This window comes from Dryobates pubescens, chromosome 8 (genome assembly GCF_014839835.1).
Source record: "Dryobates pubescens isolate bDryPub1 chromosome 8, bDryPub1.pri, whole genome shotgun sequence".
NCBI lineage: Eukaryota > Metazoa > Chordata > Aves > Piciformes > Picidae > Dryobates > Dryobates pubescens.
The window spans coordinates 25,997,528-26,069,616 of NC_071619.1; the positions used below are offsets into that span (position 1 = coordinate 25,997,528).

General features: G+C 41.4%; 2 protein-coding genes across 2 annotated transcripts; one reads left to right on the top strand and one right to left on the bottom strand.

Moving 5' to 3' along the window:
- Positions 1-4,352: 4,352 nt before the first annotated feature.
- Positions 4,353-14,541, bottom strand: LRIT1 (leucine rich repeat, Ig-like and transmembrane domains 1). The gene is made up of 4 exons (XM_009901720.2): positions 14,239-14,541; positions 11,238-11,704; positions 8,185-8,490; positions 4,353-5,393 (listed from the first exon to the last, which is right to left on the bottom strand). Exons 1-4 carry the CDS (start codon positions 14,358-14,360, stop codon positions 4,408-4,410), a joined length of 1,881 nt encoding a protein of 626 aa, XP_009900022.2. The 5' UTR covers positions 14,361-14,541; the 3' UTR covers positions 4,353-4,407.
- Positions 14,542-34,399: 19,858 nt separating this feature from the next.
- RGR (retinal G protein coupled receptor) lies at positions 34,400-50,312 on the top strand. Its single transcript, XM_054163668.1, has 7 exons — positions 34,400-34,581; positions 37,556-37,712; positions 39,289-39,410; positions 46,827-46,980; positions 47,571-47,688; positions 49,114-49,227; positions 50,109-50,312. Exons 1-7 carry the CDS (start codon positions 34,503-34,505, stop codon positions 50,250-50,252), a joined length of 888 nt encoding a protein of 295 aa, XP_054019643.1. The 5' UTR covers positions 34,400-34,502; the 3' UTR covers positions 50,253-50,312.
- The last annotated feature ends 21,777 nt before the right edge of the window (positions 50,313-72,089 follow it).

Genomic DNA, 72,089 nt, shown 5'->3' on the forward strand with positions numbered 1-72,089 from the left:
AACACTGCAGCTCCAGCCCCACAGCAGCAAGTCTGACGCAGAGATGGCAAAGGGACACCACCCACACCCTTTTACCCTCAGGAAGAAAGGAGAGGCTTCATCTCTTGCTGCACCACAGGGCAGGAGAAGAGTCTATCTCCCGTGCTGAAACCACAAGACAGGGGCCAACATATTCTTGTGGGACACAACTCTGGTCTCAGCATCCCCACCAGCAGCCCCGGCTCTTGGGAAACATGGGCACTGCTCCTCGGCTTACTGCTACCTCTGAGACGGTCCTAGTCCTGCTCTCTGGGGTGTATATACATTTCTACTCAGTCTGAACCTTTGCTGGCAATTGCTAAACACTGAAATGTTCCAAGAGACTACTGCGATTGAGAGATGGAGACAAAGCTTGATGCAAGCAAAGTGACTACTTTATTGTACAAAGTCATTTCTTTATATAGGCTAACATGTTCAAAAGCTACTTGTGATTGGTAATTAGATGTGTCCGTGCGACAGTTACAGAGTCGTGATTGGCTGCCGAGGGAATGTCAGGGAACACACATCGCAGGGCAAGGCTCAGACAGGTGTTAGACCAAAGGCAAATGGTCAAGCATCTCTTATCTAAGTTCAGAGATGAGACAAAAGACTTTCTTGCAATGTTTACCTGCTGTCATTATCCAGTAGTTGTGTGCCTTCCTGAGTCACAATGGCCGTTGGTAATTAGCTAAATGCTTTTTTCTCTTCTACATAGCTGCAGTTTGCTCACCGGGTTTGTGGCCCACAAGAGCTAAAACTTTTCCTTCTATCAGCTGACCATTGCTCTCTGAATTCAGTGCATCATTAGACATCTAACATGACATTTTTTAATGGTTTAATAATAAAAATAAGGAACATTCTACTCCAAAAAAAAATCCAAAATATATTGCTTGGCAGTGAAAATTATTTTAAATAGACCCAAAATATAACAAATTGATAAAAACCTGACTCAAAGAGATTGTTAACAGAAGAAACACTTTCCAAGAGAAAAAAAAATTAAAAAAAAAAATCAGAAAACAGCATTTTTTTTAAAGGGAAAAAAAAAAACAACCCAACAACAACCACCCCAAACAACCCTAGTATTGCAGAAATTCCAAAAGATATTCAGATGCTCATTTTGGTTCTTACCATCAGTCCAGGGATTGACTTGAACCAGCTAAGAAATTGTTCTGAGGAATGAATATTCTCCATTGTCACATCTTATGACCAGAAAGAGGACCTTGCTTGAATTAACCCTGCTGAAACTAGGTGCCTAACATCCCTTTGCTTAAAACAGCAATTAAAAAACCAACAAGGTATTTATTTTTATATGCCTCATACCTCTGAAAATCTAACTCCGATCCTTGAAGTAACAGAATAGAATAGAATAGAATTAACCAGGTTGGAAGAGACCTTCAAGATCATCATGTCCAACCTATCATCCAACACTACCCAATCAACTAAACCATACAACCAAGCATCCTGTCAAGCCTCGCCCTGAACACCCCCAGCGACGGCGACCCCACCACCTCTTCAGGCAGCCCATTCCAGTGGGCAGTCACTCTCTCTGTGTAAAACTTCCTCCTAACCTCCAGCCTAAACCTCCCCTGATGCAGCCTGAGACTGTGTCCTCTTGTTCTGGTACTGGTTGCCTGGGAGAAGAGACCAACCTCCACCTCACTACAACCCCCCTTCAGGTAGTTGTAGAGAGCAATAAGGTCACCCCTGAGTCTCCTCTTCTCCAAACTAAGCAACCCCAGCTCCCTCAACAGTCAGCAGAAAACCAATTTACTTGGCGGTTTGAAATTTCACCCACAGTTTAGCAAGGAAAACATTTCTCTTCTGACCAACATCAGATGACACAGAGCTTATACAAGTTTGTATCTGTCGCCTATCTTGTGCGGATCACCAGTGCAGGAGAGAGGCTTGTTTTGTAGCAGTAGCAGTTGAAATGTCAAACTGTGGTGCCTTGCCTATAAGACAATGAGAATAACCATAAGAAACAAAAGAAAAATCGTATTTGATCTAGTTGGGATTGCTATTTATTCAAAGTGCAAAAAGTATTCAATAGTCTGTAAAACTTATCATATCCATAGTGAATGTCACAGGATGACCTCTCCATCTTTCCTTCTTCACAAGCAAAGAAAACCAGCACTGTCCCAGTCAGTGCCTTTTCTACTGCCAACTCATAGTCCATGTGCTAGGTGTGGCAACAACGAGCAGGTGAAAGCTGCTCCTCCCTGGGACTAGATGTGGCAAATACTCATCTTGTGCTTCCAGACAGCTGAAAGGTAAATACCTCTTGTTTCCAATCAGCTCCTGAAAACTGACTTACAGCAAAGTCCTCCTTGGGCAGTAGGTTCACTCTGTTCACCATAGGAAAACATTAGGACAGCCTTGATTTTTTTTTAAGGCTAGTTTATCCATTCAGGGTCATGCCAGGCTCATTTCTACACAGCCTCATGATACTGCTGCAGTTCTGGGCAGGAGTCAGGCTCAAAAATACAGCAATACTGCTATAGAGAGAATATTTTTGTTCTATCTTGGAAGGAGACTCTAAAAATTATCCCTTGAAATGCAACTGTATAAATAATAGACCTATTACACATTACTTATTTCATCAATTAATTTATTGTATTAAAATACCGTTTTGCAAAACAAGATTTATGAACCTAAAAATCTGTGCAGTCCAGTGATAGAAGTAGCATGCATTATTTTATACAAGGATTAACAAATTCTCCCAATACAAGAGATGTTCTTCTTCATTAATATAAGGAACACACAGAGTCCTATCAGAAACTATTGTAATGTATTCCTTGTTACTTGCCATTATGTATTACTTGCTTTTTTTCCCATCAGACCAAGTAATATGGCATAATTAAAACCTTTCTGTACAAGGAGAACTTGCAAAACTCCATACAAGGCTCCATTTTAACCTGTGAAATTTGTTAACACACATCCGGAATGTGAGCGGAAAGCCTTCCAAAAAATTCACAAATATGTTTCAAAACACTTCAGGAAGCATTATCAGTTTTCATTTCAACTTGGCTGGATGCCTTCCATTCAACATTTGGCAGTACATACATAATTTTTTTCATTAATAATATTAATTACAAAGAAAAAAAAACTTTATATACAGTATTACTATGTGAAGGAGTAGAGGGGAAAACTACACAGCTGGGAAGTGCTTTATGATAAGTTAATTCCAGTGGAGCTGCAGGACTTAACTGATTATCTTGCCCTGGCTGTGTAAGTACATTTAGATTAATATTAGACCATTTTTTAAGGGTTCTTGAACTTGTGAAATGTTGGAAATCCAAAAGACTGCACTGAGCCTCTGACACTGCTGATGCCATGTTGGAAGTATGGCTGGTGTGTACCTTGCCAGTGGTCATTAAATACCCCTGGCTCTGCAGAGAGCACGATACTCTCATGACCAAACCACTAGTGCCTGGCAGAGCAGTTCGCTCTTCAACACTAGTTTTGTTCAGCATCAATGACACAGCTGATCTGGGAGATCTTTGCAGAATTGTCTAATGTAGGTTCTTCAATATGATGACAAAGCATTACAACGCTGCACACTATTTTCAGAGTAGAACATTGCATGAGTTTAATTAGCACAGCTGATATAAAGCATATTCTACAAATTACAATACAGCTAGAAAACACCTGGTAGGACTCACATTGAAAACCTGTGCAATACTGGAACTGTTGTCCAAGAAAATCTTAAGAACACTGTTTACAGCCAAATACAATCACAAAATAGTCTACTGTGTTTTCTTAGGAGTGGATTTGGGTTTGTCTCTTGAATTCTATCTCCTTTGTATATTTCTCTGAATTCAGAGCATAGAGCTGTTCTCATGCTGGACATACTAGAAAGGGTTGTAGTACATCTGTGTATGTGATGCTACTAAGCATCAAGCTGCATGTTTCATGTAAACATAGAGGATGTAAAAGGTGAGACTCTCAATCATTACTTTCAAAGATATTTGTAATAAAATTACTAAACACTCCTCTATTTGTCAACCAAAAGAACATCAGAAGAGCTGAGAATAAAATACTTAGCAAATTGCAGAACAGGTACTAAACAACACCAAGCAGAATGCACTCAGAAAGGTTGCTTAATGTCCTCACACTCAGTGTGCACGCTTCATTTTATGAAAATTAAAGTGGTCCAGGAGAATGAGGCCATAATCACAGAAGCTATTGACTGAGTTCAAAACAGCAAACCCCAAATGGGATGAGCAGCATGTTTCTGTAAAGCTTGAGCACCATCTACCCTCTTGCAACCCCCTCCAGAACATGTCAGAGACAGAAACAGTGACAGGACTGGCCTTCAGTGCTGGAGCAGACTCGTATATACATCCATGTGCTTTCCACCTAGCAAGTGGATAATGAGCCTAGTTACCGTCAGCAAAAGTATTCATTTGGTTGCCCCTCTGCCTTTGGTATTGCTTCTGAGTCCACACTGGATCTGGCAGACAGTAGCCTGTTTGATTCATCAGGGGTATGTCTAGTCAAATATTCTCCTTCCACACCTTTTGCCTTGGCTGCAGGAGACAGGCTTTCAAAAGTGACGTAGGACTCCTGAATTTCCTTGGGTTTCCTCACAAAGCACTTTTTGCAACGCCTTTTCAGTGCTCCGCAGCAGACCACCAGTGTCAGAGGAACAGCAATGACACAGGCCACACTGATGACCACCACATTGATCAGCTTCTGGGTCCCTCCTGCACTGGCAACTTCATCTGTGGAAAATATAATGCATTGCTCCTTCCTGGGGATCAGCCCTTTCACGCAGACACATGCAATGTATTTGGTCTTTGGCAGAAGCCCATAAACAGTGAGCTTTGTCTTCCCTGGCTCCACATTGATCCTCCGCATGTCTCTTTCTCCAAAGATGGCATAAAGGACACTGAATACTGTAGTGTTCTTTGCCAGAGGGGCCTTCCAGGCCAGGGTGATACTCTGATCAGTGTCTCCTATCACCCTGACAGACCTCACCATTCTCTCTGGCTCCTGCTGACCAGTAGGTGGGCTAACCAGCAGGTTTCTGGGGTTGCTATCTTGTGCCATATCTGGGAGGAGGGGGCTTTCTCCAGTATCCACTCCACTCCCCAGGGTAGGCACAGTGGAGGTGGTGATAACATACCTTGCCACAAGTTTGTCATTGTAGGCAGCTGCTTCCATCCCAGTCGCCTTCCCATTCCATGCACTTTTAGCATTAGAGTTGGGGTCATCTGTGCTTTCTGAATCTGTGATGATGAGAGATATGAACGCCTCTGTTGCCCCTAGAAAGTTCTTTGCTTTACAGATGTACTCTCCAGAGTCAAGATAAGAAACTACAGGCAGGCCCAGAATGGACCAGCTCATGCCATCACTAGAAATCTCTTGGTGAACTGCAAGGAAGGCAAAATGTAAAATAAGTAATAATCCATAGCATTAATAACATGCTTTGTGAAATATTAAGAGTCAATCAGCTGAATGCCTGCTTAATCATAATTTCTTTTGCCACCAAGCGTATTTCAAAAGCAAAGTAAATCCAAGAAAAAGATCTAATACATTTAATGTATTTAATTCCATTTCCTCTAAACTGATGTACAGGTTGAAAAGAAGCCAGGAAAGAGTCTTCTATTTTAAAAAAAAAAGCTTAAAAGCTTTTATGTAGGTACAATGCTTAAAAGAGTGGAAGGAGTAGGGGGTAACATGATCTATTTGAACATGTTTGAAAAGCAGTTTTCTGAATCACAGAAAATACCACAAGTGAAGATTTTTCTTTTAGAAACCACATATGGCATAGTCTGAAGGATATAGATAAAACCAGGTTTTACTGCTGAATTATTGCATGTTTTTATGTTGATCCAAACCAAGGCAGCCTGATCACATATCTCTGAACAATATGTATGTGGCCAAGTGTTGATTTCTCACTTGATTTACCAAAAGGCTAAAATTAGGGGGGGTTGTCTTTTTCTATTTGTGCAGGGTTAAAAAAAAAATTAAAATATCTGGAATCATCATCAGAAGGGTAAAATACCTTCTTCATTATTAAACCGGTCTCCTTAGGATGAACACATAATATCTCTGCTTTATTCCCATTGAATGTTAAACCAGGGATATGGATGAAAAGCAATGAAGATGCAATGAATACTTATCCCAAGCCCTCATGGGGCCAGGATCCAGTCTGGGCAATCAGGGCACATTCCAACAACAGTGAAATACAATGGTAGTGGAAGTTGCACTTTCAGTTTAATTATTCACTGAATGAGTATATTAAAAACATGAGTATATTAAAAACAGTAGCTACTGGTCTTCCTTCAGCACTTCCCAGTACAGACAGACTATGGGCTCTCACTCCTTTCTGTTCAGAACACCAACATCTCAAACAGTCACATTATAGCATTGGCACAGAAAATGTCATTTCTGAGAAATAATGTATACTTTCAGCCAACTTTTTATTGAAAGGTGCTAAAGTCTGATTTAATGGGGCACAAAATATATCATTCTCAGTTGTAGCCTAAAGTAAATTCAACATACACTTTCAGAAAAGCATTCTCTGTTTTATTTTTCATTGTGGCTCTTTTCAAGTGTAGGAGGGACGTTCACAGCATGATGGGTAGACATTATCATTATGAGGAGCAGCTCTGATACATCCTGCACATCATGCACAACAGAGCAATGACTTGTGCAGATCCCCAAAAGGATATTTGTTACAAGTGGTTCTACTGCTGTGAAAGAAAAATGCTCTTTCCCCTGTTTCTGTGCACTGAGGAGCTCTGTAGCCTTTTGAAGATCAGATCCCATACTTAGCAATTTAGCTGCCAGGTTTAGACTCACTATGAAAGTTAGAGCCATGCCTGGAATACAGTAGCATTCAGGGGACACTGGAGGGATGAGGGTTCAGGACCTAAAACTTCTAGGGCAAAAAGCTTAAGATGATTGCCTTGAGTGCAGCAGTTTTCTTGCCTAAATTTCACACATATCAAAGGATCAATATTGCAACTTAGGTTCAACCTTCCTTGTGAATGGAAATGAAAACAAGACTGGTCACAAAAGCAGTGAGTGGCTTTTTGAAGTCTTCCCCCAAAGAGGAATGAGCACAGAAGAGGAATCTTGTCACTGTTCCTCTCACAGAGCATTTTCACAAGAGACCTTGGTGCTTGGTGCCATGGTTTAGTTGACTAGATAGTGTTGGATGATAGGTTGGGCTCGATCTCAAAGGTCTCTTCCAACCTGGTTAATTCTATTCTATTCCATCAGAAAAGAACCACTGTATTGTAATGTAATGTAACGTATCCTTCATTAGTTTAGTGGGTTTGTTCTCTTAATATATCAGTAATGTTGCATGTTTACAACCTTTTCTTTCTTTGAGTCTCAGCTGAATTCACATCAGGCATCTCTTTGCCAGAGATGTTTACTCACTGATTACCAGCAGATCATCATTAGTCTCAAAGACCCGTAAAATAATTTAGTGGGAATTATTATTTCAGTGACTGAATAACTAACTAGCAAAACCTCTGTAGTCTCTTGCTACATCTGGACATATTTCATTTCTTTACCTCTCACAGATTTGCAGAAAGCCCTTTGACTTGTCTGACCAACACCACTGTTACGAAACAAGGCATGTGACAGTATTCGATTTTCTTATGATAATATAACATGTAAGTGATTTTACAGTCTCTCAAAAATGGCAATACAATAGTGAACTACATATAGAATACATAGACTAAACCAGGTTGGAAGAGACCTTCAAGATCATCGCATCCAACCCATCAACCAATCCAACACCACCCAAACAACTAACCCACGGCACCAAGCACCCCATCAAGTCTTCTCCTGAAAACCTCCAGTGATGGTGACTCCACCACCTCCCCAGGCAGCCCATTCCAATGTGCAATCACTCTTTCTGTATAGAACTTTTTCCTAACATCTAGCCTGAACCTCCCCTGGTGCAGCCTGAGACTGTGTCCTCTTGTTCTGGTACTGGCCGCCTGGGAGAAGAGACTAACATCCATCTGTCTACAACCTCCCTTCAGATAGTTGTAGAGAGTATGACACTATTGTGAATTACAGTGAATCTTTTCAGTCTTATCATCACAAAAGATTCTATTTGCTGCATAGTCTGTAGAAAATAAAACTGCAGGTCTCCCTCACTCATTTCATGTACACAAGAAAAGATCAAACCAAGCCCACCTGTGCCATTTAGCTGAGCACCATCAGCTCTTCTCCAGCTGAGCTCAGGGATGGGTACCCCTGTTGTTCCACATCGCAGGAGCACAGTGCTGCCCAGGATGGTCTTTACTTTGGCCACAGATGTATGTACAACAGGGCTTTGACACTTCCGCAGCTCCACCTGGCTGAAGAAGACTCCTGCAAGGCTCCGGGGGGTGAAGCACTTCAGCCTGGGCTCAATGAATGCTATGTTAGGAGACTGGAAATTTAGGAAATGGACCATTTCATACAGACTGCAGTCACACACCCAAGGATTGTCTTGCAAGCCTGTGAAAATAAGAGCACTGTCACTCCAACAGCAGCTTTCATTTCTGCTACTTCCATCCCACCCACCCCCCAATTTTTCTGTAGGACAAACTGTAATACGCTCCTAATCTACCCAGCTAGAATTGCCTGTGCATATGCAGGAGTATGTGAAGGGTGGGGAATGGGGGGGGTCCTGACAGTCCCCTACCACTCTTGGCTGTGTTTGATGCATCCCATAGTTGCCAGTTAATAGAAAGGAATCAATATGGCTTGCTAAAGTATCTTGAGATTTGGAGCTGAAATATTTTATAAGTTCAAAGCAGGATTATTCATACCATTAAAACATCACTATTTATGCACATAAAGAAGCAAAACAAGGAGTTGTTATAAATGCATTTGATGATAGATGGAAAAACCAAGTGGCCATGGGGGATGGTTGTTTTGTTTTGAGGAATGGATTTTTTTCAGTATGGAGAGACGATGGAGTCTCTTCCTTAAGCCAGGAAATTCTTCACACTGGAGTTTATTAAAATATTATCAGATTGTCATGCCAATTGTCAGGCATAACAGGCAACAGGTGTAGGCGTCTCTTCCAGCCCAGTTTTTCTAAGTTATTCTAAGTTTAGTAATAATTTTTTTCCATGAAGTGCTAATTTACACTTGATAAGATGAAAGAACTCTTTTAAGGATTAAATTGAAGAATATACATGTTATGGTATATAAAAGAACATTAATAGGTGATGACTATAGTAAGAATATACACACATGAAGAGGTATATTGAAGAATACACTCCTGATTCACAGCCCCGGAATGTTTCTCTCGAGCTTTTTTTGTGCTATCCCAGTGTGTGCTCAATTAAATCAAACTCTGAAAGAATGAGACATTACTCTATTGAAAATAGACCTGTGGAGATGGTACTAGAAAAGCAATGTTGGAACTAGCTCTGCATATCCATGAGCAAAACTGCTGCATTCTGATTAAATCTGCATCATCCTACTCACACATTCACATTTACCTGTCCTACAGATATTTATGTTCTCTAATGACTTTAGCTAGAAGAACTGGCACATCTTTGAAGCCTAATCTAGGAGCACAGTGTTCCAGCTCTCCTGCCTACCACTGGAGTGAGCTTTGCTCCCTCCAATGGTGCTTCACATCCTCTTTTGCACAGGCAGCCCAAGAACATGTCCTGGGGCAGGCAACTTCCTGAGAGTAAAAAGTACTAAACCTCCCTCAACTGCTGGAGGAAACAACAGCTGCCCACCCCACAGTGCCCATTCTAGCTGGTCCCCAGTGTACTGCAGCAGTAGTCTTGTAATCAGAAGCAAGAACGCAAGCACAGAGAATAGAATAAGCCAGGTTGGAAGGGACCTTCAAGATCATTGTGTCCAACCTATCATCCAACACCACCTAATCAACTAGACCATGCAACCAAGCACCCTATCAAGTCTCCTTCTGATCACCTCCAGTGATGGTGACTCCACCACCTCCTCAGAGGGTGCACCACAAAGCTCCATGAGCATCAAGGGGCTGCTTAGATTTCCTAGAGCCAACAGAAACACAGGGGTGATTAAAACCAGTATGATCTAGACCAGTGCCTTGTTGGGCTGCAAATGAAACAGGCCATCTCAAAACACCAGCTTTGGCTTAAAGAACTTGATACTGCATCTGGGAAAAGAAGATGATAAAACACCTGTTCCTCTCCTGATGCTAATGAAACCTTAAACATCCACTAAGGGTATGTTGGCATGGTGGCAGCTTGAATCAATTTGAAGTCTTATGTTTCTTTCCACTGTAATCTATTTTTTTTTTAATTTTACCCTCCCACATTTGTCCAAAGGACAAAGAGCAGCAGGTACCTTCCAGAGTGAGAAAAAACTTGCCCTGTCTCTAAAAGCCAAGTGCCTGAACTGACATCCATGGTTGTAGAGACAGTAGATGGAGATGCACAAACCCACAGATCAGTCAGTGGAGCCAGGTCAGCTCTTAGCAAGTGAAGACAGCAGAGGGCAACAGCTCTAAACCATTGTCAACCTGCTGTGGGTTTAAACCAGTGCACAACGGCTAAAAGGCTGAGTAGTAATCCCCTGGCTAGTAAACGTGCTTGAAACTTCATCTGGGGATACTGCAACTGAGAGGACTCGATCATCTGTAATATGCCTTCTGACACAAAAATGGACAATTGCCCCAAACCCCAGAAGTGTCACCAAAAAATAAATAAATAAATAGATTCTTCTGCCATTATAGATACACTTGAAGGCAGCACTATTTTAGTGGCTTTGGGGAGACTGATGATAAACACAGCTCTGGAAAGAGACAATCTGGCAGTCCTGACCCAGATTTTATGCTTGGTGATGACTTCATTACTCTTCAATCTGCAGCATTAAATAGCCATCTTTTTATCAAATGCTGCTTAAAATGGATCAATTCCATAATAACTGTTATTAGAAAATAGTCCATGAATGACAGGGAACTCTAAGCATATTTGTATTCAAATAATGGCAGTGTCAATAAATAAAAAGGGAAAGAGTTGCCAGTTTTGTGCTACAAAGATTCAAGCAAGTGACGAAGTTTATGGTGCAATAAGACAGAAAGTGGGGAGCCTGAGGTGAGTTTGTTAATATGCAAATGAACTCGCACATTTGATACAGGGTTGTGTCGTATGCAACATACTCGCGGTGGCAACCACGGTGGCTCAAAATGCTGTCATAAGAAATGGAGCTTTTGACATTTGTGCCCCCTGCAAAATGACAGGCACTTTTCTTACCTAGGATGATCTTGGAGTTATCATTGGGGAAGTAAGGAACAGTCTGGAGGTTGGCCCAGGTGGCAATAAGAGCCTGAGGAAGAGTCATCAGCTTATTGCTAGACAGGTCCAGGTATGTGATATTCTTGACATAACGAGCAGCATCTGGAGGGATTGAGGTAAGTTCATTGTTGTGTAAATCCAGAAGCCTTAGCTGTGGCATATCAACCAGGGTTTCCCAGGGAAATGATATTAAATCATTCCCATCGAGCCTCAGCTCCTGCAAGCGACGAAGGCCCTTGAAGGTGATCCCACTGAGGCTGGCAAGGGAGTTATAGGGCATCCAGAGGTACTCCAGGTTGTGGAGCGTGTGAAAAGCCTCTCCTGGCACCCTGCGGATGGCTGTCTTTTCTATCCGAAGCTTGGTCGTATCTACAGGGATGTTTACAGGAGTGAGGGTCATCTCTGGGTCATTACACAGCACAGTCCTGGTAGAGAAACACAGAGAGAGATGTAAATTTCTTGTATTTTGAAAAGGCTTTGAAACTCATTTAATGCAAAATTTTGATCTGACATTTTTCCACAAGATTTCTTTGCATCAGTTCTTACTTGGTGGTGATCTCTACATCATCACCACAAGCATGTCAGCTTGCAGTAACACACCTTTTGACTCTAGGAGATTGCAGTGTTGTGCCTGGAGCAGTGTGAGTCTGAGTCCAGTCCATATAGTGTTCTCGATTTTAATTTTTTACTATTTTAACGGGTTTTTTAGAGTACTTACCATAGACAAGACTGACAACATTCATGCACAACAGAGGATTCTAGTTCATGTTAAAACAAAAGCATCCACAAATTGAACAGTAAAGAAGCCTTATTGACATGCAGGATGGCAGGGAGTAATATAGATTAAATGTGGCACAGAATCTTTGGTTTGTGAGGTAAGGATAAGAAAGTCGGGTAACAACTCACTGGATATACACTACAGCAAGCTCTGCTTTACTATGACATAGTCTGGGAGGGGTGTACAGATGGTAGCACTCACAGCACTGCAAGCTTGTACATTTGTGAGAGTTAAAGTGCAGAGATTGATTCTTTGAATAATACTATACTACTGTCAAGGCAGATTTATGTATCTTAATCTTTCTTTCCCATTTCTAATCTCTAGAGGTCAAATCATGAAAACCCTATGTTGCATTTTCACAGCCTTCATATAAAAAACAGTGACTGGCTTTGTCAAGATGTGGGAATATAGATAGCTGTGAGGAATGAAGGGAGACAAAACACTTTAATTTGCATATCAGTAGGTAGAGAAAGGCAAGTTCTTAACAAAATACAAAGCAACACCGCAAAATGTAACAGGTTGGATAGCCATGTCCCACTCCACATGCTAAACAAGATACCAGAAAAAATGTAATGTGATCAGTCAAGTAACACTTTCTTATCACATTGCCTGGCTGATAAACAAAATTTTACGAAGCTTCCAAACCCAGTTTGGTTTTGGCTGAAAGCAATTATTCCTCTACTAACATAACTCCTCAACAAAAAATAACTAACGTCCTCTACTATCAACAAAAATAAAATAACTTGCTCCTGTACGTTTCATGGAGTTAAATGCTCTTTGAGCCTACAGTTAAATTGTTTATTTATAAACAAAGCTTAGCACACTACTTTCATCCTTCGGTTTTATTGCGGCATTAAATCTTGCCCACTCTCAGCTAAAAGTTGAGATTTTAAGAAACAGAAAAACCTATCAAATAAGAAAAATCCAGAAATCCTCTTCCAACAACTGTTGTGGGATTTTTTATGTAGGCATGGCAGAAAATGTCTGATAACATAACCACTATGGCAGTCAAACAGTGTGCTTCTCATCATGCTCCTAAATTAAACATTTCATCTACAGGATAGTCTTCTCCTACTAGCAAGAAATACAAATCATAATGGGGGGGAGAGGGGGCGAAGACAAAGAAAAAAAAAATGATATTATGCTCCTTATGGAACTACTGGATATTTGCTTTATTAGGTATCTTACCAAAACACTACAGCTTTTTCCAGTCACTGAGAGGAAATTCCCCTCAGAACTATGACACTTGTGGAGCAATAACTGGCTCTCACACTATTGCACTCCATTTTAACGACTGCAGACTACTTGCATCTCTACTACACTTCTTACTGGGAAAGGCTCTGGAGTAAGAAATTAGATCTATTTCATGGGGATCCAAAATATAGGGGACAGCCTTTCACTTCAGTACTGTGGTCTTGTCTAGAAAAAAAATTTATTCCACAGGATTTTGCAAACATTGCGTCTCTGTCATAAACCCCTTCTGATGTTAGCCATACTTGAAAAAAATGTAGTCTGTATTTCATTAAGTCATACCATTACTTGGTGATTACCCTTCAGAAAGACTTTTTATTACAAGCCTCCAGAGAAATGTCTGTACAATGGTATTGCATTAAAAAATAGATGTCCTTCTCTTTTTGTCATCATTTCAACTAAAAGTTTCCAGACTGAGAATTATTTAATTTTTAAAATAATAATAACAATAGTATATTTTCTTGGTGCACTCTCATCTAGAAGCCTATTGCTTTCCTAAAATCTCCAACCAAAGGACTTTTTAAGTAAACAGAATTACAGCTTTTGGTACCACAACATAAACCAAATCTAGTTACACTTTAGAAACAAACCAGCAGAGCAGAATAAAGCTTTTTAAATGTAGCATTTTCAGCATAAAAGGTAAAAGAGGGAAATGTTGTTTAAATTTTATTCCCCTTTTGCCAAAGCGCCAGTGGTAATTATGTCACTTCTCACAGAGATGCCCAAATGCTTTCTCTGAAAGCGGCTTACTGAGTTTTCAGAAGCTAATCCTCTGCAAATAAAGCTAGAGCGCAAAGCAACTGGAAAAATAATGGACACCAAGCCCGGACACAGTATTTTCTACTGTGAGCATCCTTATAGATAATAAGAAATAAAATCCCCGACACCAAGAAACTGAGCAGCAAACCCCCTGGGGAGGTATCAGCATACCTGGCTTTCGCTCCTTCGCTGAGGCTGTGGAAGGCGCAGCTGCACTGTGATGGGCATGAACCACCCGCCTGTGGCAGCCCTCCGAGCATTAAGCAGCAGAACAAACTCACCACGATCCACATGGCTACCTGTGCATGGGAAGGACACCTGGGCACTAGACAACAAGAAGGGTTTCTCCTATTGTTTTATCCATTGACTGGTCACATCTTGTTAACTCCCTTTTGTTTTCAGCCACACTGTGATCTTCCAGCCCTCGCTGAGTCCATCAGATAAAAAAGGATAGGCAGGGATTAAGGATGGGGACTTGAGTTATTTTCATGAAGGTGCTTATTGCTTCCTGGAACTGTTCTGACAGCATTTCTTCCCTCCAGGGACCTCCATCAAAACACCTTCCTCTGGTTTTCTGAGGCTCTTGTGCAAGGAAAAACAAAGATACTTTTGGTGATCTGCATCACAGGAAAGATAACTGTTATGTGACTAGGAATAATTTACTTCTTTACAGAGAATAGCAAATAGTTTGTAACAGTTTATTCTGCTAATGGAACATAATATGACTCCTATATAAGAATACCAAAAATATGTAGAGACACTTAAAAAAATCCTAGCTTAATCAAGCAATTATTGAACTATTGACAATATGCCTATTATTAATAATTTAGTAAATATGCACATATTTCAGTTTATCTCAGGACTAGGACACACCTGCAGGGCTGAGCACTGTGCTCTGATTTGCCGTAACAACAAAGCCCAGATGAGGGACCATTTCGGGGGCAGGTTCAGGAATGCCAAGAAAAATTCATTTCTTCTTAAGGACAGCCCAGGACCCAGTGTCAAATTATTTTGTCCATTCCCCTTGAAGACTGTTGTTTCCCATCTATTACCAAAGGAGGCCATAACTGCAGAGTTGACAGAGTACACCTATGTTTTCAGCAGTCTATATCTGATTCCAAAGAACATAATACATGTGAGGTAATTAGAGTCCAAATATGCACACATACAAAGCTTAAGAAGTTGCTACTTGACACAGGAGCAGAATTATGTTCAATCTACTAAAGATGCTGCATGTTTATCAAAACGAATTTTTTTCTGTTGGGTGTGAAAATGTAGGAATCTCTCAGACTTCTAATATGCAACACACTCTTAGAAGTAAAAAGCTTTGGAGAAACAAATAGAGTATTACTTTCAACATGATCAAACTGCTACTTCCCAGCCATATAGCATTATAGCTTTGGCAGAAAAATTGACCCCTTGTCAGACACAATACAGAAAGCAAAAGTTAAAAGCTAACAAAAGTGAGAATGATGCTGAACAGCTAGTAATAAAGCACCAACCAAACACTACTCCCATGTTTCAGGAAAATATTTATTTTCCATTTCTAGAGCTCCAGAAAGCCTCAGTACCCAGCAGTGTTACAAGGGAGAGTCCCAGATGCCTCACTCCAGCACAAAACGTAAGCAATAATACTAAAATCCTGGACCCTGTTAGATCAATAGGAACTCTGCCATCTGCTGCACCCAAGGAAATGGGAGTGTGGCTGATAGATGCTGAAACCACTCTGTTCGCCTTTCAGCACTGGTCACTTCCCTTTACCTAAGGTCACAAAGATTTCGCTAAAGATTATGTTTTCTTGGATGTTAACTATTGTCATATTGATCAGAAAAAAGTGCCTACCGTATAATTTCTGTCAGTGTTTGAAGAGACCATGGCTCTTCTGCCTGCCTCTTGTAGATAACCATCTAAATTCAGATTTCCCTAGGAGACAACTACAGCTCTACACCTTTTAAAATGCCTAGTTGGATCTATAGCTGTCCTTCCACAGAGATGCACAGAGGAAACAAATCTATGAACTGCATAAAGCCAAGCAGAAAAAAATGAGCAATCTAGACCAAAAGACACTTTAGAGGTTAGAAAAAAATATTTAAACAAAACAAACAAACAAAAAACACCATAGGCCATTCAACATGCAAAACTTTCACCTGAGAATGCTAAGAGTCAGACATGTTCTGAAAAGCTGCTGTGGATGCTACTCCTCGAAACTTGTTACTTCCATGCCCCCAAGTCAGATCCCTAACAAAAGACTAGTCTGGGGTAGCTGTCACGGACAGATTGTTGCAAATAAGCCTATCATGTGCAACTCGAGTTATCTGTTGCTGAAGTTGGTCTCTTCCTGTTGGCAGCAGAGGGATTTGAAGCCGCCCAGTTCCCTAGCTAAGCTGGATGCAGAAAGCTACATGCTATAACCACCCTCATGTCTTCACTGCTTCCCTACTGCCCCTTGCTATCCTGCCTGGGCTGAGGATTTGCCTGTGTGAGGAGAATCCATGAGGAATAAACTGTCTGAAGTAGCTCCAGCTCCTGATTTCACTTCCCAGCACTCCTTTCAAATGTTCCTCCCTCTTGTGGACCTGTTGATTTTGCTTTTCCTTTCAAGTGCATAATTAGAAATTACCAGTCAGAAGTGTAACAATAACACACCTATTCCTATGTACAAACCACCTGAAAGTTAATTAATGTGTTACAGCAACAGTACAAGGCATTGTTCCTAACAAAGATTGCTTATCAGGATGTCTGGCATACAGCTGTTTTCATGCAGAATTCAATCTGTGTTCTTTAGCTCAATGAAATTACACTGGCAATTTTTCAGTAATTCTGGGTAATGAACTCTGAGTTTCAAGGAAATTTAGATGTGGTTTGGGGCTAACTATTAAACTGGCATTATCTGGTGCCATAGCTTCACATAAGTTTGTTTCACAGGTAACTCCAATAATTAATTATGGTTTGTAGAAATCACTTACTGAGAGGAAGGCCCAAAGAACTATTCTTCCCCATGATACTTTCACATTTATTGTTGTTTGAAGAGAAATTCAAATACCTCATTATTTATTTCTGAAGCAATGAGAACACAATTCAGTGTTGCTCATTAAATATCTATAGTTACTCGCTCATCAACTTCCATTAGGTCCCATTTCTAGATTTAATGATTTCTCAGTTTCCTTAATGACCTCCAAGCTAAGACCAAGCTCATCAGTTTTTTTTAGTGCACTTATTGGTCAACTTGCCTTGCTGTCCAAACTCTGCCTTAGCTCAATACTCACGACATTGACTGAAACACCTCTTTTCTCACTAATGTTAAATTCTACTTGAAAAAAGCAATTCAACATAATTAACCTCTTGCCTCTATTTTTTTTTCAATCCATTTGATAAAGCTGTTTCTCTCTATTGGAGCTCTGCAATAATAAACTCATAGAAAGTAGCCAGTAACTATATGGTAAGATTTGCTGTCATGAACCTCAATTTCACCTCTCAAATGAAACACCTAAATTACAACTAGATGCTGAGAGCCATAGAAGTAAACCCTAATTTATAACCTCCCCCAGCAATCAATAAAGCTTGCATTGGCAGCTGCTAATGCTATGTACTTTGTTGAGAAAGTTGCTATTTAGTCAACATGATAGACTCACTTCTGAACAAGAAAGAGAAAGACTTGGTGGTTGGCTGAGAGATTAATAAAACAAGATAAAGTGGTCACATTAACATGTTTCTCTTTGAGTATATCCACAAGTGTGTCAGAGACATGAGGAAAAGGGAGGGAAAAGTACCAATCAACTCATAACCCAGTTCTGGTTTATCTACAGTTACATGTTTGAGGTTTTCCTCACCATTGGTTATATTCTCTCATAATTCTTCAATGGTACATCACCACCAAATGATGCAAATGACAACTTAAGCATCAAGATACACACCCATGTTAAGGCTTTATCTGAATAGCCAAGAGAATAGAAATGGCCACACCATGAAGGAACAACAAGAGCTTCATCAGGAAATAAATCAGCTCAGCTATGCTTTGGACAAAAGGAGCTGAAAGAGAAGAAAAGGAGGAGGAAGGCTTTGGAGCGCAGGGAGCAGATATGTTCACCTGGCACACAGACTTCATAGATGCAACTGAGGACATCTACCTGGACTTGTGTAAAGCATTTGATACTGTCCCACATGACATCCTGGTGACCAAATTGGACAAATATGGACTTGGGAGGGGGTGGGGGGTGTGAACCATTTGCTGGATAAGGAATTGACTGGATGGCTGCGCTCAGAGAGTTGTGATTAATGGCTCAGTGTCCAAATGGATACCACTGACAAGTGACATGCCTCAGGGGGCAGTACTGGGACCTTTGCTGTTTAATGTCTTTGTCAGTGATATGGACAGTGGGACTGAGTGCACCCTCAGCAAGTTTGCAGATGACACCAAGCTGTGTTGTCAGGCTGACACACTGGAGGGAAGGGATCCCATCCAGGGGGACTTGAACAGGCTTGAAAGCTGGGCCTAAGCCATCCTCATGAAGTCCAACATGACCAAGTGCAAGGTTCTACACCTAGGCTGGCGTAATCCCAAGCACAAATACAGGCTAGATGAGGGGTGATTAGAGGAGTGGTCTCAAGGAGAAGGGTTGGGGATGTCAGTTTATGATAAACCCAACATAAACATTTGCAGCCCAGAAGGCAACCACGTCCTGGGCTGTATCAATAGAAGTGTGACCAGCAGGATGAGGGAGCTGATTATGCCCCTATACTCTGGTCTTGTGAGACCCCACCTGATGTATTCTGGCTGGCTCTGGTGCCCCCACAATAAGGACAGGAGCTGCTGGACCAGGTCCAGAGAAGGGCCACAAAGATGATCAGAGGGCTGAAGCACCTCTGCTATGAGGACAGCCTGCTAAATCAGTTGGAGCTGTTCAGCCTGAAGAAGGCTCCAGGGAGACCTTATAGTAGTCTTCCAGTACCTGAAAGGGGCCTGCAAGAAAACTGGAAAGGGAACTTTTACAAGGGCTTGTAGTGATAGGACAAGAGAGAATGGATTGAAGCTTGAGGATAGGTTTAGAATAGATATTAGGAAGAAATTCTTTACAGTGAGGGCGGTGAGACACTGGGGCAGGTTTCCTAAAGAGGTTGTGGATGCCCACTCCCTGAAGGTGTTCAAGGCTAGGCTGGATGAGGCTTTGAGCACCTGGTCTAGTTGAAGGTGTCCCTGACCATGGGAGGGGTTTTGGAACTACATGATCCTTGAGGTCTCTCCCAACCTAAACCATTCTATGAGTCTATGTAACAGCAAGGAGCGGGCAGAAGAGATAGAATTGGTAAAATAAAGGAAATGCAACAAGATACCTAAAAACATGAGGGCAAATGCTACTAGCACTTCAGGGGGTGCATGACAAGAACTGCATGAAGCACCTGCAAGGCAGAATCAGTGAGTGGGCTGTAAGATGATGTTGTTTCTGGTTACATTCAGTGACATGGAAAAGATAAAACTGGAAGCAAAACATGGCTATGATGTTGAGAAGACCGTGTATTCACTTTTACACACAGTTCTGCTGTGTCCTGAAGTGTTTGTTTGCAGCACAATAGCTTTCTAGATCTTCATGATATTTTCAAGGTTTTAGTGCATTACTTCCTCCCAAATAATAAACAGTTATTCACACATTATGCTACTTAATTTAAAATGAACAGTTATTAACTAATTTCCTTGTAAGTCCAGGTGACATTTACATGAAACTTTTTAAAATCAGGTTCTAATGGTATAGTGCACAGTAAAAACCACTGCATTCATGACAGCAAATTCCACTCCATAATGAAACTACTGAGAGCTAGGTCATTCACTTTCATGGGCACTTTAAATTATTAAAATAATGCTCCTTGCTGCTTACTTAGGAAGCAAACAGCTTCTTCTTGTCATGAGGCCAAAAATATCAGCTGAAAGAAAAACAAACAAACCACTTACTGTCAGCAAAGTTCAGCGTATGACAATCTTTCTAATCTTTTCTAAGTGGAGTGTAATTTATGATTTTTTTGTTTTGCTTTAGTAAGATTGTTAATTATTTGACATTGTAGTTCCTTTTTTCCCCCCATAATAGACTTTTTCAATCCAGGAATGGTTTAACAGCAGACTTTGCTCACGAGCTCAAAGGCAAAACTTAAGTGACAAACTCAGCATGCTCCACTAAATCAATCATTTTTAGTATGACCATTGGAAAGAATTTCTTTTTATTTCTCTTCCCCATATACTTGGAGAAATATGCCATCAAGCAAATAAACCAATCTATATGAAAGCTGTAAAATACTTGATTTTCATTAATTTGTCTGAAAGGTTTGATTAGCAGGCAACACAGAGCAGACACTAAATCAATTTCATTAGGTAAATGCATCTCAGAGAAGCTTCTGGCACGGCACATCTTGTAAAGTGGAAAATCCTTCCCACAGATGCAAGTCAAGAGCACATTAATGCATTACGTCATTCTAAATTGGATCTTTCATTTAATGCAGCTCCTCCAGACCTACAGGACTAAAGTCTTTACTAGGCCTCTAGGCATGCTGAAGAATTAAAATTAACCAAAACACATTTTAACATGAAGCATCAAAAGTCAATCAGTGCTATTTCTGTTGTGCCTGCACTTACCTTGTTTGTTATAGCCAGCACAGAACAACAGAAGTGAAGAGATCTCTGACCCAAGGGGGAAATAAATGCATATACCTTCCTTATGAATGTGGCATTTGACCCATTTCTGTCCATGCAGTAGAAGTTGCTTCACAATGTTACATCGCAACCAGCAATGCTAAGTGAGGCAAATTCTAGCAGCAGATGGATTTGTACACCAATCCACCCAATCTCTTCCTCTCTCCTATGTTTGGGCTTGTGTACCTAAGCAAGTCTCAGCATGACTGATGCAAATTTCAAGTGTTGGGTGTCCCAAAGCTTTCATACTCAGGACCTCCAAGTCCGTGCCACTGGGGTGGAATATACAAGATCCCAGAGAAAAATTCTCTTGAACAAACTCTCCATAGACTCCTCTGCAGAGTCAAAACAGCAGATGAACTATCTATCTCTCAAAAGCTCTCTGCAAACCTTTCTTTGAGGCTGTTAATCTTCAGCACTAATGAAAGAAGCTGGAAGCTGTCAGCACTAGACAGAAGCTGGAAGATGCTTCTGCATACAAACAATAAATGTACAGAAATTATGTGTAATTCCATGTCAATAGATGCTTTATTTACTACAGAACCATCCACCAACATAATATCAAAAATAACCCCAAACAAACAAACAAAAAAAGAGTAAAATTAAAAAACACAACTGAGCTGCACAGAGTGAATCTTTCTGAGTATACTTATGTTTCTGACTAGTTATTTTACACACACAAAAAGATGTTTAAAGTTCAAAGCAAGTATTACTTATACATACTACAGTCATCTATCAGCTTTCTGCTATGACAGCTTTCTTGACATTTCAGCTGGTAGTATGGGCAGGAAGAAAAGGAAGAAAAGAGAAGCATTGCAATAAATTCTCATTGGTGGAATACATGGTTTACAAACTGCTTACTATTTCACATTTATACTGAAACAACGCCCAGGAGCTCTAGTAAGGTGTAAGCACTCAAGCATGTAATTGACTCGTATATATATATAAAAAAAATTATCTAGATTTAAAGCATAAGTTATTACATATTAATGATAAAATGATAAAATTATTTATGAAAAATTAATACCTGTTCTCCTGGCTGATTTTTGATCAAAGGAGTAACTAACGGGTAATTTTTACAATCTTCTAAAGAAGGAGCCAAATACACATTGAGTAAGACTGGGGAAGTATTTATAATAATAATAATAAACCAGGTTGGAAGAGACCTTCAAGATCATCACCCCTCAACCTATCCAACCCACCTAAACAGCTAAACCATGGCACCAAGCACCCCATCAAGTCTCCTCCTGAACACCTCCAATGATAGAATAGAATAGAATAGAATAGAACAGAATAGAATAGAATAGAATAGAATAGACCAGGTTGGAAGAGACCTGGAAGATCATCATGTCCAACCTATCATCCAACACCATGTAATCAACTAAACCAAGCAACCAAGCATCCTGTCAAGCCTCGCCCTGAACACCCCCAGTGACGGCGACCCCACCACCTCCTCAGGCAGCCCATTCCAATGGGCAATCACTCTCTCTGTGTAAAACTTACTCCTAACCTCCAGCCTAAACCTCCCCTGGCACAGCCTGAGACTGTGTCCTCTTGTTCTGGTACTGGTTACCTGGGAGAAGAGACTAACCTCTGCCTGACTACAACCCCCCTTTAGGTAGTTGTAGACAGCAATAAGGTCACCCCTGAGTCTCCTCTTCTCCAGGTTAAGCAACCCCAGCTCCCTCAGCCTCTCCTCATAGGGCTTGTGTTCCAAGCCCCTCACCAACTTGGTTGCCTTTCTCTGGACACACTCCAGCAAGTCAACATCCTTCCTAAACTGAGGGGCCCAGAACTGGACACAGCACTCGAGGTGCGACCTAACCAGTGCAGTGTACAGGGGCATAATGACCTCCTTGCTCCTGCTGGCCACACTGTTCCTGATACAGGCCAGGATGCCATTGACCTTCTTGGCCACCTAGGCACACTGCCTACCATCAACCAGCACCCCCAGGTCCCTCTCCACCTGGCTGTTCTCCAGCCACTCTGACCCCAGCCTGCAGCTCTGCATGGGGTTGTTGTGGCCAATGTGCAGAACCCGGCACTTGGATGTGTTCAATCTCATGCCGTTGGACTCTGCCCATCTGTCCAGCCTGTCGAGGTCCCTCTGCAGAGCCTCTCTACCCTCCAGCAGATCAACTCCTGCCCCCAGCTTGGTGTCATCTGCAAATTTACTGATGATGGACTCAATGCCCTCATCCAGATCATCAATAAAGATGTTAAAAAGCATGGGGCCCAGCACTGATCCCTGGGGCACACCACCAGTGACTGGCCACCATCTGGATGTGGCACCATTCACCACAACTCTCTGGGCTCAGCCCTCCAGCCAGTTCCTAACCCAATGCAGTGTGCTCCCACCCAAGCCATGGGCTGACAGCTTGGCCAGGAGTTTGCTGTGGGGGACAGTGTCAAAGGCCTTGCTGAGGTCCAGGTAGACTACATCCACAGGCCTCCCCACATCCACCAGGCGGGTCACCTGATCATAGAAGGAGATCAGGTTGGTCAGGCACGACCTGCCCTTCCTAAATCCATGCTGGCTGGGTCTGATCCCTTGGCCATCCTGTAACTGCTGTGTGACTGCACTCAAGATGAGTAAAAATTGAGGCAAAGAAGGTGTTAAGTAACTCTGCCTTCTCCTCATCCTTTGTTACGACGTTCCCCTCCGTGTCCACCAAGGAGTGGAGGTTGTCCTTGCCCTTCCTCTTGCTATTAATGTATTTATAGAAGGACTTTTTGTTGTCCTTCACAGCAGAGACCGGCCAGTCTAAGCTCCAAATGTGCTTTTGCCTCCCTAATTTTCTTCCTACAAGACCTAGCAACATCCTTAAACTTTTCATGGGTTGCCTCACCTTTCTTCCAAAGATGATACACCCTCTTTTTTTCCCTTAGTTCTTTTAGAAGTTCATCACCCATCCAGGCTGGCCGTCTGCCCCGGTGGCTCCTCTTCCGGCGCATTGGCACAGCCTGTTCCTGCGCCTTCAAGAGTTCCTCCTTGAAGTAGGCCCAGCTCTCCTGGACCCCTTTGTTTCTAAGGGCTGTTTCCCAAGGAACCTTCTGAGTTAGTTCCTTGAGTAGCCTGAAGTCTGCCCTCCGGAAGTCCAGAGTGGAGGTCTTCTTGCTGCTCCTCTTAGCTTGATCAAATACTGAAAATTCAATTATCTCGTGGTCACTGGCCCCTAAACAGCCTCTGACCACCACATCACCCACCAGCCCTTCCCTGTTGGTGAAGAGGAGGTCAAGCATAGCCTTGCCTCTGGTAGGCTCACTCAGCACCTGGGATAAGAAGCTGTCCTCCATGCACTCTAAGAACCTCCTGGACTGTCTCCTCTCTGCTGTGTTGAGATCCCAGCAGATGTCAGGCAGGTTGAAGTCACCCACGAGGACAAGGTCCGGAGATCTTGAGACAGCCTTAAGCTGCCCATAGAATGCTTCATCAACTTCTTCTTCCTGGTTGGGTGGTCTATAACAGACTCCAACCAGAATGTCAGCCCTGTTGGCCTTCCATCTAATTCTCACCCACAGGCACTCAACCTGATGATCCCTGATCTCCAGCTCAATGGCATCCAGTGCCTCCCTGATGTACAAGGCCACCCCTCCACCCCTTCTTCCTTGCCTGTCTCCTCTGAAAAGCCTGTAGCCATCAGTTGCAGCGCTCCAGTCATGTGAGTCGTCCCACCACATCTCTGTGATGGCAACTACATCATAACTTTCCTGCTGCAGCAAGGCTTCCAGCTCCTCTTGTTTGTTACCCATGCTTCGTGCATTAGTGTACATGCACTTCAGCCGGGCTGCCGGTTTCACCTCTGGCTCTAGCTTATCACCCCCAGACTCCTGCCTGGAGGGACTGGTTTCAGCCCCTTCCCCCTTCGAATCTAGTTTAAAGCCCTATCTATGAGACCTGCCAATTGCCTTCCTAGAATCTTTTTCCCTTTGAGGGATAGGCCATTTTCATACACTCTGATCTTTCCCCTCCTCTGGGACAGATGTGCGCCATCTGTAGCCAGCTGATCTGGTGCAGTAGAAAGTTTTTCAAGATCGAAAAACCCAAAATTCTTTTGACTGCACCAGCCTCTGAGCCACGTGTTGACTATGGCTTAGATGACTCCACCACCTCCCCGGGCAGCCCATTCCAATGGGCAATCACTCTCTCTGTATAGAACTTCTTCCTAACATCTAACCTAAACCTATGTATCTGTACACACATGTATGCACCCAGAGAGTTACCAAAACATACACCCAGAGCAGCATCAATGCAACACCCAGCAGCATCATTCTCACAGGGAAAAATCACTATTCTTCTCTAAGATGCCACAGCTACAAACTAGTCCACTGCAGTCCACATCGATGACTCTACATACATACATCAGATAGTCATAACAGATATAAATACTTTTTAAATGTGTTAAACTTTTTTACATTTTTCTATTCCTGACCCCTCTTCTCTATTGCACCTCCATTCCCTAAAATCGAATGAGGTTCCTATAGTTTAACAAAATCAGCTAATTTTGGGCTTATCATCCTTAGCTGCATGACAGAGAGGGTCATGCAGTAATATTGCTGAACCTCTGATTTGGACCTTAATAGTATTAGTCTAAGCCCTGCAGAGTCACCTCTGCTTAGGAAACAGTGCCTGGTTTATTTTGCTTCCTCAGGCATGAAAGAAGAATTAAACATCCAGCACTGTTTATCTGGCTTCTGAATTCAGATGGAGCATAATGTCTCACACAGCAACCCTCTGCCCTCTTTCCAGTCTGATAATCACCAGCTTGCCTATTCTGATTTACCTGCCACAGCCTCAAGATTTTGCAGGCCAAGTACACGTCCTTGTGTCAGTTCTAGTAAACCTCTTGGAAGCTGCAAGTCTTACACATATGGACAATGAAAAATAGGAAAGAAAAGAAGAAAACAGAAGAAGGAGAATAGGTAGAAAGAAAGAGAGAAGGAAAGCTTTTGCCCCAGTGTATTATATTTTTCATGTTAATTTTCTCAGAGCAATAGACTCCTTGATCTATTATCTTCAGTGATGCAGTGTATGTATATGCATGCATGCAATATGGTTATAAGAGGAGAATTGCATGCTTATGTAATTCTTATTTTTATTCTGACTATTCTTGGACTAAATGCTTCATTATATGATTATTTGTAAAATAAGAGAGGGGGAGTTTGCTCTCTGTAGCAGAAAGTCAGAGCATGTCTCCAGTAGCCCCTCAACCATCCTACTGAGCCACAAAAGGGCAAAAAGGAAAAGTGACACATTTTGGTCCTTTTGATTTTGTTTACAGCCCATCCTTCATTTGTTCAACCATTGAAGGTATATAACTGGCCTAAATTTTATAACCTATCCTTACCCAGATAAGAAACCTGGGAAGCCTGTGACAATCAGAAGCTTCCTCCAAGCATTGACTTGCTACCCCATCTGCCTGCAGACACAGTAATATTAAACCCATGCAGACTCATGTTCACAGAAATTCAATGTATTTCAGAGGATGTTTGCTAGTGTTATGAGTTCTAGCAACTTCTTGGGCTTCTTGAGCATGCATCTTCCTTGTGGTAGGGGTCACAGATGAGGCAGGGGAGGTCTTTCTCCTGTATCCTTTGAAGAACATCTTCTCACACAAGTACAGCCACAGCTGTACAGGACTTATCTAAGGTAAACATTCTGCAGTCCTGAGAAAGTTGGCATAAGGCTCCTGTTTGAAGTCAAAACAGTTTGAACATTTACCCTCTGTTCTCAAAACAAGCCAACTTCCAGTACCACCCTGAAATTGGATTTGGTAACACAAATCACAAACCACTATTGCATTTATAACACTAGCATAAAAGCAGTCTTACAGTCTCACTCAGACCAGAGTAAACATGGGAAAGGATGGTGCTCCAAGGGCAACAGCAGGAGGTAGAACTTGTACTACAGCCTGCAAGAAACGTATAACAAGATGAAATTTTGATGAAGGCTTTCCCTAGGGCATTCCCTCAGAAACAGTGTGTAAGATCCCAGGAAGATTCTGTCATCTGTGGAGAATTTAATCAACTATCATAATGTACATTACATTTTTTCACCAGATGACTGGAAAACAATACTAAGCTGCACTTGTTTTCTTGACAATTTACTCTTCAGTGCCTGTAATTTAACCTCAAAAATTCCATGCATTTCTACCTTATTAAGTAAATGCATCCATTGAAGATGAATAGAATAGGTTGGAAAAAACCTTTGAGATCATCGAGTCCAACCTATCACCCAACACTACCTAATGAACTAAACCATGGCACCAAGCACCCCATCCAGTCTCCTCCTAACACCTCCAGTGATGGTGACTCCACCACTTCCCCAGACAGTCCATTCCAGTGGCCAATCACTCTTTCTGTGAAAAACTTTTTCCTAACATCCAGCCTAAACCTCCCCTGGTGCAGCTTGAGACTGTGTCCTCTTGTTCTGTAGGTGGTTGCCTAGGAAAACAGACCAAACCCCTCACAAGTTTCATTGCCCCTCTCTGGACACATTCCAGCAAGTCAACATCTTTCCTAAACTGAGAGGACCAGAACTGAACACAGTACTCAAGGTGTGGCCTAACCAGTGCTGAATACAGGGGCAGAATGACTTCCCTGCTCCTTATGGCCACACTATTCCTGATACAGACCAGGATGCCATTGGCCTTCTTGGCCACCTAGGCACACTGCTGGCTCATCTTCAGCCTACTATCAACCAGTACCCCCAGGTCCCTTTCTGCCTGGCCGCTCTCCAGCCACTCTGACCCCAGCCTGTAGCACTGCATGGGGTTGTTGTGGCCAATGTGCAGAACCCGGCACTTAGATGTGTTTAAACTCATGCCCTTGGATTCTGCCCATCTGTCCAGCCTGTCAAGGTCCCTCTGCAGGGCTCTCCTACTCTCTAACAGATCAACACCTGCCCCCAGCTGGATGTCATCTGCAAATTTACTGATGATGGACTCAATGCCCTCATACAGATCATCAATAAAGATGTTAAAGAGCATGGGGCCCAGAACTGATCCCTGGGGCACACCACTAGTGACTGGCTGCCAGCTGGATGTGGCACCATTCACTACCACTCCCAGGGCTCAGCCCTCCAGCCAGTTCCTAACCCATTGCAGAGTGCTGCTGTCCAAGGGGAGGGGATCTGCCCCAACCCATTACAAAGCCACAGGCTGACAGCTTGGCCAGGAGTTTGCTATGGGGGACGGTGTCAAAGGCCTTGCTGAAGTCCAGGTAGACAACATCCACGGCCCTCCCCACATCCAGCAGGTGGGTCACCTGATCATAGGAGATCAGGTTGGTCAGGCAGGACCTGCCCTTCCTAAATCCGTGCTGCCTGGGCCTGATCCCTTGGCCATCCTCTAAGTGCTGTGTGATTGCACTCAAGATGACCCGTTCCATAATCTTGCCTGGCACTGAGGTCAGGCTGACAGGTATGTAATTCCCTGGCTCATCCAACCGGCCCTTCTTGTGGATGGGCATCACGATGGCCAGCTTCCAGTGTTCTGGGACCTATCCAGTGAGCCAGGACTGCTGAAAAATGATGGAGAGCAGCTTGGCCAGTTCATCTGCCAGCTCTCCCAGTACCCTAGGATGGATCCCATCTTGTGGGAATCCAAGCGGCTAAGGAGGTCTCTAACTACTTCCTGGATCACAGGGGAGCTATACTGCTTTAATTTAATTACCATTTGCTTCAATGTCGCATGTAAAGTGCTTGGTGGATTATTTCCTTTCACTGGTGGAACATAAGCAAAACAGGTTTTTTTTCCTGGGCATTCTCTCTTACCCCAGTTTGGTGGATTACCTGTAAGATATCTTTGTAAAATACACTTCATACATTAGTCTGTCTGAAAAGCAATTTCCTAATGAAGACTTCCACTACCTATCCAAGTTTCTATTCAGGAACTGACTGGGTTTAGGGCGGGGGGGGGACGACAGGGAGAGGAAGAAAAGACATTTGAAAATGAAAGAAAAAAACATTACCCATACTAAAGTAACCAACAGCTGAATAAGAGAGCCTGGAACTATCATTTTGAAATGGCACATAATGAAAACTCCTCTCCTCCTCCATTAGCTAGCTACAAAACAAACAATAATTCAGCAACATTCTCACATTAGAGATGACAACAAAAGCACAACTGAAAGCTTTGCCTTCATCATGATTAATTTCATTTTGTGAGATAACATAATGTAGTTTTTACAAGTCTCATTCCACTCTATTATAAAGGGCAACTCAGTTTGAAGAGATTGCTTATTACACTGAGCTCAAAGGATTGGATAACAGAATTGAAAACAATTAGGTAATCTTGACAAAAGATTATGGAAATGTGGGGGGAAGACCTGGTTAATTCACAAGTATGGTTTATAAATAATTCTGTTGTTTGTCCCTTACGTGCACTACTTGGTTAACACGAGAGGCCTTGATACATATATTGTAAGCAATGTACGTTCAGCCCGTATTCCATAAGACCCTTCAGGAGAAGAAATAAGCATGAAAAAGAGAGGAAAACACAATGACTGTAGTTAACCTAAAGATTCAAAAGGAACGGAAAGACCCAAGTCTTCTATATTCTTGTACAAATGACTGGACTGCTCCTTCATACAGCCACCTGAAAAGCAGGCATCAATTTGAAGTAGTCTCTGGGCTCTCTCAACAGTCAGTGAAGAGGAGCAGGTGCCTCCAGAAGATAATTTGTCCTGTCAGGTGATGCTTGGGAGCTGCCCATTCCTTCAGGTAACTGTAGAGGAAAGCCTAGCTTAGACTAATTAGCATGTCTGGGTTTATATGGAAAAAGAGGAACGCATCCCAATGTAAATGCAGATCTTATACCAAAATCAATGAAACCTCTGGCAGAACTTAGTAGTGTTTCTGTGAGAAGTATGAGCAGAAAGTTGGAGGAAACCCCTACAGAGAGACAATGGTAGAATACTGTTAAGGCAAGCAAGATACACAATATTACAGTGAAGGGAAAATTAAGTGCTTTTGTCATACATGGCTTAGAAATTCATTTACACAGATGATCAGTAGCATAGATTCCTTAAGGAATGATGTAGAGTCCTGTTGCTTCTTTACAGGAGCTGCAGTAAACAGAAGGAAAGCTAGTGTGCAAATCCTCTCAATACAACTAAAACCCCTCCTGAAAGCAGAGTTTCTTTTGAGAACTGGGTACTGGTCTTTGAACTGTAATTCCTGGAAGAGTTATTATTCTGCATGCTGAGGGAAGGCCTCAACCCCGCAGAGAAACTAAACAAACCATGTTGGGTACATCCTATGTTCTGCAGGACTGCATTCTTCTTCAAAGTTCTGAAATATGCCACTACTCAGCACAGAGAGATAACATGTTTCATTACACTGTGAATATGTATATGATGTTAAAATTAGCAGGCTAATACATACAAACAAAACATATTATTGACAGGTAACAGACAGGGCAACATAATATTCAGCAGTTACTAAAAAGTCTAGGATGCAAATAATGTTCTAGTAACTTTACTAATTTTCTACTCTGGGTAGATATGCAAAAGCTAATCAAATACGTACTCCATTTACAACTGAACTACCTGTCTCTAGAGGGGTAACTCAAATGAGTAGTAAGAGAAGGCAGTGCTTCTCAACTCTACAGCAAGTTGCAACTTCCTAATGTCTGAAGTACAGTGGTGTGCAGGAAAGTGCAGCTTGGTCCCAGGTGGCAGTGTGGAGGCCAGGCCTTGGCACAGGTGTGAATGACTGTCTGGACTCTGGCAACTTTGCATCCTTGTGTAGCCAAGCACACAAGGGTTAACACATGACATTTGAGGAAGTGATGGGACACTTGTGTCCTTTATTGAAGGGATTTTCACACAACCCTGCCCTGGATCTTACCCTGAAGATGTCCCTGCTTTCTTACTTTCTACTAAATTTACAGCTCCTTCACTTTGGCTCAGCTTGGGCAAGGAGTTTTCCCTGCATATTATCTCTAATCTGAGCTCTCTGCACTTGAAAGCAAGTCCCTTCCTCTTCACAGGCAGCACGTCCTGTCCCTGGATCCCATCCTGTCCACAGAGAGCAAAACCCTCTTGAGCAACTTGCGTCTTTCCCACTGAAAAGAGATTTGCCATGCTTACTCCCCAAAAGAACAGCCACTGGCTCCTGCCTCCACTAATCCTCTCTGGCCATCCACAGGGCTTCAACACTACTTCTTCCTCCAAACAGCTTTGGAGACAGCTGCAGAGAAAATCATATTGAGAAGCATGTTAGACTGCCAGAACATTGAGGAGAATAGTTACTACATGGCCACAGACTCATCCAAAGGGCCATCCATCCACATGCTGCTTTGTGGGCTTGTCCCTGCATCGTCCCTCCCATGACCAACACCAGGTGCCTGTTTACAGCCTGGGGCATGATCCCAATCACTGCTCCCAAATTCAAACAAGTTTGCATACCTGCAACTAGAAGGTCTCCAGACAATGCACTGTTTTCCTTTCCTTGATGAGAACTCTTTCCCATGAGGGCCAAGACTACCAGTAATTTCAGTAATATCGAATTGAAGTCCTGTGTGGCAGGATTCCCAGCCTGCTTCTATTGAAAAGCTGCAGTTTGTCATTTAAAGGTGCTTTTCAAAATAAAAAGTCAAAGGCAATTTGGCTAAACCTGAATCAGAAGAAAGGATTAGGAAAACAGAGGAATAATAATACATCAATTTAGCAAAGTTCTTGCTGTGAATACAAAAATTATGTCAGTAATCTGCATTGATTGCTTGCAGAAAATTTGGAGTGCATGAGCACTCTGTTATCTTTGCACTGCACCTTTTCTTGTTGTGTTTGTACCAATGCATATTTTACAAAGATTAATATGCTCCCATCAAATCCATGCAGTCTTCAGAAATCCATGGAGACATCTGGTAACAACCCATCAGATCTTTTTTCTTGTGTTCCTGGCAAACAGATTAGTAACCCATCAAGCATGTTAAGTAAGAGAGCAAAATGGAATGGATGTTTTATTGATGCAGAGATCAGATCAGTGAAAATTAAAAATATAAAGTTGCAAGATAACATCAGGTTGAATGAAGTACCTTTACCTCTCAATTTGGGAACAGCAAGGAGATATTGAAAGCATGCATAAAGCAGAAAGCGATCACTAAAATCTTCATAATTTAAGGAGTTGTTAACTGACTTTGGCAAATCTGTTATCTATTTACATGTTTTCAATTACTTCAAAAGAATACATGAAGTGAGGTTACATCTTCCATAAAACAAAGGGAAGGAAAATTAATGCAGCTTTGCTTTACCAGCTGGAAGAAGTATTATTAGTAGATTCTATCAAACTCAGTAATCCATTCCCTATTTATATCTCCTCTTTGCTTGAAGAAAACCCTTTATAACTAACTGAATTTAGCAGCCGTGTTGGACCACAGATCATCCCGTATTAGCCAATGGATTATTAAAAAGTCAGCCTAACACATCATCAAAAGTAGAAATTGAGAGCCTGGTGCATAAAGGTTCTTCTTATTGATACCAGTTGCACTTGAGTCAGACACTAAACCACCACCAGTAAGCTTGCTTGTGACTGATTTGTGTTATCAGATTCAGTATTAATAAAATAAAGTTCAGACACAGAAAATTTTAAGATAGCTGAAGATAAGCCGCCCCAAAGCTCACAATTTTCATTCTAATAACGAGCTCCTAAATCCAGAGAGGTTGGGATAGAAGCCTACTGTTGTGGGAAACGTAGTTTTGGAACGAGCAAAGTCTGCACAACAGATACACACCACAACAAATACCAGCAGTGTGACTCATCTGGAAGATTTGCTTGGGTGTGAAGGTGAATTACAGTGGCAAGTAACCAAAAGCACCTGACAGCCCTCAGGAGAGCAGTTCGCACAATATGTCTCCTCTATCCCTACTCTAGAAGAGCTTTGCAGCTTTATGTTGACAAGCATTACAATGAGCCATCTATTCTAAAACCTATCACACTAAAAAGATTTACAGCACGTTTACAAGATCTAGCACTATTTTTTTTTTGCAAGATCACATAATGGATCACTATTAAAACACAGAATTAGATCAGTCATTTGCCCTGCTAGGAGGCAAGGTTATCACCTTCTTTGTCATCAAGACATGTATGTGAGTGGAAAAGAAACATGATGGATTTCTGTGGTGCAATGTAATTTTGTTCTGCTTAAACCAAACATCTGTATAGCCTAATAAATATCATGTACTCCTGAATCCTACTTCAAAATCTAAAGGGATATCCATCAAGGCAATTACTTACATCAAAAGCAGCTGTAAATTGAATGTCAGAGATCACAAAACACAGCAAGATGGTTTCACAATAACCTTTAAGCTCTGATCAGTTCTCCTGGGCATCATGTCCTGCAAGCAGATTTCAGAAAAACTGTAAAATATCCACCACTGTCTTCAACCAAGACCCCTGACTGCGAATGCACCTCCACAGTCTAGGCAGGAGAGCCATGAAGCTCTGGAGCAAATTTACTGTGCCTGACATCTCTATCAACCAAGAGGCAGGTCAACACAGTGTGGGGCCTGAACCGAGGGAAGCCAATATCTGTTCTGTTCCCATTTCATAGAAGGATTATGAGGACAAAGAAGTCATTTCTTGTGACTTCAAGGATGTCAAAGTAACAATTACTGCCCTAGTGGCACCTTGTTAAGGCAATGAATAGGTCTGTGGAAAAGTAGTAAGGAATGAGAAATAAACAAAAAGGTAACAAATATGCTAAAAATGGTGAAATAAAGTGCCATTAAAAGAAAACAACCCTGGCTAGTAGTTATCATACTACTACTCTAAAAGTAGGTTAAAAAGTATGGCTAAGTTGCTCCCTCTTAATGAAGAGAAAATTACATACATAATAGTTGTATAGCTTAAAAAATACTATTTGTTTCACTTGGACTCTGAAAGCTGCAGTCTTCTATTCTGCAGGATCTAAACAGTCAAATTCCAAATGAGTTAGTTAATCAATTTGTAATACAAGAATTGAAAGGAAAATGTTTGACCCTGCTGGGGAATAATAAGGGCTTGTGCACACCTTGGATCCATTATGTGGTTTGGTCATGGCCAGCAGGTAAGGATCTGGAAACTGGACAAGCCACACATTGTATATTCTCCAGAGCCAGGCTACATCAAGACTGCAAGGTAACTCACATACACGCTTGTATGTTTGGGGCCCAAATCAGTAATTTGTAAATATTTGTCTTTATTCTTTATTTAAGCCCTAGTTATGAAGAGGAAATACATTAACATACAGCATAGTCATTTGCCAGAAAAATACACAGCCCAGTTTCTAAAAAAGAAGAGGAAGACCTGTAGAAATTCTCAGTTTATACTTTTCTCCTAATTACCAAATCAGTGAGGGCCTCTTTGTTTTCCAGGTCACTCCCCAATTACATATTACATGTTTCCTTCATTCCACAACCTTTAATTCTTTTCCAGTGTTGCAGAATTAACTGGACAGGGTTCTTAATCTTGTCTCTACAAAGAACTTGTTGTAATTGCAATGAATGCTTTCATTTTGCTGGTGTCTGAAATACGATTTGCAAGGGAAGGGGGAGTACAGGCTGATGCTAGTCCCATCATTACTAACATTCTTGCAGGGATTGTAGTGCTGGAAATAAAAACCCCAAAGCTTTTATATAATAATGAGCATGTGTCTACACGTGAGCTGCTCCTTTAAGAAGCCTTGGGCTAGTGGAAGAAGGGGGATCCAGAGAAAAGGCAGCCCTACAGCTATAACAGGGGGCAGAGGTTAAATCTGTTGGCATTTTTATTGAAAGTATGGTCACTACATATCCTCTCCCTGAAGGCTTCACTGAATTAGAAGTATTTGCGATTGGCACTGCCCTGCTGGTAGAAGGTAAGCTTGGTGCGGGACCTCAGCGGCAACATGATTTTTGGCCCTATTATTCCTAGTGGGAAGGAAAAGTGAAGCAAACAGCAGCATTTATGGTATGCTGACCCAGACCTATCATGTGTACTGTGGCTACATCACCAGTACTTCTGCTGAGCAAATGCGAGTTAGCTGCAAGCTGTTTGCAGTGAAGATCTGCTCTGTGTACATAGCTGCCCTATGGCAAGGGAAGTACTTGTAACTTAGCTTTCTTATGAAGAGTTTGGGATGTAGGATTTTGGGTTTGATTTCTAAAGGTGTTTTTTTTTCTTCCTCAAGAGAAGAATGTTTGAATGGCTGATAAAATTATCAGCCATAAAGCTGGGTTTCTTGTTTTGTGAGCTGTGATGGCCATCTTATAATCAAAGATGATAGGTCCACAACAGCTTGTTAATTGTAGGCTTACACGAAGATTGCATCAGTAGCACTGCAATTAATTGTTGCTGGGTAAAAGTACCAAACAAAAATATACCTGCATGAGATTCAAAAGTTATCACAGTGTTAAGAAGCAAAAATTGAGGTAGAAGACCATATTAATTTAATTTAGCAGGTGTGGGCTTTTCTTAAGGTGTTACTTTGCTGAGAGACTGCAACAAAACAGTGAAGTTTTATCTACCTGGCAGCTAGCAAAGGACAAGCTTGTGGCAAGGACTAGGTCTCAGCTGAGATACATCCCAGTCAGGGCCTGGGACCCCATGCCTGCATAAGGCTACTCAGCTGTGGATGCAGATATCCTGGGGCTCAGAAGTAGAGGAGGAGAAGCTGTAAGTTCCTTCAGAATGGGAGAAATGCTCATCAGCTCACCCCATGAACATGGAGCACAGAAGAAAAGAGGATGCTCACCCTCTCACTGCAGGCATGCCCAGCTGAAAGGCAGCTGCAAAGGAAAGCAGCTTTACCTATTTACCTGCAAAGGAAAGCTACAAGAAGCTCTTCCTTGAAAAAAAGAGAGAAAAGATAAAATTTCTACTTCTAGCCCTCGAGTGAGCCGCTGCCTAAACAGAGAGCTCAGGGCTAAATGTTGCCAATAGCCATTAAGACACCCACAGGGCCTAGCAGGTCCTGGCATGACTTTTCACTTCATTACTGAGTGGTACACAGCAGGGGGACCGGGACACTGCTAGATTCGGCAGAGCCTGACAGACAGGGTCTTGTTGGGCAATGGCTGTTTGTGGTACCACAGTCCTGCCACCCCTCATTTGTCTATCCACACACTCACCTGTGCCTGAGGATTGCAGCCTGCTGGAAATGCAAATTGTTGGACTCCAAGCAAAGTACCTGTTGGTAATCTTAATTTAAAACTAGATGTGGCCTAACACTTTTATGTTTTACTAAAAAATAAGTATTTTCTACAGGGTTTAAGGCAGAACACGTCCAGTGGAGTGGCAATAAAACTTGATTTTTTTGTCTCTGACTTGGAAGATCAAACTAAATAATTAAAGATCAATTCACTTTCTCAAAGATTCTGAAATGCAATGAGACCTCCTTCTTTGCTGCAGCTTCTAAGTGCAGTTTGCAAAAAGTGGGAAACCTTGCATTCACTTTGTTAACTGGATGCATTTGTTGTTCTGAAAATGGAAACTCAATGCCCTTTTTTTTTTTTCCTTTCATTTAGTAAGTTCTCTATCTGTATATACATGCTGGCCTTTGAGAATGGAGAGTGAGGAGAAGCCTGGAGCTTCCAAAAACAAGGGAAAGATTTTTAAAAACTTGATATAGTAATAGCTCTACTCTAAGTATTGTCACAATTTACCTCTCCTAAAGACTTCACTGCATTGAGAGCTGGCAACATTTTACCCTATGGGTGGGAGGTAAGCTGGCAGGGAGGAAATAAGAACAGCAGACCTCAAATGGCTCCAAATATTTCTCCAGGAAATATTTTGTTACATGTTGTGTAATGAACAACGCACATCATTCGTTACTATGGTTATGCCATCAGCCATTAATGCAATTAAGGTAGAAGCAGGATTTCTGACTAGACAAAATCATCCATCTTATGTAACTGCAGAATTAAGACAATAAGCATAGGTAACTATGCTACTTTACAGAATTAGGGTATGTGGATTTTTGTCTGCACTGCATCATTTTTCTTTGCAAGAACATAGAAGACATACTGACTCTAACAGAGACTTAGAGATGGGATGTTTAGTCATGGACTCATCAGAGCTAAAATAATTCAGGTCATCTTGCAAAGGACTTTAAAGGACAAAGCTTGAGCTTTAACCAGTGAAAAATGGGTTTCAGAGTGGCACAGCTTTGTAGGGTGAATAGCTTGGGTTCCTTGGGTGCTCCTCTCTGAGGATCAACATTAAGGGTTTTTTTAAATCTATCAGTGACTGCTTTTCATAATTAGATTATTCCTTTCCATGTATAGTCTATTGACGAAGGGCAGTAATAAGATTGAGGTGGTGTGATTCAAGTACTGTCTAGGCTAACCTTAGAAAGAAGCCTAAAGGGAAACAGGCTGACTAAAACACAGCTGAGAGATTTCTGTGCTTAAACACACAAGAATGTTACAATTTATATTAAGCACAAGCCATTTCACTACTAAAGACAGGCAGGCACTGAGATGCATTCACCAGCAGCATGTGCTGTCTGCCAGCCCCTCTGAAACAGTGTCCTCTGCACACCCCTCACTCAGACCCTAATGTCCCTTGATGGAGACTGGCAATGAAGTTTCTGTATTACAACAAAATTGAGAGTTACAAATAAGATTTATCTATTTCTGCTCCACATAACCGACCATATCTTTGATGCAGTTTTAAGCACTGGCTTCAGCTTTCACCTGCGACTTCTCTCCTGAAAGTCTTTGTAACTTGCTGCTGACATACTCCCTGTGCGTAAGTTTCCACAGCAATTATCATTCTCTCATTAAACAGCAGTATCATTGTAGACATTTTCCATTTCTAGTTGAATCACACCAAACAATTCTGTATTTCAGCCCTGCTTGGTTTCTGTCTGAATGGCCTGACAATTATTTCTTTCCGAAAAATCAAAGAACTGCAAACACCCAGCAATCTGCTGGTTCTCAGCATCGCGCTGGCTGACTGCGGCATCTGCATCAACGCATTCATCGCTGCCTTTTCCAGCTTCCTAAGGTACACCTCCTTTTCCAGAAGAACCACATGAAAATTAACAGCTTAAATTCTAAAAGGTTTAATTAATTAAAATTCTCTCTTTCTAGCGTACCACCTAACCAACTTTCTTGTTCTCTCAATCTGAAACAGCAAAGTTAAACTCTATAGTTCTACAAGGCAAGAAACAAAGCAGACTTCAGTGCATATAATCACTGACAGATTATAAGACATTTAACCAAGAAGTTTTAACAATCCTTATAGTGAAGCTATTTGAATATCAAAATAGAAATACATTTTCATTTGAATAAACCTGTAGATTTCCCACGTTGTGGGAAAGGAAAATGCAGATCTGTGGGCAGGGAGTTCACATCAGTTATGATACATTTGATTTTTTGTTTTCACACATTTAAATCCTTTAATTAGAAGACAGAAACAATATCAAGCATTTCAGTGAATAATTACAGCAAACAAATCACAACCAATTCATACTCAGAAAAACCCCACCACTCTATAAAACAACTGGTGAATAATTCCACATAAATAGCATATTTTAAATGCTGAAAATACCTTTAATAGAGAACAGAAATACATTTCAAGTCAGGATGCGACCATTTTATTCTCTCTTAATAGATAAAAAAAATAAAATTTGCAAATTAACAACAATAAGCTCCAATAAGGCCTTATTCAACACTTTTACCTCCTGTGTATGTCACTCGTTTCAGATACTACTGTCTCACTAAAGTCAGTAAAGATGTCTTTACTGAACTGAAGCTAAGAAGCTAAGGTGAACACACCAAAATGAGCTTGGTTTTAACAGAACCTTTTATTGTAAATGGGAGCAGAAGTTTCCCAGTCCCCTAAACATTTAGCTATTTCCTGTTCAAAGGAACTTCCAAGGGTAGTCTTCTAATTAATTATTCTGGTGTATTATAAATATATGAGGAAAGCAGATTGCTGAAGATTTCCACCTCACAGCCAGGTTTAGAAGCATGAATCAGGTTAGATGAACACAACAATGGAGGTGGGGGGGGTGGGGGGGGGTGAGGAAAGCCATGGGTGACCATGTTATTGAAGGCACAACAGCAGATTGTCTGCTACATGAGACTGTCTCATGATTCATTTCTTTCTATGTCTGCAAAGACATTTGGAGGCCTGAGGCTTGCTATCAGGAGTGTTTCTATTTGTTGCGAGCTTTTGTACTGTGTTGTATGGTAAACACTCACTTTTCAAAAGGGTATTACTCATTTAATATTCATTTTCACATGTTGACAAATTGGCTGCTCCCAGTGGGTGCAAATTTTGAAGATAAGGCTAATTGGATTAAACATAGATTTCAAATTATAAAACCAGCTTTTCAATACAAAAATGAATGGTGGTATTTTCATTTCCGTATAAAGAATAAAAAAGCTGTTGTATTCTATCAGACACCACAGCAAGATAAACATTGGCAAATACCTACAGGCAACCACAGTAACATCTATCACAATGTTTCTCAGAACGCACAGGCTACCATTTTACCTTCTCCATTAATGCAATGTCCAAGTACGTCTTCACATTGTTCTACCATTTTCTTAGCATATTCCTTGCCTGTTAACAGATACTGGCCCTACGGCTCTGATGGCTGCCAAATTCATGGATTCCAGGGCTTCTTGACAGCACTAGCCAGCATTGGCTCCTGTGCTGCCGTTGCCTGGGACCGGTATCATCATTACTGCACAAGTAAGTGCTACAATTTACCTAACAACCTTGCCCAGATCCTGCTATAAAGCAGCTTGCTTAGATCTCAGAGAACCATGGCAAGCACGTGCTTGTTGTCTGTGTATCTTATATGTAAGCTTATTTATCTTACACACTAGAGAGAGAGAGAAAGTATAAACAATATCTCCAAAGGACCTCTTCACATAAAGGAGGCACTAACCAACCACCTTAAGGAGATATTTCCTTTTCCAGATGACATCTCTTGCCCTGCTTTCAGCTTTCTCTTTATGAAGACTCAAACTGGGTAGGTTAGTTCCAAAACAAGCAGCAAATTATCTGCAAGTTTCAATAAAAATGGCTAAAGCCAGGTTGCTCAGACCACTTCACCAATTTTTTCTAAACAGAAGTATAGTCTGGGGAAGAAACTGCTGAGCTGCAGCACTTTAAGTCACCTTCTGCTGATAGCATCCACACAGCCTTTCAGGCACAGTCTCCATATGATTAAAGCAGCAAGCAGTAAAATATACCCAGAGCACACAGTGAGCATGTTCAGTCTGACGTTCCCATTAAAGGTGGAGAGCCCGCCAACTATTTGTTCTGCAACTTTCGTCAAGAATTCAGTTCAGGCAAGGAAATGTTTCATGTCCAGACAAAGGCACCAAATAATGCAGATTGAGCACTAAATCCATACTAACACCCTTTGGACGCTGAGATGTGTTTTGGGCTAGAAAAGCAGCATCTGTATTTTGCATGAGAGATAGCCTGAAAATACATTTTTCTCTCTGCCACACTGACTTTAATGCTTTTGTGTCATGCAATCCTCCAGTCAAAAGCATACTACATTAAGAGCAGAGGCAGAGGAAGCCTAAGGGCACAAGCTTCTTTACCTTGATAAAATTGTTACTTACTGATGGCCAAACACTGCTGCTATTACTGAATGTTTTGAGCAACAAACCAAAAACAAAAGCCCAGAAGACTTTAAAAGATCATGCTCTGTGGCTATTCCAGTAAAACCAGCCACTTCGAGTTTCATCCTTCACATGCTGATTGCAAGAGAGATTAAGTCATATTTCATAGATCTGATACATCAAACCCGCAGGCTATACTGTGTTCTAAATCCATACATTAAACTCCCATTGACACTGGTGCGAGCTGCAAGCCTGCACAGAAGGTATAAAATACCTTTGACCAAAAAAAAAAAAAAGAAAACAAACCAAAATCCAACACACAAACAACCAAACAGCTATCAACTTCATTCCCTTGGGAACTGGCACTCTTTCCAGACTCAGCTGCATAGTCCCCAATGTTTTCATTATGTCCCAACAGTTTCCCAAGAAAACCTTTGTTGTGGCATTCCTTGGCCTCACACTTGATTATCCACTATCCATGTTTCTGAGGAAGAAAGATCTGATGAGAATGTGAGAGACTAGTTTGACAATGAGACTAAATAGAACTTTTCAGCCATTCTGAATACAAGTATGTGCTGGGTCTTGTCGAAGTGCCTTCTTCACTATCTGTCTGTGTCTGGAACGGATTTTTGCATCTTTTGCCGGCATGTAGTGACAGGTGCTAGAGAGACTATGTGGGTAGGAGCATGAGGGGTTAAGTAGGAAGCTGGCGGGTGGGAGGGTACAAACCGTAGGTCTAAGGCTGGGGGTGGGCCATGGCCCGTGGGGCTGGGCAACAGTCACTGCAGCCAGACCCCTCTGGGACCCTGTTCTCATAAGCATTATCACAGTGCCCACAGCCTCCCACCCCTCAGCAATTAGAGCCCGCAAAAGCATGCATTTGCGCCCATTGTCCTTCTGCTAAGAGTTCTTAATGGGTTAAAACCTCCCCCTGCCCATGTGGCCAGAGATGATCTAATTATAAAGATTACATTTAAACACATAGAACATATTGTTATATAACACCATTTTCCTTTGAAAATATTTTTATCTACACAGTTTCATGGCATGCTTCAAAAAAATTCTTCATGTCAGAGAAGTTCCCACTGCCAGTAAAGTTGAGAGAATTCAAGAGAGACATGCAAAACCGCATTGGTAAAGTTTTTACCCAGTCAAACAGCATCTCTATCATTAACCAAATTAAATGGCAAGTTATTAGTTTATAAATATAGGACCCAAAAAAGTCCAGCCAACAGCCCATCCAAAAGCTTGGATGATTAGAGTCTGTAAAATTAACATCTCCGCTTCCAATCCTTTCTTTCCAAACAAAGTATTCTTTTTTTCAAACAAGGTATTATTTTTCAAACCCCACGTTGGAAGCACCAAGAATATCCGTGCTGGTTTGAGCTTTAACTGGAGTTTAAAAACTCAGATGATAACAGACTGAGATTCCTTCCCCCTCCCTTTTCCTAGTAAGGTAAATAACAAACAAACAAACAAACAAGGTAGGGGGAAAGGAGTGAGGTAAATTCACAATATAAATAGTCTGGAATTGGTTTGATAGTAGAAGAGGTACATTTTTTTTAACAAAATATATATATATATATATATATAGCAATAACAGGGAGGGTTCCCAAAGGTAAGGGATAAGGATAATCAGGAAAATATACAAAACCAAGCCTAGACGGCCTTGTATTTCACTGTATGCAAGTAGATTCAGCTCTTTAGGAAGCGTGGCTGCAGCTTGGAAAATAGGCTCCAACCACGTGGTCAGTGCAGGAAGCAGCAGCAGATGATCTCTCTTGAGCAGGTGAGGCAAGAAAGAGAAGGAAGTAAAAGATGTCCACCCTTTTTATAGGTTTGCTGGACAGGAACAGGGAGTAGAATACACCACCTTTGACCCAGGGGACCCCTCCTTTGGGAGGGGGAAAACTAAGTCTCTCTCTCTGCCCACCTGGATCAAGATTCTTTTGTCCGCCTAGGGGCTGGATTCTTTCAGCCCCCATCAAGGAAGGGTGTAACCCATCCGAGAGTAACACAAATATTCACCAACATCCTGAAAGAATTAAGTTCTTAAATTTGGATGTCAATACAAGTCCCTGTGATACAGTGCTAGATTTTACAGTATATTGATAACTAGGTATGTTGCTCATCAGAAAACAGGTTGATATTGATTGGCCTATGGAATAGCACGTGTATGACCACCACACATGACAGAGAAGCTAGACTTTCAAGCCATGTTACTCTGCCACCTTCTTGCTTTCATCCTCCCAGGCAACTCTGCTGGGCAACTCTCATTTCACCCCCTAAATGTGGCTTTTTTTGGCCTATAAGATGCTACTTTCATGGTAAAGAGGATAGAATTACACAAATCTGTAGTCTGAAAGTACAGAAGGGAAAAGTCAGAATCTGAAGGGTTTGAATGTCAGTCACTAGCAAGATGGGAAAACATATTGTATTTCAAAATTTGATCATTAGGAGGGAAAAAGAGAAAACAGAAGCAATTTTACTCCAGTACCTGACAGTGAAGAAGGAAAGGGTAAACTCAGAGGAAGCTGTCTGTCAATAGCCAATTACTCAGGAGAGAAGATAACATTTTATATCAAGATACACATTGTCAGTTCTCCCTCCCTGGCCATTCAGATGAGAAAACCACCCTGAATTATGTTCTTAACATAGACAAGGGAGGAAGGAAGCAGCAGCCTGGGTGGTCTCACTGTAGCAGAGAGAGGCAGGCAGAGGGCATCTGGTAGATAACCTAGGGGGTCAGTGACCTGAAAGTGAGCAGCCACCTACCATGGAGACACCTTTGCTGAAGGCATTTCAATTTAATGTACGTTTCTTTTTGGTGAAGGTAGTACACTGTCATCAGCAGTTTGTGAAGAGGGGAAGGATGATCTTTTTTTCTTTTTTTTTTTTTTTCCTTTCATAACCATGGCATACAGTTGCAGCTTTAAAAGGAAAGGAAAAAAAGTACAGAAGATTTTATGCTTGCATTTAAGAGTTAGGGGAAAATGAAAAATCTGAAGTGATTTACATCAGTATTTTTCTCAACATTACAAAAGAGAAGACAAAATCAGCAGGGATTTCACAGCAACATTCAATTTTTAGAAGCAAAATTGCAGTTTAACCTAAATCTTAACATTCAAGGAAATCTAGGTTGTCACACCAGTATTCAAAGATTATCAAACTGCCATTTGCTCCAATTGCAGCTGTCAGGTCTCTCAAATTAGGACCAGGTTCTTACCTCCTGTCACACTGCAGCCACCTTGCCACACTTCCTTCATCTCGTCTTGCACCTGCTTCAGTTTTCCCTGACAAAATGCCAATGTTTATATAGATCTTGCATTTTCACTGAAGCAGGAGGTAATTGCCAAGAAAGCTTTATGATCAGAGAGAACAGCAAAAAACTAATGGAGTAAAAATATCCCTTTATTAGGTTATTTTAAAGAGCTTTTCCTAATGACATGCACAAAAGAAGCTATTATGCAGTGCAGCTATTTTATTTCTACAGTGGTTGGTGCTTTTCACTCCACAGATGAAGTGGGTACCAACACCTATTTTACTTATGACTGATACATATTTTTGCTTATAAAACTTTCAAATATATTTGTCTTTGACAAACTGCCAAAGTTAGGTGATGCATGCCATGAAGGCTAGTACAAGTCACACTGTTCCAGAATATATCAATTATTATAACTTAACCATTTGCAAGACTGAGGAAGAAGGACTTTTTTTCTCCTCTATTCTAGAAAATCTTCACAGTATCACAGTATAACCAAGGTTGGAAGAGACCCCAAGGATCATCAAGTCCAACCTATCCCAACAGACCTCACAACTAGACCATGGCACCAAGTGCCATGTCCAATCTCCCCTTGAACACCTCCAGGGACGGTGACTCCACCACCTCCCTGGGCAGCCCATTCCAATGACGAACGACTCACTCAGTGAAGAACTTTTTCCTCACCTCGAGTCTAAACCTCCCCTGGCACAGCTTGAGACTGTGTCCCCTTGTTCTGGTGCTGGTTGCCTGGGGGAAGAGACCAACCCCTTCCTGTCTACAACCACCTTTCAGGTAGTTGTAGAGGGCAATGAGGTCACCCCTGATCCTTCTCTTCTCCAGGCTAAACAATCCCAGCTCCGTCAGCCTCTCCTCATAGGGCTTGTTGACCTTTTGAGCACCAGCCAGAAATCTAGCCAAAAGGTAGACACTGTGTCAGAGGTGCAGTTTTCCCTCTTTCCATGAAAATCAGCTAAATGTTTGACCAAATTATAAATCTTAACCAAAAAAAAAAAAAAACCAAAAAACTAAATGAATGAATTTTCCTCATGGACTAAAAGCAAAGAAATAGCTTATAATTATTTCACATGGCCAGCATAATCAAGGTTCTGTGCTTTACCTAGCACTTCCTAAAATTTAGGCTTTTGACATTGCAATTTTAGTAACCTTGAAACAATGGGGATTTTTTTGTTTGTAAGAGTGACCTCTTTCTTTTCCAAAGCAATTACAGAAGCCACTTTAAATCCCCTGTAATATTTTACTACATGGAAAAGAAAAGCTTCCCTTTTGCTTTTCAAGGAGAGACAGCCAGAGCACAAGAGTGATTAGACTTATTAGGACCAAATTACCAGCACCAGGCCCTAATTAGAAATTATATCCTTAAGCATATACTGAACTCCATACATGCACATTTAACTGAATTAGGACCTGCACAAGTATATTAAATTTTGTCAGGCAAAAGAAAAGGCATTTAAGGTAAAGCAATGGCCTGCTCTGCACTAAAACAACTGAACTGCTTTCCTGCTGTCAAATCTCTCAGAGAAGGACACTTTTGCTTTGTGAACAGAGCACTGTTTCTTTCACTGTTCTTGTACTGAAAATATTGTTTCCTAGGTAAAACAACAATTATATCAAGTTTGTTTAATTTTAGATTCATGCATTTTTAGCTACTTCTGGTGTGTCATTAACTGCTTTCTGGAGGGTCATTCTTCACTAGCAATTATTAAGGGGGTAAAATTTAAGAGAGAAAAAAAAAAAGAGTATTTTCTTTACTTTTTGCATGGTATTTAAATTGCAATGTGTATATCTGTTTTTTCACACAAGTAACTTTTGAACATCTGCACCAATCAATTTTTTCCAAGGTGACTTTTAATGCAATTCAAACTCTAATTCTTTTCCATGAAGAACCTTTGGAACATAAGAAAACGGATAAAGTAAAGCCAGTATTCCTGTAAAAGGGCAATTTCGTTAACATACGCACTTGGTTATCCTTTAAAACATAGGACAGTACAACACAGAATAGCTACTGTAGAGGCTGTGGTTCTTCCCAGTGCTTCTGCCTTATAGAGATGTCCATCTTATGTGTTCTCCTCAGGCACTCCACCCACCAGTCAGCCACATCTGATCCCCTGGCAGGGCCTCACCTCATGCTTCTTGCCTCCAATCCTTTCCTTTTCTGAGAAAGGTCAGAACTGGCCTGAAACTTCCTGGCCTGTTGTCATGATGCTGATGTTAAGGGCAGAAGAAAAGAATGCTTCCTCGCCTCAGTGTAAACGACATCATTACTTCTCCCTAATGGGAGATTTGATTAGAAGTAGAGGAAGAAGTCACTATGCTCTTTGCAGGTGCAGCTGGCGTCATGGGCTATTCAGCAGGGGCATGGTTACGCACGTTAGCCTCAATAACAAAATTATCCAGACCTTTTTACACGCAAGTAGCAAGGCTAACGCAATGTCCTGTCCTGCAGCATCAGGGAAGCCTGCCTGACTTCTACATGAAAAAACACTTCCTGTGTCTTCTGAAGTTTCCAGCCTTTTATTTCATTCATTGACCTATTCCTGTGGTATTTTATGGAACTGGATGAGATAGGCACAAATTTTCATTTTTATTATAAAATCAGGAAAAAAACTAGTAAAGCTGAGCTTCACATTTCCTGTTCCACACTATGCAAGGATACTTACATATTTGATCATAGGCATCTTTTAGAACAAGACCTTTCTCAGGTTGTGTGCGTGTGTGTGTATATATATATACACACTCCCTGTTTCAGAACAGGGTATATTTAGTATCCAAGCATGCCCTACACTCCTGGCAGGAGCAGGCAAGAACAAGGCAATGTGTGCAGTGTCACATTTCTGATCTAACGTGCACCCTGCTAATTCTTCAAACACTATTTATTGCATCACCCTGTTCCTTCTACTTTCTGCCTTGTCTAAGTATTTCAACATGTTATCAAAACACGAGAATATAAAGGTCTGTAACAGCAGCTGCATCTGAAGTGGTGTACAAAGCTGAGTAGAAGCACAGCATTTGTCTAAGCAAAGCACACAAAAGGGGAGTACAATTTGCTGTTTCGTGAAGTCTGAAAGCTTCCTGCATATTTTATGCACGATTGGTTCCTCCAGACTCAGGTCAGCATCAGGCTAGAAAACACAGACAACTGCTTTTTTCTGCCCAAGGGCCAGGGCACTTGGCTCAGGACCCACAGAACTAGACAACTGCCCAGTAGTTTCATTATAGGCATGGAGACCACCTTTTCTCTTCCTGCAGGGAGCAAGCTGCAGTGGAGCACAGCCATCTCCATGATGGTGTTTGCATGGCTATTTGCTGCCTTTTGGTCTGTGATGCCCTTGCTGGGGTGGGGAGAATATGACTACGAACCACTTCGGACCTGCTGCACCCTGGACTACAGCAAAGGGGACAGGTGAGGGCTAGGGCTAACTCCCATGGGATGGTGAAAGGAGGCTGTTGTCCCCCGGTGTGGCCTGGGCAGCAGACCAAAATCCCCCAGCTGCACCCTGTCATCGTTGCTGGGACAAATCTCCCTTCCCAGCAGCCAGGGAAAGGCAGGCACCACTTGAGGCTGCCTGGAGTCACAAGGCAGCACACAGGAACAGCTAGTCAGCTTTCTCTGTGGGAGAGGCTGGGACTCAAGTTTCTGCTGCTCCTGTGCTTCATCTATAAGCTGCATCTCTTCTGGATTTTAGATCTGCAACTCTTTCATAATGGCTTTGCTTTTATGTAATCCAGCACAGATGTCTGAGTAGTGATGCTGGGGTTTAGAAACCAAGCACCTGTTGCAGTTTCCTGCAGTACTGTCCATTCTGCGCACAAGAGCATGGCACAACTTAACCAGCCTTCAGAAAATGCTGCACCTCAAACATGTTGATAAAAATGGTTTTGGCAATTTTGAAGATATAAGTTAATTAATATTTACAGCAAGTTTACAGAGATGCCCTAGAGAGAAATTAACAGCCTCTTTTTTTCTTTTTTCCCCCTCCTCACCCTTTCCAGAAATTATATCACATTCCTTTTTGCACTGTCCATTTTCAATTTCATGATCCCAGGCTTCATCATGCTGACAGCCTATCAGTCAATACACCAGAAGTTCAAGAAAAGTGGGAACTATAAGGTAAGAAAGCTTCCTCAGCCTCTGCAAGTGCCTTACTAAAACGGGGCTGCATACAACAGAAACAAAATCTTCAAAAGGCCTTTATTCACAGAGGGTTTGATGCAGCTTTTTCTGTTCACGCATTCCAATGCTACTTGAGTAGGAGGGTGGAGCAAAGCAGGATGGAGCCACCCAGGATGGTGATTTGAAGATTTGACCAGCCAGCCACATCTGCCCTATCCTACTGTTGTAAACACTTCCCCATCAAAGTGAGGGCCAGGACTCCCTTAGAATTCCCCTCCACCAAAATTTGTCCAGCCCTAGTGAAAAAACAAACATGCAGCATGCAGAATGTTTGCTCTGGAAGGATCATTATTTCTGCTTTGGTACAGGCTCCTAGCTTATCACTGAGGAAGTCAGGTAGAACTGCAGCTATGCAAGGAAATGCATAGGCACCGTGTTGTGGGAGATGGGCCTTCCTATACATTTGTTTAGATTTGGCTGAGGAAATTCAGAAATCTTTATGGGCTGGAAACAAAGAAATTGCTCTGGAGTGGCAGGTTTATGGGAATGTAATGTGGTAATTATATGAGTTGTTTCCTCAAGTGCAGTCTGAGGCACTATGTATGATTGGCAGGCACAGCCCAGCCCCTGTACTCAGTAAAGCTCTCAAGGGGGATGTTATACCACCAAAGAGACAGTCAGGCAGTCTGGTTTGAGTATATGTGCCTTCTATATATTTCTTGAACAAATCTCTATGTTTCTTATTATAAGTCTCTTACCTTTATTCAGTGAGTTTATGCAATAGCATGTGATTTCTTTCTTATGCTATTCTGTAGCTGTACAGTCTAGTTATGGTGCAGAAAAATTAAGGATGACATTCTCACTTTTCTATTCATTGTTATAAGACACTTGGAAACACCTGTCTGTGAATACCACAGATAAGGCCCTACCATGAACAACAGAAGAATCCTATTACCACAGCATTCATCTGTTGCACTGCAGTAGTAGTGGCTTCACACAGTTTGTCTGATAAACCCTCTAAGAAGTCACCAAAATGTCATTCCTCTTAATCTGTTTTTAAATTTACATTTTGTACTCCCCCCTCAGCAGTAATTACTGGCCATGGCTTCTACATCTAGCACACACAGATGTGACTCACCTACCATAAGGTTCTCTGTGACTGTGCCCAGAAGCAACTGCCAATCCCCACTCAGCCCCTAGGAGCAGGGCTTTGGGGCTTCTTGCCCTGGAAGCCCTTCAATGCAGAGAGAGCTGTGCTCGCACAACTCTGACATCGGCATCAAAGCAGCAATGATACAGCGTGTCCTGCTGACTGATCTTCTGCTGCTGAACACAAACCACAGTCTCACAGGACCTGTCCCGTCTGCTTGCTGCAGTGTGCAGTTGTGAAACACAAAGGAATTTATCGCTCTTATTTTTCAGTTTAATACTGGTTTACCATTGAAGACACTAGTCGTTTGCTGGGGTCCCTATTGCCTCTTATGCTTCTACGCAGCAGTTGAAAACGTGATGTTCATTTCACCAAAATATCGCATGGTACGTCTATGCCACCTGAAGGGATTCAAACTCTCCTCTCTCTTTCCCTATGGAACAGTGCCAGATTACTCACAACTGGGTTTACTTGCTGATCACTTCCTCAAAGCATTCTGTTCACCCACCATGGCAAAACAGCTAAGCACAGTGATACAACAGGCATTATATTACTGCTTTGACCAAACCACAATTTAAAAAGCATGGGGATTTTTCTCTCAGCAGCTGGTCAGGGGGCTGTAGCCTGTACTGCTTCATGGTTTGTAGGAGCTTTATGTATCCTTCCTACAGTCAAGTACCAGCTCCAGATCTTCAATTTTGAAAAGACTGTCACAGTCATTTCTCTAATATTTCCCTCTTCTCAAGGAAACTGCAATTGATCACTCTTAAGGTTATGCTACCCTCTTTTTTTCCTTTTTTCTATGAGTCTTGGTTCCAAGATTGCCTCTGGGATGCAATAATATCACATCAAACCTTTGAACATTCATTGAGTCCCCCAAAAATCAGAAGAGTTTCAGGTCACCAGGTACTTAGGCATTCACTAGTCCACAAAAAATGTGTTAGCAGTATCAGCTCACTTATCCATCACAAGATAGATGTCCATGGCACACTCTTTGCTCTCTCTAAGTATTTGTGTTCACTCTCAGCTGAAAGATCCCCATTTCAGGCAATGCTGATCTAAATTCTTTCTCCTAGAGACTATAATTTCCTGAGCAAGGGCCTCCAACTGACCCAATTGCTTTTAATCCTCATCTCTCTGGGGGTAGCAAGCTGCAGCCATTGGAGACAGCCATTTGTTTAGTAAAGGGAAATTAATCCTAGGCTAAAATCAGCCCATTGGTTCCTCAGTACATTTTCCTATTAATGAATATTCTGTCTTACAACAGATTCCTGCCATTATTGCCAAGACTGTGCCAACAGTGGATGCCTTTGTATATGCCCTGGGGAATGAGAACTACAGAGGAGGAATATGGCAGTTCCTCACAGGACAGAAGATTGAGAAAGCAGAGGTTGATAACAAAACTAAATAACCCATTATGGCATTAAGTGAAATGAATGCAAGTACATCATTGAGAGGAAAACACGAGGAAATTGTGTGCATTCTCTGATATGTACATGCAAAGGTGGTTCCACATCAGAAAGGCTGTGCACTGGCTACAAGCAATGAAGTACTGAAAGAAAGCCCTCCAGATAACTGTCCCAACCAGCTGCTTGTCAAACAAGCTGCCTTAAACCTATGTTGATTGTCATCAGTCTCATTTTATATGTCACTGCAAATAAACTGTATGCTGGAAAGCATTTTTTTCCCCCTGATATGCTAACATCAAAGCTTAGCAAATTAACTGAAGCAGTGTATTCAATATCCAGTGAGGCCTCTTCAAATCAATTTGTGTGGTTTGTCCATATGGTAACGTCTGGATTACTAAAAGACTAATGAGGTATCCAGTATTACACCGCAAGTCTGTATAAATAGCTTGCCCATCTGAACAACACATTTTCAATGCACCCATAATGAGAGTTCCTAAATTTCTATGTTGAATCTGCATTCCTGATTCCATAAAAAGGTTATTTTAGTGGGCATTTTACCCCAATAAGGAATATTACCTTGGCTCCTATTCAAATGAATTATTGTGTAACACTCACCTTTGTCACACAGTAAACTGCATCAGATTTTGCAGCTGCTGCTTACCAGGACAACCAACAAGCTCATAGCCCATCACAACAACATTTTATCAAACTTTGAGCAAAAACTAAAGGGAGGTCTGGGTCAGATTCTATTCTAAAAATGCCATAAGGATAAAAATTGATTTCAAATCTGCCATTAAATTCCCTTATGCTCTACCTGAGCAAGAACAATCACCAAACTGGTTGTGAATAAAGAATCTCAGCAATTGAAAAGCCACTTCTAATTATCAGAATATGTGCTTTAAACTATTAGAAATGTCCATTTTAACTGTTTCTATTTGCTCATGTTGCCCACAGGAGGAAAAACTGTCCAGTTGATGTAGCCTGTTGCTACAAGATGTGTCTTGGAATTACCTGTTCGCAAAAAAAAAATATGTGCATGACACACAGAATAGGGGGCACGGTCTCAGGCTGTGCCAGGGGAGGTTTGGACTTGAGGTGAGGAGAAAGTTCTTCACCAAGCGAGTCATTCGTCATTGGAATGGGGTCCCCAGGGAGATGGTGGAGTCACCGTCCCTGAAGGTGTTCAAGGGGAGATTGGACGTGGCACTTGGTGCCATGGTCTAGTTGTGGGGTCTGTTGGGACAGGTTGGACTTGATGATCCTTGGGGTCTCTTCCAACCTTGGTTATACTGTGATACTGTGAATATGAGACATTGTGTACACAAAAAAAGAAGTCTAACTGATTCTTACAGGGATTATGTGCTTCACTTCCAAACAGTGACAGAAAAAAAACTTTTGACACTAACCAAAGAACAAGCTGACCTGTCCCTGCAATGCTTTCCAACATACTAGAAAAGAAAACAGTTGCATGTGGGTTACAAAAGGTTAGATAGTGCAATTCTGGAAAAATCAGTGGGCAGAAAAAATTCCCCTCATGGCTAGAGATGGGAAATAAATGTAATTGTACTGCAAGTTAACCAGCAGGATCCCATTCAGAGACATGCTTTGGGACTTGTAAGGCTCAATTTAGTCACAAACTGACAGAGCAGTGAATAATGCCATGACAAAATTATTTGGAACAATCACATTTAAAGCTGACAGCTAAGACTTAGGTCTTAGGTACACATAATCTGAAGTGAGCAGATGATGAAATGTTTGCACTGATAAGTGCAAAATAACGTGTATGAGCTCAAAATTACTTTTAAGTGTGCATCTACAGTGACAGGCTCTGAATCTGTAATTACAGCTTTTTCTCAGCAAAGAGACCTAGCTAGGTCTTGAAATCATAAGTTCACTTGTCAGCATGGTCATACTGACAAATCCCAGAAAAATGTTAAAAAAGGCTAAGAAAGGAGTAAGAAACAAAAGGACTCATGGTCACATCACATCATGGACACATCACTGTGCTCAGACCTACTGAAAACAGTGCATAGTTTGTGTAATTCCATCTCGGAGAATATAGATAAGAAAGGAAAGGGCCACAGGGATGATCAAAAATATGGAGAAGCTTGAAGACAGTAGGGATGGAATAAAGGAAACTGCTGGCTTTTGGAGAGGCAGCTGTTGAGAAGCCTAGAGACAGCCTTATTGAATCAGAAGTTCAGGAGGTGTAAAGATGAAATGATCGTTTGCTGCTTCCAACAGCACAACAATGATGAGACTTGCAGAAAAATTAAACTGAGCTTTGCATTTGCTGAATTTTGCAGCTTGAAAAGTGTTCTTCACATTTGCCTACTGACACACATTATAGATTACATAACAATACTGTAACAACATCACAAATAACAGCTGAAGACACTTGATTAGGGTCTGAGTCCCCTTTGGGTTAAAGGGAACATACCTCAGTAAGGAACTTGTCTCAGGCTTTGGCTCATGGTCTATTTTCAAACTGATTTGTTTGTTTGCTTGTTTTTAAACTGTAAACCTTTTATTGTGGGAGTAGAAAGCAGCAGAGCTGTTTGTTCATTCTGTTGGACAGTTACATATTTTAACATGCCTCTTTTTAGGTTGTTGCATTCTTTTTTGTATTCTATTACTGAAAGATAGTGATGGACTAGCTTTGAGCTCTGGTTGCTCCCACCTGCTCAGAAATCCCACCTAGTTTCACTTGGCACCTCCAAACCTAAGGATGTACATGAAACCTGAATCATTTCTCCTGTCATTCATTTCCACCCACAATACCTTAAATGACTGCTTCTCAACCACACAGGCCCATAACTGTCCCAGCCTAGGGGCTCCTTCATACAATTTACAAAGGATCTTGACTGAGTGAACAGAGCCAAATGCTTCATTTGAATAAACTAGATGGACTTAAACACCTCCTCAGTTCTGGCTCACGATGCCTTGGCTGCTGATTTCTTGCCTAAGAGTGGAGGAAGTGAGGTTGATTGTGGTCCATTTATTGGATCATGGATAATCTCACTTTCTCCACACACAACAAAATTAAATTAAAGAAACCAAAGTGATACAGAAATAAACATAATAGTTTCCAGAAACTGGTCACCTAGGCAAAAATCCTCTTCCAGCTGTAACTAGTTCTCACCCCTAATTTATCCACACTAAGAAGAACTGGTTGACAACCCCTGACAAATGCACTAACAAGTGCACTGTGCTTATTTCAGAAAACTATCTGAAGCAAATTGCTGCACGTCAAGAAGCCCAACACATGCTCCCAGTTAATTACACAGTTTATCCATAGCACAGTCAGCCTTCACCACAACAACACTGGCCCAGTGCCCTCTGGAAGTGCTGGTTGTCCACATCTTGCCAATGAATATCTGATACCATCTTCATAAAGTCTATCACAACAAGGTCCCATATCTCAAGTCGGTTATGCTGAAGCATGCAAAATCCCATCATGTTTTCACACCCCGGAGAATCCCAAATGGCTAGAAACAGGATATGTATCAACAAAGTACAGCCACAGGTGTTACACAAGGGCTGCAAAACACTCACATTCAGATAGTATCCCACTTATAATTTAAAAAAAAAAAAAGGGGGGGTAACTCTTGGATGCCTTCAGCAACTCAGCTTAAGCCAGAACACATCATCTGAACATCTGATTAATACCTGTCCTGTCACTAAAGACAAGAGTGATTACAAGCTACCTGCTTCTAAAAATCATAGAACAGTAGATATTGGAAGGGATCTCTGGAGATCATAGAGTCCAATCACCTGGGATCACCTAGGGCAGGTCACAGAGGAGCACATCCAGATATGTCTTGAAAAGCCCCATGGAGGGAGATTCACAGAGTCAGATTGCATTGGATTGGAAGGACCCCTCAAAAGTCATCTTGTCCAACCCCACTGCACTGAGCAGGAACACCTCCCAACTAGATGAGTCTGCCCAGAGCTACATTAGAAGAGAAGGCTCTGAGGTGACCTAATTATGGCCTTCCAGTATCTGAAGGGAGTCTACAAGAAGGCTGGGGAGGGACTTCTCAGGATATCAGGTAGTGATAGGACTAGGGGGAATGGAATGAAGCTGGAGGTGGGGAGATTCAGGCTGGATGTGAGGAGGAAGTTCTTCACCATGAGAGTGGTGAAGCCCTGGAATGGGTTGTCCAGGGAGGTGGTTGAGGCCAGGCTGGATAAGGGAGGGTGGAAATAGATCATGCTTGTGGTCCCTTCCAACCCTGACTGATACTATGATACATTAATCTGGAATGTCTCCAGGGTCAGGGCCTCAACCACATCCCTGGGCAACCAGCTCCAGTATTTTACCACACTCATTGTAAAGACCTTTTTCCTCCTGATGTCCAACCTAAATCTACCCTGCTCCAGTTTCAAACCATTGCCCCTTGTCCTATCACTACATGCCCTTCTAAACTGTCCTTCCCCAGCCTTCCTGTATATTGAAAAATAAGATCTCCCTGAAGCCTTCTCTCCTCCAGGCTGAATAGCCTGAATACTTTCAGCCTGTTTTCTCTGGACCCACTACAGCAGATCCATGTCTCTCTTGCACTGGGGGCCCCAGAGCTGTACACAGTACTCCCAAGCAGGATAGAAGGGCAGAATCACCTCTCTCGACCCGATGGTCGCATGTCTTTTTATGCAGCCCAGGATGTGATTGCACTTCAGGCTACGTCATATTAGCTATTGCAGCCCTATGCTGGGGAGGGTTTGGACAAATGTTCACAATCAGAATAGAAGAAAGTGTGCTTCTCCTTAGGGTTCAATTACTTAATTCAGAATCTAACCACTCAACACAGTGTCTGCATATTACAGACAACATTAACAAACCACTCTGCCTCTTGTGGGCAGTCTAATTCTGCTCATTTGTGTCAGAATGAATATTTTGATGTGCTGATGAAAACCAGTATTCTGAAGAAGAAAGAGAAGACAATTATCCCTCCTTATCCCTAAGACACAAAGAGCATAATTTTTTCATGTTTTCTTTCAGCTGACAGAAATGCCTCAAACTTTAAAAAGCACCTCTTGCAGTCCTATTTTCAAGGATATTAAATGCACACAACTCCTAGTGAAGCTACTATGTCCTCAATAATGCCACAAATCAAGGTCTTCCTGACTCAGTTTTCCTGCACTGCCCACACTTCCAAACACCCTATGGTTCAATAAAAGGGAGATGAGTTTTTCTGCAGTGCACATTCTTCATGTGTTCCATACACTTTCTGCTGTGTTTTTCCTAGCAACTCTTGTACATCTGGATCCAGGCATTACAAGCCAATTTGGGAATAGGGTCAGGGGGATAATTTGCACTGTTCCCAGTCTATCATCATACCACTTTGAATTGCATTACTACAAAACAGTGAGGTGAGCTAGTTTTGCCACTACCAGGAGAAAAAGTACTGTCAAATTCCTAAACACAGATCCAAGGGCTAATGACCACTTTGGTTCAACAAGTTGGATAAAGAGACTAAAAGCGTGTGGTGGGTTGAAAATTACCCCCTAACTAATTTAGAGAAAATACTCCCAAAATAAATTTTGCCAGACCAGCTCAGTTGTAAAGCAAATGAAGCTATATTTAGAAGCACACTACAATTTAGAAATATGAAATGCAATTAATATGTACAGAATATACAATATTTACATCTATTTACAATTTATGAACAACACAAGAAGCACCCTGGGCAAAACTAGGGGGTTACCAACAGCTTCCCCTTCCCCGCTCCCTTCCCACCCAACCCAAAGAGAGGGAGAGAAGAGCAGAGAGTAGCTTGTTAGTACTTAGCCACAAGAACACAGCCAAGGTCAACAACAGCCAAGAAAAAACACCAGCTAGTGTCTGCTAGAGCAAAGAAGCTGAAGAGTTAGCTTATACAACTAACTTTATGTTAGTTATCAGACCAATGACATTATTTAGACCTTATCATTATTTTTCCTTTTACATCCAATGGTAATATGTTTACATTCAACCACTTTTGTAATCAAGCTGGGGAAAATTTTCCTAGACATCAGCCTAAAACTACCACTAAGTGTAATGAAAGACCCTTGTAATATAATGACAGCAAGTGTTAGTCACAAGTACTTATCCTTCCTGTGTTACCTAAATTTTGGCTCATGTTTCACCTGTGAGGAAAATGTGATGACTCACAACTCAGACTGTGGCACTAAGAGTTTGCATCTTGGAGTTCAAAAGCAAAAATATTTGGTACCATCTGTCCAGTATACATATCCACACTTAGAGACAATTAATCAGAGAATTACAATCAATGGTCTGCATGAGGTACACTAGACAAGCTACCAGTAAATATTCAGAAGATGCTTTGTTATGAAAACAGGCATGCCACTCTCTGCAGAGAAAAAGGGAGGATTGACCTGTTGCATTAAGGTTATATACAATAGTAAACACATATATTGTAGCTGTTGCTTGGAAAATTGCTAATGCAAGGCAATATCTTGTGTATTATTCAAAAGAAAAGATCCAGTAGTAACAGAAAGCAGAGAAGATTCTAAGAAGGTCTCAAGATGATGCAAGTTTGAGTAATTATGAATACAATTTTAATTGTACATGTAAAACCTAAGTATTATTTTTTAACACTTTTAAGACCCTTGAATTTCCACAGGCAGGATTTCTTCCTGTGTAAACCATGAAATTTTTCAAAGTGGACGTTGTTCAAAACACAACATGAAATCACAAAGCTGTCAAAAGATGAGAGTTAAAGCTGAGTAAAGGTGTTGTAATGGGCTACAGATTTTCCTTGTTTCAGAAAAAGCAGAAGACAAGCTCAGGGCTCAGCCTCCTGTGCACTGCTTAGAAAAGACTACTCTGAACAATGCCAGAGAGACAAGTCAAAGGGAGCTGAAGCAAGCCACTGCTTTCTTTGAGACTGGCCCACAGAAATAGTTAGTAAAACAAAGAATTTGCAACTAAATGTTGATTTCACACTGAGAATTGTTTCAGATGCAGATTCAATTACATGCTTTAAAGGAATCTAATATTAATCCATGCTTTAAATTAATGTAAACTAATGAAACACTTAAGAAATGCGCTTCAGAGGACAATACTCGATTCAGTAGGTCTCTAATGACAGAAAATGTGCTTAAATTTAATAACAATTTGTTCTTGGGAACTGGAAAATACTTGAGTAGTTATAATGTATGATCTAATATTTTAATACATTGCTATCAGAAGTAATTCTTTTTAAAACATGACTTGCAACTGGTAGTACAGGAATGTGACTGTGGAAAGAAATTTGTGGCCTATGAACGCATATAGTTTATTTTTAAGAAAGGAGTGAAATGATGACAGCAATAGTTTGCTTACATATGAAAAACAGCAAAGAAAGCTATGCAATTTGCAGATAGCAAACTTTCAAGTCCTAACAGCAAGAGTGCTAAATTTTCAATATGCTTTATATCTTGACAGAGAAAACAAACTGTATTTTGGCAGACAACAGTTGGAGGATGTAATTGCTGGAGAAGTCACTAGAAGAATTTTCTTGGTGAACAGTGAGATAATTTTTCTCTCCTCATGGTGTTCAATGATTTGTATCCACTGCCCCAAGATTTGTTCCATTGAACTACACAAGAAGATGCTACAGCAGCATTATTATTATTTGCTCCATAAGCTGATCCATCGTACAAATACAAGCAGTTTTGCAAACAAATCATACCACATTAGATGAGAGGTTGTTGTGCTGAAAAGCAGCTGTACAAGCAGAAGCTTACAAATTTTAATAACTACAGAGAGGGCAGGTAAAATACCATTGAACAAAAAGGGGGAAGACAAAAATCAATGCTTTCATCAAATATTTGCTAGTTCTTCCATTACTGAACTGGAGTCACCTCGAACCTCAAAACTGATCACCATTCCACATTTGTGCTTCTGGCCCTGCAAATCATTGAGTGGCAGCATGTCCTAAATATTACATGGCACCTCTGACGTATGGATTTGGATTTCCCAAAGGGATCTGCAGCCTGTCTGCCCCTGAGAAGGATTCAACTTTCTTGAAATAACTAACAAAGAACACTCTTAATGGAGACAAGACAGTGGGCTGATTTACTGTTAACCCTTTATCTACAAAGAGACTAGGCACAAACATGCAATATATCCAGCTCCTGGAGGATAATCTCCAAGCCTGAATTCAATACATAAGCTTTCCCTCAAAAGATCTACACATAAAGGTAAGGAAAAGCATCTTAGACTATAAATCTAAAGAGAGGGGACTGTTTCATACTCTACCTGCTTGCTCTTTGGCACCACACTGAGATACTTCCCTACAACCTGATTTCAGACCAGGACTAGAAAACTTAAAGCCTATATTTTCAGATAATGAACAAGAAATTACCGTTATGGGCCAAAATAGATGCTTTTATGCAATAGCACTCCCCTGGAACTGGAGGGGTTCAAACACATTTCTCCTTAACTTCATAGCAGTCATACATGCATTTTCTCACACCCAGGAGAGCCAGCAGGCTGTTGTGAAACTCTCCCATTTCCCTGTTGACATTATACCCTTTTCAGAAAAAGGTTTTGCTAAATGAATGTGCAGAAAATGAGACCAAACAATTTGGGATTGATTTGACTTGACTAGAAGTGAAGCAATTTGGATCATGATGTTTGCTTCTAGAACAAAACTGTAAAGCCTCATGTTTTGCTCATTAATGATTGCATTTCTCCAAGATATTTGTGAGGATGGGTAAAACATGACTAATTGCATCTCCTATGAAATTAGCACACAACATGTTCTAACGACTAAAGGTTATATACTAACAAATCTTAAAATACAGTTGACAGTCAGATACTACTGAATAGGGACATTTTTAAGCCATAGACTTTTTCTTGATTGGTTTTCTTTGTTTCTTGATGCTATAGTCACATATTTAAGCGATATAAAAATTTGTAAAGTAGTAACTAAGAAACAGATGGCTTATCATTACAGAATGACCTGAGCCACCAGTTGCAAACTGAAAAAATGTGTTCTGGTAAGACCAACTGTTTGAGATGCGAGAATGGCTTGGATAAATATACACATTGTGTATACTTGCACAATGGAAGACTTTGCTTTGAAAAACAGAGCTAAGAAAAGGACTTAGGGGTCATTATGGATAATCGCCTCAATGTAAGCTGTCTGAACAATGCTGTGGCAAAAAGGACTAATGAGATTTTTGAAGGGGGTGGGGAAGAAAAAGAGTGTGAAGCAGAAATAATGAAAGATTCCAGCATCTCTAGGCAGCACTGCCAAGACCACTGCTAGGTTACTGAATTATATCCTGGTATCTGCATTTTAAAGAGGAGCTAAAGACATTGGACAGAGTTTGAGAGTCACAAATTATGCCTGTAGCTTTAACAAAAGTGCCCAAGCCTTCTGACATGACAGGTAAGGAGCTCAGTTATATACAGTTCACTGAAGAGAAAGCATAGACATACCTTCATCACACTGCATAACTGCATTTGGGAAAGATATATGTGAGGACCTTTCCAATCTGGCTGACAAAGGTACAAAGAATAAAAGCTGAAGCTAGATAAATTTAACCTTGAAATAAAGGGGAAATTCCCCAGCAGTAATGAAAGACAGGAACAGTTTATCAGGGGAACCAGTGAAACCACCATCACTTGCAGGCTTTTAGACAAAGGGATAGCTCTGAAGATACACACCTTTAGCCTAGTTTCAGATTAAATGGCTGTGGTTATCCTTTCTAGCTCTGTAAACTGTGACCTCTTAGTTCCCCTATGCATACCTCTGTATTTTTTCAGCCATTAGTGAAACAGGACTGCCTACACTGGACTCAGTGTGCTTGCAAGGTTTCTGTGATGGCTCAAATGATGCTTGCAGGGATTATGACTGGCAAAGACACAGAGTTAGCATTGTAAGTCCACAGTGACCACATAGTCAGGGAGAAGTGGTGATAGAGGGTAAATGTTCCTGACTGACCTTCATGAGATGGAACCACAGAGAGGCATCAGGTAGATGAACTACTGCTCCTTCTCAACATGAAAAACAATCTTTTTCTCTATACCTTTCTTGTTCTAACAGATGCATCTATATTGCAGTCCTAGAAACAGCAATGTGTAGCAACCAGTGTCCCACAAGAATTTTAAACAAATTAGCCTGACATACATGGAAGGCTGACTAAATGATCTTGCAGTCCCTAAAGCTGTTTCTTTTTCTTGTATTATCCTAAGTATGTTGTGGTCTGTTTGTTTGGTTTTCGCTTTCACAGATCACTGAAGCAGATACATAAAAAGAGGGAAGAAGCAGTACTCACCTGAAATGAGGTTTTAACCTACTGTCCTCTGGAAGTAGCTGAGCGAATGCAGTGACTTCCAGGCTACACGAGGGTAAAGAAGACAAGACAAAACCCCGTCCCTGGAGCAAAACTGCTTGTCTGTGAACTCCAGCTTCCTCCCACTCTTATGACCTTGCTGTTATGAGGAGTCAGCCCTGAAAATCAGCTAGGATTTTGATTACAGGTGTTTGAGTGATCGTGAGCCATTCTTAAAGGCATGAGCAATTGCCACAGCAGCAGGTGGCCATTAACAACTCTATTTTGCCAAATAAGAAGAAAGGGGGGTGGGGGAGACGAAGCAGAAATAAAAAACTGCAACATTGTATCTGGGGTGGGACTTCAAAACAAGCAAAAAAAGCACACTGAGCATAAAATTGTGCTCTTGAATCAGTGGAGAATGCTCAACCATGTGAAGTTAACAAAGCTTTCCTTTACATGCAGACAAAAACTATTTTGAAATATTCCATTACTTCCTTCAAGATCACCTGCAGAGCATTTAGAAAGTGGAGCACATCACAGACATGGTCACACCTGATCTCAGTGTGCTTGCTGAAGGGAGTCACACTAGCCAGCTTCACTTGTTTTAAAGATTAGGGAGCACCGGATCTTGTATGGTCCCTCTGCTCATTCAGAGCAAGAGTTCTCCAGCATTGCAGACAGAGTCACAGGCTGCTCTCCCCATCCATCTCACAGCACCTGCTAGGACTTCTGCCACTACTGACGCACTGAATTTAGGGAGTAGAATCTCAAGCAATGCTCAGCTGATAGAAGGAAATGTTTTAGTTCTTGTGGGCCACAAACCTTGGGAAAAAACTGCAACTATGTAGAGAGAAAAAAAGCATTTATCTGATTACCAGCGGCCATTGTGACTCAGGGAAGCCACACAACAACCTGAGAATAAGAGCGGATAAACATTGCAAGAGAGTCTTTTGTCTTCTCTCTGAACTTAGATAAGAGATGCTTGATCGTTTGCCTTTGGTCTAACACCTGTCTGAGCCTTGCCCTGCGATGTGTGTTCCCTGGCATTCCCTCGGCAGCCAATCACGAATCTGTAACTGTCGCACGGACACATCTAATTACCAATCACGAGTTGGTTTTGATTATGTTAGCCTATATAAAGAAATGACTTTGTACAATAAAGTAGACACTTTGCTTGCATCAAGCTTTGTCTCCATCTCTCAATCACGGTAACTACCACTTGAGATGGCATTTGAAATTAAAGGTATATAGCAGCTGCAATACATAGAGCAGCAATTAGTTTAGATCAGAAACATCAGTGGAAAAACCCAAGGTTCTTGACTCCATTCAGCAGCTGAGATTAGAAACATCAATCCCAAGGCATTACTCATAATTAAAGGCTCCATCTAGCAGCAAACAACTGTATAACTACTGCTGGCTGAACCTCTGTGCTTTGAAATGGGATTAGGGTGAAACAAAAGGAAAAGCAACTGTAGGACTAGAAATACCTTAGTGTCTTGTATTATATTGACCAAATAATAAAACTTGTTTATTGGCACCCTTTTGCAGTTCTGAGAATTCATTATCGACAGAAATGAGAATATTACAAACAAAACAAAGGAATTCAAGATTAAAAGCATGTCAGCATCCTGTAACTGAACAACCTATGTTTAGATCCTTCACCAAGCATCTATTAACTTCATTGTTTCTATAACATTTCAGAGGCCTGATCTTGCCTACTAAAATCTATTCCACAAGAGAACACTATGCCTCAGACAGGATATACCAATAAAGAATTATCCAAAGAGATGTGATCTCTCCTTGGGTGTCTTTAAAAGGTGCATGTTGTTTTTCTGACTGAAAACTATTTGTATACATGGACAAATAAAGGATAGGGACAAGAAAGAGTCATCCTGTGGGTAAGGTGCCATATGGCACACAAATCCCATTAAGAAGGTTTAATTATTTTAAAGCTTACAGACAAGCAGGAATAAAAGGGAGCCCAGTTCAGCTGGTCTCCAGATGTTGATTTTGCTTACATTTCAGTCACACTGGGAATGAGAGATCCATCCCTTCTCCTCCTGGCAACCATTACACATGACTGACAGAAGGTATTAAAACTCCCAGATATTGTAAGCTAACACCAGTAAGACAGTGCTGTGCATTACTTCTCACTGAAGTCACCAGGGTCCTGCAGCATTTACGTGCTAGCAGCCAGCCCTTTCCCACTTGCACTGGTAACTTAAGTCAGAGAAGCTAGTTCATCTATAAGGCAATGATGGGGTTTTCCTGGTTTAAAATTTGTTTCTATCTCTTTCCAGAAGTAACCCACCTTCCTAAGAGAGCCATATGGCCAGGGCTGCAAATGGCATTATTATTTACACTTCCTTCCCCCACCACCCCCCCAAGTGATGAAAAAGAAAGTAACTGGAGGTCTTCTCAAGCACAGTGATTACTGTGGCCAAAGGCTAGTGCCAGAGCTGCAATGTGCATTGACTGCCCACATCCCAGGCTGGGCTTTCTTGTCACTGTCGTGTTGGAAGCAACACAGAAGAGAGAGGCTGGTTAAATACTGCCTCCAGCAATCAAAAATAATGGCATAGACGTGGCTTGTCAGAATTCAAGTACTGGAAAAAACTGATCTCTGAAAATGTATACTGTCTGTTCCATCAAGGGTATAACTGAGTGTCTAGTTTGATTTTATTAAATTTGTGTATGGAAATAGTACCTAATTTAGAATCACAGGCTTTGGTTAAAGCTCTGATTGCAAAGTTTTAGGCAGGTCTGAGGCCCAATTAAAAAAAATAAGTCCACAAAATTTAATCCATCTTTACCTTTTTGCTTCAATGTGACTCGTGTTAGCTCCCTAAAATTAGATTTTTAATCTCAGATTGGCACCCCTTTCTCTGCCACTCAAGTATCACAAACAGTGAGAAGATTATGGCCACTTATGTAGCATCTATTTTCCTATAATCCTTTTAGCACCATAAATGCTAAATATAGCATTCAGTTTAAATTAGCTTTAACCTCAGGTTGACTCCAGTTAACTACACAGGAACAGTCATTTGAAAAAATAAATAAATAAAATTAAAAAACGACAACTAGAAATAGCCACACATTTAATTTGTTTGTATTTTTTTTGTAAGGTATTAATATGTTCAGTGCACAGAAACAGATTACATCAACTGGGGTGAATTTTCAGGGGTGAACAGTATTTCTGGAAACTTAGAGTTGTAAGTCTGCCACACAGGGGTAGATGGGTTAGTTACAGTTACTCACAAACAGCCATCCCAAATGGCATAAAAAGAAACTGGGGCTGCTCATGCAGCTCCTTAATCCTGGCTATATTTGCAAATGGTCAATGATGAACATTGAAGCATTTTTGTGAATCAAAATCCCACTGTTTTTTCCCAGGACAGCCCTTTGCAGGACCAATGAGACCTTCACAAGGAAAACTTAACTAAGGGAGGACCATCACTAGATCATTGTAAGTCACTAGTGAGAAGAGCTAAAACAGGCTTAAAACCAGAACAAGGATGATTCCAGTAAAATATCTGAAAGGAATCCTGCCTTTGACTTGGCAAATGCTTTGGGAAAAAAATATGCCCTTGGCATCAAAGCAAAGGGTTTCAGGAAGACTTCTGGAGAGTAGAATTCTCCCACTTTTGCACAGATACTGACAACTGGCCCCAGGAAGCCAGTGCCAGCTGCTGCTTGATGCATCCAGCTTTACAGCTGGAGTACACCCAGGCTCCCAGGGCCAGGGCTTACTCCCGTCGATAACTTAAATATTTACAGCTTAACAAGTATGTAACGTCTGTGTTCTATCTCTGCCTCTGCAACAGCACTTACGCTGGACCTATTATGTTTTTTCATCATCCAGTTTGCCTGAGGAGCACAACTGCAAATTAATCCAAATAACCCAAATCATCCTGAAGTAACCATCCAGTGCAACATCCTTAAAGTTACAGGTTCATCTCAAAACTTAGTACTGGATTTAATAAGGCTACAAGTTGCTCCATGACTTACCTGGCATTTTCTTGTATGCCAGGCATAGTTAGTCTGTCAAATTCTACCCTGGCATGGGATATGTCATAGAAATGCAAATTAAAATATATCATATTGTGTCTGCCTGTCCATTTTGCTTCAGCTTGTTGGGAACAATTAAACAGATGACTAAAGCTGAGCAGAAAAATCTCCCCACAGTGTATTGCTTGGAGTGCTGCCACACACACAGATTGTGATATTCTCAAGCATTCATTACCAAGATACACTCATCTGTTAAATACAGATTGGAGGGAGAGGATAGATAGAGCTGGTCAAAACAGAAATAATGAATCAGAAAACATTCTTGAACTGGGATGACCACTACTGAAACATTATGTGAGCTTCTGTTTAAAAAGCTATGAAATCTGAAAAAAAATAAACACATTGAAAAAATGTTATTAGGGTTCTATATCAAAACCAGACACAAACTGGCTATAAGTATGAAATCCAGAGCCCATATTAACAAATGGAACCCTCGTGCTGCTTCCAGAATTTTTCCTCAAGAAGAATCTTTTTTTTTTTTTTTTCCTGGACAAGCTGTACAGTAAAAGAGTAAATAAAATATTTTCAACTACTGGATATAAAACCAAGGAACAGTAAGATTGTAATCAGTACAGGAAACATTAGGAAGAAATATAAGCTGCCTGAGCGACATCCAGTCCCACTTTGACACAAGGAAAGAAGCAGCACCAGAGAGAGGGGATACAAAGATGTAGGACAAGGACACAGTGGTAGACTCATCTATTTAGAGGATAACTTTTGTCAATTTCTCTACATTACAATTTACAAACATACTGAACCCTAGACTTCAGCAGTCTCTTGGACTAGGATCAAACTCCCTACAGTAGGTGGTGGACAAACATCCCAAGTAGGTTACATGCTTTAATTTCATAAGCTAAGCCATTTGGAATAAAGCATTTCTTTTTACATTCATTCTGCATAATTTTGAAAACTTGCTCACTGATACTTCTTAAAGAGATCAGCAAGTTAAGCAATTATCTGTGCTCTCATTTCCTCATGAAATACAGGTTAATTTAATCTTCTCAGGCTCTACAATGGTACTCTAAGGCATAGCTTTAGTACAAAACAATATGTGACTCTAGATGAAGGAGGCTGAAAAATTTTACTCTCCTCTTTATTAATTAAAAAAAACCCAAACATACAAACAAAAAAAGCCACACCCCAGACATCATCATAACTACAGTTTCTGCAATTCCACTCAAAATGAAAAGGAAAGAAATCCCAATCTTTGAAATTAAAGGAAAAATCTTTATGTTGTTATGCAAATGGGGACACTCCTTGTAACAGTGAAGAGTCAGAATGTGTTTTTCCAAGTTAAGAAAATAATACAATTGTGACAGTGACAGGAATTGTTTGCTGTAGTAAGTGAATCAGAGGGGCAATGGGTTGCAGAGGGCAGTTATGACCAAGGCACAGTGGTGACTGTCACAGTTGGGGTGGTAGGGTGTAGTGTGTGTAAATCGCTTGCCATTTCCTGGCTTTGCTTTTTCTGAAAAGTCAGTATTCCTACCATATTTTTGTTTCTCTATCATTACAGTAAGGAGATCCACAGAGCCCACAGCCTCCATTCACCTGACATGTGTAGAGCACTCCAGAATACATATTCAGATGTAACCTGCCAAAGGTGTTAGCAAGGCCTTTCACACAGCCCACCAGGACAGGTATAACACTCCAGTGTGTAGAGCACTCCAGAATACATATTCAGATGTAACCTGCCAAAGGTGTTAGCAAGGCCTTTCACACAGCCCACCAGGACAGGTATAACACTCTCAGTGAAACGATTTGGGTCCTTCATCCACACACCACAGCACAGAGAGATACTTCTCCCATAGGCTGCAGGGCACCTGATTGCCTGTGATGCTGTTTGTGAACACTGTTGTTTAACACAACTGGCTGAGAAGCATTGGCAAAATCAGCTAGTACGAAAGCCCTTCTATCCTACCATGGCATCTCTGGAAGGGAAAGACATCAACAGCTTCTCTTGCTGTTTTGTTTTCCAGGCTGTCCCTCACTCCAGAAGCACGACCATGTAGGCATGTGAGCCAAAGACAAAAGCTGTGCCCATCCAGCTATTCCAAATTTCACAGGGGGTACCTGGGAGCACCATTCTCCCAGTCCTGGAGATATATCTCCTAACCAGGGGTACCACTTCCAACTAATGATAAAATAAAAACAATTTCTTCAATAGACTGTTTCTAATGAGAGCAAAGTGCTGAAGAGAGAACAGTCATTACATCGTTTGCTGAGGGGATCTGGTGTCCTCAGCATCCCTTAGTCCATTTAATACAGTGACCTGTCTCCATTACTGAATTGATTTGGCATACGAATGTTTGTGCATTTAAACTAATGGCTGATAAAGCAGCTTATGTGACTTTTTAATCTATTTTTTCCACCCAGTCATTTGTGAAATGACTGTTTGAAAGAGAAACAGACAAGAAACTGGGGCAAAACCTCCTCTGACAGAGACTGAAAAGAGTATGATGTGGCCACAGCACATGTAATTACACAGACAGATTTGTGGCTTGTTCATTACCATTACACTACTTTTCCCATAGCTGAGTATTTCTAGAGGCCACCCAACTAGAGGCATATGCACACCCTGTGAGCAGATAGGTACCAAACAAGTCCCTAACAGGCTGCACTTTACAAAATTGATTTCATTCTCTGAAGCAAAAAATATGAATCCACCCACCAGCCCCTTTCCTCAGGGAGAAAGGGAACACTGAGAGGACAGGCCCAGCCACATGTCTCATTCCCCTCTGCTCTCTCAAAGGTTTTGATTATTATTAAGCACATTGGTCACTGAAAGACAGGTTCAAGGGCCTGCTGCAATGTGCAGAGGCTAGCTCTGATCACAGATGACCTGATTTATTGAGCAGCTGTACTATTCTGTGTCATTATATGGTGGAAATCTTTTTGTGCCATCCTCCCGTAGAGAAAATAATGTTGATCTCTTACAAGACACTAAGATCTGTTTCTGTTACTAAATATACCCATATCATATCATTTTGCTTTCCAAGGTCTTCCATGTTTTCTGTAGTAATTACGCAACCAAGAGACATCAAAGAGTCTTTACAACAGTAACTATTAGATTTACTTCACCTAATGGATACCAACTCACCTTCTGATAACTTCCCCAGCTTGTGTGCTACAGGCTCACCAACTCAGCACACTGCAGAACTGCAGACAACATGGGACCATATTTAGGTATAGTATGAAACCCATAACACCTTTACAGGTCATCATCTTTGGGCATTGCAAGTGTTGTTTTAAATATGATCAATAAACTGGCATAAAGTTCATTTAAAATATTAGTATTGTCTAAGACTGCTGATACTGATCTATCCTTACCAGGACTGGTAGGGAGACACTGCTTCAAAATAAGAGACAAAAACCCCAGTCCAAGACATTCCCCTGTGAGGGAACTGGCACTGACAACTCCATCAAACATGTCCACCTGCACAAGTTCCCCCAGAGTTTTCACTGCCATGGATCCTCCTTGGCTGTCCTGCTGCACTACAAAACCAAGCAGCACAGTTTGAGAACCCCTGCTCAGACTACGGAGTTGGTGACCTGAGTTATAAATATAGGAAGATAAACCAGGAAGGAATACATAACACAAAACTAGTTCTAGTTCCTGAGAAATAGACACCCTCTTTTGTTTCCTGAAGAAAATCCTATTCCATCAGTGTGACTCCCAAGGTGAAAAGTCAGTTCCCATGACCTGTCACAGCAGGAAAAGAAAAAAATCACCTTTAGATAATCTCATCCAGGGGATAATCAAGTTAGCATGGCCCAGCAGACACTGCAAATCTGAGAAACAGGTGGAACAGATGCAGCATGATGTGTCCAGCCCAGTTCTTTATGAAAGCCATCTTCACTCCTGGGTGGGTGGGGCCATGCTCTGGGTAGGGGTCTTCACTTTTCTAGGTATCTCACCTTTCCACAGCAATGGCAGCACCTAATTGTTGCTGCAAATTTCAAACTACAGAAGGAAATGGCACAATCTACTTAAACCACAAGATCCACCTGGCAGTGGATTTCTGAGTGATTATTACATACCTCAGGTTGCCTCTGGACTTTAACCACCTGAGAAGTGTGATAATCTCCGAAATACATGCCCTGATGTGGCTTATCAGTGGCAGAAAATGACAGCGATGTATAAGCAACAAGTTGTACTTTCCACACATGCTTGGATTTGGCATGGATCCCAGGAGCCAACTCATGCCCCCTGTTGGGTCAAGTGCAGAAAACAGCTCTCTTCCTTTGTCACTGCCAGCTCAAAGCTATGCCACAGGGTCATCTCCAAACGCACTGCAGCAAGTATTTGCTGACTAGATACTTACATACAAAACTGGGAGATGGAAAGGTCATTCATAGTTGTGCCTCCTCTCAAATAATAATAATATTATCTGGAAGAAAGCTGCTGAATATAGATCATTTGTCCAAGACTGGCAACACAAAGTGGCAGAAAGCCAAGCAATGAGAAGGGAAAGGCACAAATCTCTGTGATAAGTATTTCTTCACTTCTAAAAAAATGCTTTAATGAGCTCTCAGCAGGGGTAACTGCCATTTCCTTCAATCTTCACTGAAGTTGTGGTAGAGGTCTGGGCTGCTTCTGTTGGATTTTGCATTAAATAAGTGGATTGTATGATTCCTGCAGAAATCAGACACCCATCCAAGATGCATGGAAAGGGAGACTGAATAAGTAAGAGAACAAAGGGGTGTTCAAAGATGACATCAGAAGGGTGCCTGGAAACATAAAAGATATTTTGGAAGAAGGCCAAGACATAGAGGTGCATCTCAAACTGTATCTACAAAACAGTTGAAATGTTTAAAACCCTGGTTGGTCCTTTTATTCAGACACTTGCCTGAGGAGCCCAGCCACAGCTCAGCTTCTGATTTATTTTAGACTTACAGGACAGGGCTGACTATATCAAGTCAGAGGGGGGTTCATAGCCTGGTCTCTTCAGGCCAATGGCCACTGGCAGCACACCTCACTGTAGCTTAATCTGCTTTAAGCTGCCCAGACAGAGCAGCTGCCATTTGCTTTGTGCTCTTGCATAAATGTTGCAGATATTACTGTGAAATCTGCATTTGACAAACTAAGAACAAATAAAGACAGCTGATTATTATACCCAAGCATCTGAGCAGATCACCCTTAATGGAAACAAACTGCTGGGGAAAAAAAAAAATGTTTCTCTACAAAACTTATATTTTTAAGATTCACACATTTGCTTACTGCTCACCAAACATCATTGGAACAACATTCACCTCCTGCATTGTGACATATCTTCACTGAAATCATCCTAATGCATTATTGATGTTACAATAGAAAGGGAAAAAGAGACAATGCCACAACCAAATTAGTATCTCCATTGATCACTCATCCTTACAAAGAGGAAATCCTTATGACAGTTGTCATGAATGTTTAAAGAATACAAAAGTAGAAATTCCACATACAAAACTCCTATTGAAGCCAGTAATGTTAAGCTAATTCCTGTATGAGGAAGATCCAGAGATTCACAGATTCATAGAAGGGTTTGGGTTGGAAGTGACCTTAAAGATCACCTAGTTCCAACCCATAAGCAGAGACATAGATCATGGTGCTCAAAGCCTCATCCAGCCTGGCCTCCAATGTGTCCAGGGAGGGATCATCCATGACCTCCCTAGGGAACCTGTTTCAGTGTGTCACCACCCTTACTATGAAGAATTTCTTTGTAATACCCAGTCTAAATCTACCCTCCTAAAGCTTCAATCCATTCCCTCACATCCTATCACTACAAGCCCTTGTAAAAAGTCTCTTCCCAGCTTTTTTGTAGTCCCCTTTCAGGTACTGGAAGGCTGCTACAAGGCCTCCCTGGAGGATTCATTTCTCCAGGCTGAACTGCCCAGACTCTTGTAGCCTGTCCCCATAGTCGACATGCTCCAACCCTCTCATCATCTTTATGGCCCTCCTCTGGACCTGCCCCAGTAGTTCAATGTCCTTCTTATGGTGGGGGCATCAGAACAGGACAGAGGACACCATGCAGGGTCTCACAAGAATGGAGTAGGACATGGTTGTCTTCTGGGCTGCAGGTGACAGTTGTTGGCTCAATTTGCATTTTCAACTGACACCCCCAGGTCCTCCTCCTCAGGACTGCTTTTGAGGCACTCTTCACCCAGCCTATATTTGTGCTTGGGATTATGCCAACCCAGGTGCAGGACCTTGCACTTGGCTGTGTTGAACTTCATAAGGATGGTTTGGGCCCAGCTCTCAATCCTGTCCAAGTCCCTCTGGATGGGATCCCTTCCCTCCAGTGTGTCAGCCTGACAACACAGCTTGGTGTCATCTGCAAACTTGCTGAGGGTGCACTCAGTCCCAATGTCCATATCACTGACAAAGACATTAAACAGCAAAGGTCCCAGTACTGCCTCCTGAGGCATGTCAGTTGTCACTGGTGTCCATTTGGACACTGAGTGATTGACCACAATACTTTTTACAACAAAAATGCTGTCTTGCAAGTCTTAATTCCAATCAAATAATTCTACAACTAAATACATAGCATATGTGACATTTATTAGCAAATTTTCTAAACATACACAACTGCCATCAGTGTCTCAGAGACATGAAATCAGACTTTATATTCCTGCAAAGGATTCAGTGTCAGCATACAACAGCTAAGAACAGTACCTCTTAAAGCAGCGAATTAGGGCTTATGCTGGTAACTAATGGAGAATTAAACACTAAGATGTAAGAGGAAGTAGTAAACAAGTGAGCATTAATGACCTGAAGGTGGAATTAATTTCTTGGTATGCCCAAATAACTGCCTTCCTTATTACTTCAGAAAAGCAAGTCTTTTCTGTATGCAAATGTTGGCATCAGATCTTTGTGCTGAGGAATTAAAAAGCAGCAGTTGCTCCACAAATATGGAAACAAAACACTCACACACCAATAATAAATGCAAAAGTGCTGCCAGTAACAATAAAATGCTATCAAGTAAATAAAAGTGAGCTACAGTAAATAGAGATAATCCCATTCCCTACCAGACTGCATTTCCTATAGCAACTGGTATACATGCAAAGTGAAATTAAATTCTATCAAATAATGCCTTTTCATTTGCTTACACTGCTTCGTCGACGCTCTTTTCCCTTTCTTATCGAAGACTTCCCTAAATGCTAGGCAGTAGATAATCAGATCTGGGGCTGAAATGAAAAAGGGAACTTTTTCCCCCCCAAAATACACGATACCTTTGCACCCCCTACTGGACAAAGAGTGATGAACAAACAGCCCCGGAGAGACCAGCCAGAGGTCTTCCCCCATCACCTGCATTTGACTAAGGATGATTGGTTTCACCTTAAGCATTTTGTTTCTTCTAACCCCGTGATATATATATTCGATTCTAGGCATAATCCCTTGCTGACTTTAGCTGCAGTTAATGAAAAGCTTACACATAGGATTAATGAATAATAAGAGAAGTTCATAAAAATTCCTTATTGTATGACCACGTTCTTGAAAGGACACTTAATTCTTTGCTTTT

What these genes read in the sequence shown, in the direction of transcription:
- LRIT1 (XM_009901720.2), bottom strand. Translation starts at nt 14,360, where the DNA reads ATGTGGATCGTGGTGAGTTTGTTCTGCTGCTTAATGCTCGGAGGGCTG. An exon ending in TAACTCCAAGATCATCCTAG is followed by an intron (nt 8,491 to 11,237) that starts GTAAGAAAAGTG and finishes TTATTTTCACAG; the next exon opens with GCTTGCAAGACAATCCTTGG. An exon ending in TGCTCAGCTAAATGGCACAG is followed by an intron (nt 5,394 to 8,184) that starts GTGGGCTTGGTT and finishes CCTTCCTTGCAG; the next exon opens with TTCACCAAGAGATTTCTAGT.
- RGR (XM_054163668.1), top strand. Translation starts at nt 34,503, where the DNA reads ATGGTCACTACATATCCTCTCCCTGAAGGCTTCACTGAATTAGAAGTA. An exon ending in AGAAAAGTGGGAACTATAAG is followed by an intron (nt 47,689 to 49,113) that starts GTAAGAAAGCTT and finishes CTTATTTTTCAG; the next exon opens with TTTAATACTGGTTTACCATT. An exon ending in TTTCACCAAAATATCGCATG is followed by an intron (nt 49,228 to 50,108) that starts GTACGTCTATGC and finishes GTCTTACAACAG; the next exon opens with ATTCCTGCCATTATTGCCAA.